This window comes from Grammomys surdaster, unplaced genomic scaffold (genome assembly GCF_004785775.1).
Source record: "Grammomys surdaster isolate TR1022 unplaced genomic scaffold, NIH_TR_1.0 167, whole genome shotgun sequence".
Lineage (NCBI taxonomy): Eukaryota > Metazoa > Chordata > Mammalia > Rodentia > Muridae > Grammomys > Grammomys surdaster.
In genome coordinates this window covers 9,598,436-9,669,770 of record NW_021604615.1, presented here as the reverse complement: position 1 = coordinate 9,669,770, position 71,335 = coordinate 9,598,436, and the positions used below count along the sequence as shown (strand labels likewise).

Below are 71,335 nucleotides of genomic sequence, written 5' to 3'. Positions count from 1 at the left end.
GTCCTGCTCCAGATCTGCTAGAGGCTGAACATACTTCTCCACTGTAGCCATGGTGGATTGAATGAATCTACCTTGCCATCAGGAATAATACCAGAATCATTTCTTCTTCTACAAAACCCAATCCTTATATTATTTTAATGAAGACGAAGAAAAGGTTTCATTCTAAGCAAACATCTAGGCAAAGATGCAGGAAGTATGGGTCTGTCTGTGTGTCTGTGTGTCTGCGGCGTGTAGCCTGTGTGTGCCATATGTGACTCTTCCAGTCAGTCACTCCTGTCAATCAAGCTGGTGTACATATCTCCATTTCTCTGCCTTGGCCTCCTGAATACAGGGATCAGGGTTTTACCCCCTCTCCCAGCTGGCTTCTGCTTTCTTAAGTTCATACACGGTTATAGGATGGGACCCTGGCACACACTAACTATGTATCCTTACCTGTTGATCTCCAGAGTATGCACTCCGTACCTGCTCTCAATCCGGTACTTGCCTGGCTCCCCTGCCTGGCAGATCAGACTGCTGTCTTTGTACCTGGTGGAGGGAAGCATTCATTTCAGTATACAAGTAGGTATGCTTTTTCAGTTATGTCCCAGACTCCTTTATGGTCTGAGAAACATCTGCTTCTCTTTCCCCTGTCCACAACTCTGGATCCAGCCTTCTACAGGGGGCAGGAGTTGTACCATTCAAGCAGACATATCTACTCAAACCCACATATCTTATGAATTCAGAAGCTATCGTTCCATTTAAGAAGAAACATAGCTAGCCAGGTCCCAGCCTGGTCCAATGGGCTACATTGTAGTTAGAGTCTATAAGGAAAATATCACAGAGTACATGAAGTTTTGGAAGCTCCAAGCCCCCCAACCTGTAAAGCAGAACTTAGCCACCCACAGACTGTATTACAACTGGGCAAGCCTTGGTATCCTTTATGCCTCCTACTACCATGGACGGGATGAGTGACAAGGTTCCAGGACTCCCATGAGAGAGCCAGGACATGGGATATACAGCAATTCCTGATTTCAACAGCCAATAAACAAGAAGGCGCTGTGGAGCTTCAAGATGTAATCCATCAAGATTTACAGCTTCCCTACATGAGCCCTCCTGTAACTAAAGTAGATACATGGGCTCTGTGAACACCGTCAGCAAGAAGCAGTGCATAGACAATGGCCAGGACAACAGACACAAATGTCTATTCAGGGAGCAAGCCTCTTCAACAAAATGCTCTGAAAGAACAGTCGATGTCCCTAAAATGTGAGTGGCAGAGCACTCTAATGACAGGCATTTTGAATGTTGCACGCACTTTTCCCATGTGGACTTGCGTAGGTCTATACGACAGGCTCAGAGGCCTGTGCATAGTTCCTGAAGGGAAGCATCCCTGAATGTTGTCTCTCACCATTGCACCACAGGCGTGGGGAATCCTTGTACGGTGAAACAGAGCCTCACTGACATCCGCTCCCAGATGGTGTGAGACCTCAACCTCACCAGGATCTCAGGGGCCCTGCTCATCCGCTCTTCAAATGAGGGTCTCTCCCAAGCCAGATTGTCTTCCACCTATGGGGAGAAGGGAGGGTGGTCAGGGTGGGTTTGGCAGGAGCAACCCACTTTTAGTGAAGCATTAGACCATTTGCATGCAGACAAACTCTTCTTCTGTACACTCCATGGAGCATGCAGGTCCTCCTACCGTCTGCTCCAGGAAGTACTTGTCCAGCTTGTCCCGAGCCTGTGACCGTGCCAGGTGTACATTCTCTTCCAGCTGGGCCAGCTCACTGAGGAAACGCTGCCTCTTAGCTTCTCCATAAGAAGCCGTTAGAGACCGGTACCTAAGAGAGCCAAGAAGCTCCATTGGTCATAGGACAAGTGACAGATTTGATGGCACTGACAGACTAGACAGGTCCTCTCTGTGTACCCATCCCTCAGTGTGAAGGGATAAAAGAAGATGATGGGGAAAAGCAGAGTAACTTTTCCTATTTATGCTTTCCTCTTTCTTTTCAGCGTGTGCCAGTATACACAGAAAGTTACAAAGAACGGCAGATTGTGGTTTGTTACAATAGCTATGCACAATGTACATCCCTTGCTTTCTTTGGCATGAGAGACAGGTCTAAAATACCTGGGCACTCCTTAGAGTCCTTCAGGAGCAGGCATGTGTGGGACACTGGGAAGGATCCCTGCATGTGGAGGTTGAGGGATCACAGAGAAGTGTCAGCCTTATACCTTGGGGGTGGGGGTTCAGAGCCATCCCTTCCTGTCAAAGCCAAGAACCAATATATACAAGACTGGGCTGATGTCTACAAGGAGCGGTAAGTGCTCGTGATAACACTTGGGACTGGTGAGAGTGGTATGACCCTATGAACAACCCTAGGCTCCAGTCAGTGCTCACTAGGGCCCCTTTCATCCTCCCAGATACCATGCAATGCAATGGCATCGTCTCCCTGAACCCTGTAATCACTCCTAGGAACTCTAGTCACCCAGTCTACTTTCAAAGGAAGAAGTGATCTCAAGATCTGACATGGGACATCAAGTCTCTGCAGGGTTAGGCTCATCCTCTCCCACTGAGGCCAGACAGAGGCAGCCCAGTTAAGGAAATGGGATCCACAGACCAGCAACAGCTTTAGGGACAGCCCTACTCCAATTGTTGGGGGGACCCACATGAACACTGAGCTGCATATCTGCTCCACATGAATGGGGATAGGGGACTAGGTCCAACCCATGTATGCTCTTTGGTTGGTTCAGTTTCTGGGAGCCCCCAAGAGTCCAGGTTAGTTGACTCTGTGGATCTTCCTGTAGAGTTCCTATCTCCTTCAGGGCCCTCAATCCTTCTCACAACTCTTCCATAAGACTCTCCAAGCTTCATCCACTGTTTGGCTGTGTGTCTCTGCACCAGTTTCAGTCAGCTGCTGGGTGGAACCTCTCAGAGGACCTCCACTCTCTCAGAGAAGAGAAGGGGGGATATAGAAGCGGGGGACTGTGAGATGAGGAGACCAGGAATGGGGGGCAGTGACTGGGATAGAACATGAATAAATAAGAATAAATTAATTAATGGAAAAAATCTACCTTTGAAACCTAAATACATACATATATACATACATACATACATACATACATACATACATACATACATACATAGATCTGACAATGGAAAGTTTCCTATATGAGTCATAAGAGTAAAATATTAAGATGCCATAGGCCAGTGGGGTCAGTTCAGGGCTAGTCAAGCCCACACCTGTAACCTACACCTACCGAGAGGACTGACCTCCATAGTTGGCTAAGAGCTGCAACAAAATGGAATCAGACATCATGACTGAAAAATAGACTCAAGGGTTGGAGAACCCGGTACAAACACGCTGTGTGTCATGAAGATTTCCATCAGCTGAGACTGGACAGGTAAGCAACGTGCCAACCAATCAAGTTAATGATCTTCACTTTCCTCGTACTACAGTGGGGACCCTGAGGGACAGGAGCTTACATAGCATATTCAATGTCACACTGATATATGGCTCATAGACATAAAAGGACACAACTCAGATTTCCAAGGTCTAGTCCCCATATTTGTATACAATCAGAAGATAACTTTCCAAAGCAACTGAACACTTAAAACTTCAGATAGTTTGGATGTCCCATGTAGCTAGCCCAGGCTGACCTTGAACTCACTTAGTAGCCAATGATGACCTAAACTCCTGATCCTCTTGCCTCTGCCTAGTTACTGGGATTACAGTCATGCACGCAGACCTATTGTATGTGGGGTGAGGGATGGTACCAAGAGCACTGTGTACGTCAGCTGAGCTATATCCCCAGCTTACAGAGCTTCCATCAGGAAGTCATTCTCTAACACCAGAAGCCATCACTTTATAATAACAGCTACACAATTTGCATGGTATAATATACCTAAGACATTTATAAGCTAATTTGTGTTTTTAAAGGGATGAATAAAATCCATATGTATAATCCACACATATAGTATAATATGTACCTATCCTATGAAGGAACTCCTAAGGTATAACACACTTCAAGTAAGTCTTTAAGTGGGCAGTGTCCACATGCTATTGCATAACAAACTGTTATCTTAGGGCAAGACATGAATTTTAAATTACGATTTCACTGTCTGAATATTCCTGTAGGATGCAGTTCTTTGTAAGAACTATTAAACTTGGTGCGTTTTATTCTTTAGACACACATTTTTAACTAACCAAACGGTAGCACGAGGATTACTAGAAGCATGCTTAAAATAGTCGTAACTTTGACGCTGCCGAGAATCCCTAGGAATACAAATTTGCTATGTCTGGATTTAAAAAAAGACAAAAAACAAACAAACAAACAAACAAAAAACTCACAAAGGATCTAAAAACACTAAGATTCTTGCTTTCATCTTAGTGTACGTTACAATTCTAAAATATATCATGGTCACCGAAGAATCGTCATTTGGGTTTTCCATTACTGGTCCAGCTATTCCATCATTACACAACATTCAAATGAAGCATGATTACCCGACTCTTGTGTGTCCTTCTGATTTAAAGAGATTGTTTCTTTAAAAAAAAAAAATGTTAGGGAGCAGTCGGAGAGATACACAAGAGGTGTGAAATATTTGGCTTCTCATTTTATTCTCTTTAAGATTTATTTTTAATTATTGTAGGTATTGTGTCTGTGAGTACAGATGCAGGAGAAAGCCAGAAGCACAGGATCCCCTGGAAATGGTACCCCAGGTGGTGATGAGCTGCCTGGGAATCAAACTCAGGTCCCCTGTAAAAGCAGCAAGCGTCTCCGCCTTGGAGTCCTTCCTCCAGCCCTCCTCGTGTTAATCTGGAAAGATCAAAGTGCAGCCAACAGCTGTTCTACTATCACCTGGATTTTGCAATTTTAGGACTGACATTTTGGCTCATCCTTCTCTTTCCTATGACAGTGCACCCTTGTGAGCCAAACCCCATTGAAATCTAAGATATGATGATTTATAGAATCGTTCGCAGCCCTCGGTGTCCACAGAGACAGCTGTTTAAACACTGGCTGCCTCCTCAGGAGATGACCTTGCACCGAGGGACAGCGGGCCATGATGGAAACTCAACTGTGGAGTCTGTGGCACCTGAACTTAGAGAAGGGCGGGGATCTAAGTGCAGAGGATAAGCCAGAACCAACATCTCAGCCCTGGCAGTAGCGTGATGGAGATTCAGTCCAAATTCTTCATGTGTTGGGACTGACATCAGATGGTAAAGAGTAAGCAAGGGATGGGAAAACAGGAACATTCAGCACTGGTTATTGGCAAGCTTGGCTTCTCTTGGCTGAACCTCCCCAGCTAGCACCCCACCCTCCTAACACACACACACACACACACACACACACACACACACACAGCGCAGCTGACAGGGGACATGAAGAAGTTACCTATTTTCATTTTCAACTTCCTCCTCTTCTGATGCGCTCACCCGCTTTGCACACAGCCTGCAGGTCGCCCCAGCAGAACTCTGACTGGAAGATCTCTTCGAAGAGGACCTCTCTGTAAGAGACCTCTGGGATGAGGACTGGGTGGTTGCTCGCCTGAACAGACAGCGAAAATAATTAGGCGTGCCCAGAAAATGATTAACACTTAAGCTAACACATAATGCTTCCTTTCTATACCTGAACCTTCCCTGAAGTACACATGTGTGCACCCAGAGCATAGGCACAGACGTACACATATGTGTACATCTATGTCCATACGGATGCACCTGGGTGTGCCTACATTCCTGTATATGTACACATACCTCATATGGAGGCACACACATACACCAATATATATCACACAATCATAAGCAGGAACAGGCATATACATGGACACATGCACATGTTCATACACACACACACATATACATATACATATATATGCACACATATGCATGAGTACACAGAAATCGAAGCCTATGTTTTTGCATATGGTGTCTTCCATTGGTTTGCAAATACCCTCTGAAAAAAACCTTGCCCTGATCTCCCTATGGCTGATGTTATCCCTTCTCTGCCAGCTATTTCTGAACCATACTTCCTGGTTTGCAGCCAAGGTTGTGCGGTGTGTGTGTGTGCGTGTGTGTGTGTGTGTGTGTGTTGAGATGGACTGCAAATGTTTGGCTTTGTTTATAACAAGGGATGGCAACCAAATGAAAACCACAGACATTTCTAAATATAGGATGCTGGTGACATGTGGCAGGCACCTACAGCAAGAGAAGGCCAGCCTCAGAGGTCTCTTCCTGCTCACAGCCCTCTAATCAGCCCATTGAAGCTGCAGATATGCTGCCCACAAACAGTGCCAGGGAGGCACGAGTTGCAAGCTGGGGGAGACCTCGTCCTTCAGGAGCTTGGCCAGGAAGAAACGCCATCCTTCAGAAGATGGAGATGAAGGTGGGACTGGATTCCAGCTCCCCTTGGCAGGCAGGACACTGAGGTGTCACACTTGTTCTATCAGGTAGGGGAACTGTGATTAACAAAGACTTTATTTCCATTTGCCTTGTCATCAATGAATGCTACCAATGCTTTTCCCATTGCTTTTCTCCTTGCTGCCCTATATGGTGTGTGACTTTAAATCTCACTGCTGGAAGACACCAGAGGAAGAGTATAAAAATCAGAGGGCTCGTACTGAGTATTCTTGGGCATCTCCACCATGGGGCTCAGAGCCAACTCACAGGCCACAGAGGATACGTGACAACTCCACCCAGATGGGCCATTCAACCCAACCAACCTCTTGTCTCCAAAAGGGATATATACATCAGAGATGTTCTCTTCTCTGCTTTCAGACTTCCCACAACCCATTTCCTCTCCAGATCTCAGGGAATAGCACAGTTCCTGTCCAGAAAATATCAAAGCCACACACTCAGAATCCATGGAGTCTAGCCAGAACCTGTCAACTTACTTTTTCGCTGCATACTGGTCCAGGAGGTACCTGGTTTGAATGTTTCGATACGACTGGTCAAAGTGCTTGTGTCTTTTCTGGTAGAACGGCACCGCCACCAGGGACATCTTGGGTGTACCTGAGAGAGAAACGAGTGTGGGGAATCAGGTCTTATGCTCTTTGCCTTTCACATCTGCATTATTCCAAGGGAGAAAGATGGAGCTGAGACAACAGCACTGTGAGATAAGTGTGCTTGTTGTGTAAGCATGAAGGCCAGAACGAGGTTCCCATCACCCATATAAAAGACTCAGTGCTACATGTTAGGATAGCCAGCTAACTCCAGGGCTCAAGGTGGCAGAGTAGGGAAGAGAAGAGTCCAGGAGCTCACTGGCCTGGTAGTCCAGACAGATTGGTGATCTCTGGGTTCAATGAGAGACCTTGTCTCGTGGTGTTCAGGTAAAGAAGGTATAGAACAATTGAGAAAGGCACCTGGCAGTGACCTCTGACCTCCACACGTGCATGTGCATACAAACACACATTCAGAGAGAGAGAAAGACATACACACACATTCAGAGAGAAGGAAAGACACACACAGAGAGAGAAAGACAGACACACACACAGACACATAGAGACAGACAGACACACATACAGACACACAGAGATAGACATAGAGAGAGGCAGACAGACAAACACACAGAGAGACAGAGATAGACACACATACTGAGAGAGAGAGGGAGAGTGAAAGAGGGAGAGAGAGGGAGGGAGAGAGAGAAAGGGAGAGAGAGAGAGATTGATTCAGGAAGAGAGACAGACATACATAGAGAGAGAGACAGACAGATACACACACAGACACATACATACACTCAGGAAGACAGACAGACAGACAGGCAGACACAAACACACACAAGAGCAGCTATGCTGATCCCAAGACAGGGAAATGGGGATGATTACACACAAAGAAATCATCCTCGACTACAGTCACAAAGCCCACAGACTTCTCTGAAAACCAGTTTTATTTTTTGTTAGCTTCCCAGAAAATGGGAAAAGGTGACTCTGTGTTTCACTTCATTTCTAGCTTAGCAGTTTTTGTAGAATGCCTAATGCGTCCATGGCAGAGCAGAAAGCCGTGTGAGCAGAGAGGATAAAAATAATTTAAACAGATTAGAAGAGTAAACACATACTTGAACTGACAAGAGCCCGAGGCCACAGAGATAGAGCAACCTGCAAAGGAGAAGAGAGGGCAGCCAAAGAGCCCCCAGCAGGGAACATGTGGCCAGGGCCCTGAGGGGTGACTATGCCACAGACAGAGGTCAGGTGACAGAAAGGGCTCAGAAACATGGTGGTGGGAACACGGTGTGCTGGTGTGCTGTGCAGAGCTACTCTGTGAAGGCTGAAGCCACACCAGAACCTTCCGGGTGGCTGACCCAGGGGTCTTGGAAAATTGCTAGCCCTGCCAGTGCCTCCAAGGGTCATCTGAAGTCATGAACCTTGGGTTGGAACAGAGGCAGGAAAGCACAAACCACGACAGCAATGGAACCCCAGGATGGGAGAAAGTGAGCAAGTCTGGGTGAAATTTTCCCAAGAGATCATCGAGAGATGGGAGAGCATCATAGGAATTACACGTGTTCATCTCGTGCCTGCACTTACCCAAGTAAATAAGATCCATGCCTCGCTTGGTCATCTCTGCACAGATGCCCAGAGGCAGCTTCTCTATATCTCTGTGACCTTTGCTTTCCCAGATAAGACACAAAGAACTGGTCAAGCCTGAGCCTTGGCTGTTGTGTTTAGAGAAATCCACAGCCCAGCTCTGAGGCCACCACTCAGATGCATTCACAGGGTGGGAGCTCAGGATAGGAACGTAGGAGTACCTCAGAGAGGAGACTGCCCCCACTCCAGTCCATGTCACCCAACCCACCTATATATTAGAAGAGTCACCATATTGCATGAGTTACCCCCATGATCAATTCCAGTTACTTAGAATTACAGAGCTGAAGAAGGTCCTGGGTATTATCCAAACAATGAGCCCAGACTACTACCCACTCCCCAAGGTCAGTAAACTTCTATCTTGGGGCCTTGTATGCTTTGACATACTAACATATATCGGTATTCTTAAAAATCGACTTCTGATCCAGCCGTCTCCTGGCCCAGAGGCCATGGCTGGATTCCACGGAGTGTGCCATCACACACAGGCTACAAATGTGTATCAAGGCATTGCACCTTAAGGGCCACACAGAACCAACCCAGCCAGCCTTCAAGGAGAACTCAGAGGTCAAGTGCCAGGCTCCATGCTGAAGCCAAACTTGACTCCTGCTCTGTGATGCTTGGGGCTTACTCCTAATCTCTCCGGCCCTGATATTCCACACTGAATCTATGTAACAGCTGGCACTGAGCTTGGTACAGAGTAACAAACAACAGAACCCGTGGCTGTCTCTGTCACACGGTCACTGTGACACTGGACTGTGACACTGAACCCTAGATAGGAAGGGGTACCCGAAAGACCCTCTTACTTTAACATGGGAGAGCCTCAGCTATATTTCAGCAAGACAATCGCCGAAAAGGTGTGCTGCCTGTGGCTGCCCTGTTGTCTCTGGACCTGTGCCTAGGTGGGGGCTAAAGATGGGCCAGCATTACAGAGGTAGCCACGATGGACTCCTCTCTAGGATTTCTTCCTTGATCCATCTCTTGATGAGTACTTCATCAGAAACCATAGACTATCATATCATTCCATATGTTAGCTTCAATACATGTGTGCTATGTTAGCCTTCAAACTTGCTTGTATCTCTTTGCAAAAAGAACTCCAGACACATGCTACATCCCTGGTGGAACTGTCCACCAAAGAGGCCCATACGTACTTGACTAAGCCCATGCGTCTGTGCGTAATGTAAGATGACATGGGTCTTGATAGCTTCATGATTGTCTCCCCTTTAACTGGTCTGATAGTCCCACTCGATGCCCCAGGCGCAGACAGCACATAGCGTGGTATATCTCTGACACTACCCTCACACGCTGCCGGGTAAGCCTGGAAGTCTTCAAACACTTAATGTGTGAGGAACATACACTTTGTAGTGATTACCGAGGAACTTCTGACCTCAAGTAGTCACGTTTCCTGGGTCCCTCACTCTGACACACCAGACCCACAGGGGATACACCCCCTGGGGACCTTTGGCAAGGACCACAGCATTTTACTGCACTTACTCTGAATGGTTTGTTCCCTCATATCAGGGTAAGGCTTGTGAGTGCTCTCCAAGTGCAGGCACTCCTACTCCATCCGTTTTTCAAACCACAGCCTTTTGAGCAACTGACGTGTGTCCGCCGATGCTGAACCTGAGACCACTGGATTTAAAGGAGGGAATACCTCAGAACTCATTCCTCAGGGACAAAGCAAGCTGGACCTGTGCGCCTCACCCCTGCGCCTGGGGCCCTCTTCTCTCTTCAGATAGCTATCAGTATCATGCTCAAGGAGACAGAACAGGAAGGGAGGACCACTTGGGACCCCAGCATGTGCTCTGCAGCCGTTGCTGACTCCTTGGGACTTTACACTTCAGAACCTACCTGAGCCAAGCTGGGCTCCTAACCCAAGTTATATCAATGGAATCTCCCAGAAGTATATTTCTGAAACCCAGTAAGTGCTCTGGGGCTACATCTGGGGAGCCTCGGGTTTACCCAGCCTAACCCTACTACTGTTCTCTTTATGAAATATTTTAAATGCCCCACACACATACCCAGAAAGCTGAGGAGTAGCTCCTTTCCAAAGGTCGGGTTCTGATGATCCCCTGGAGTTCAGGAGACAGAGAGACTTTGGCTCTAGAGACCTCAAGGCCTGAATGCTCACAGCCGGGCTTCTGTAAAACCAGAGGACTGAACTAATGCCAGAAATATTCCTCTAAATACCCCTCGCCTCTAGCAGCATATGTCCATGGCTGTACGGAGCTAACATCAGAGGCCATGCTGACCAGCAATGCTGAGCCCTCTCAGATGAACACGCCCCACCCGACCTACTGGTGCATTCCAGCAGAGCCAAGACACCAGCTGCTCTCCTGACCACTCCCAGACACTTTCCTCCTCAGCCCAGCTCTGGGGCCACACCCGAGAGGCTCCTAACATGTTTAGGAATCATGACACCATCATGAAACTCTAGTCCGTCCTCCCAGTACTGGGATTGCGTGTCACTTACATACCTTATTCTAAGCCCTCTCTGCAAGGCACAGTGGGAAGAATCCCGTTTGTGCCACTAGACACGGTTTTAGTGTGTGAGGATATGTCATGTTGAAAGCATTTACTCCTCTGCAATTAATGACGCTAAAGATGACAAGGTTCATCGACACATGGAATAAATGAGATTCGTGGAAGAGGAGAGAGAATCACCCGGCACAGAGTAGACCCCAAGGGACAAGCCCCGAGTTCACGAAATGAACTTTTCCCCAGCTCATTCACATCGGAACCTACTTGTCCAAGCGCTTTGCAAAATGTCTTCTTGTCAAAAAGGACGTCGTGCCACCAAAACCAACAACTGGGCACACATCAAGCCTTAGGGGCACGGAGAATCAATTAAACGTGGGTGGATTCTGCAGGGCCCCTCTCTGAGAGCCTTGGCATAAGAAATGGAGAGATATGACTTTGTCTTCACAAAGTACTCAGTTGTCTGTGATGACTCACAGGCTCCCCCAAAATGCTTTGATAGACTATCAAATTTGACACAGGAAGTGATCCCAGGAACCTCCACGTGGGTAATTCTTACAGCAACCCACAGTACCATCCTACTTCACAAAGTAAAATTAAATCAACGATTTTAAAAACTGTACAAAGTGGACAATCTTCCCTTATTCTGCATAGAACAGCCCCTGGGTGCTAAGGTCCCTGATTCATGTCGGTTCCATACAGGTTTGCTACAAATATAATTTAACATCCTCCAGAGGATCCCGCAGCCTACCCCATACTTCAGCTCCACTCTCTCTGCAGACGCAGAGGTATCAGTGGGTGAGCTCATGGGCATAGCATCTCCACAGGGCACATGAAGTTGGCGTGCGCCCCAGAGACTAAGTCCTTGGCTCCTAGGACAGCTTTTTATCTTCCCCCCACCTCAACTATTCAATATCACCTTTAAGTGTCTTCATTCCTCGTGCTCTTTGCTTCCTGTTTTTGTTGCACTCGGGAAAGAAGTAATGTTGGGCAGGTGACAGAAAGCTGGGCATTTCCAGCCTGGCCCTCATATGCAGCATGAGCCCTTCCCTCCTGACAGGCAGGTCACTCTACACAGAGCTGGAGACTTGTAGGATCCAAACCCCAGATGTACAAGGAGAGGAAACCCAACAACCCACAAACAATTGTCCTTTCACTGGAAAAGCTTAAGCCTCCCTCCCAGCCCTTGCCAAGCTCTCAGATAAATGCCTGGGGTTTCTCTGCACCCACTTTTCTAGTCAGCCCTCCCCTCTCTCCATCTTGGATCCTTTGTGAGAATCTCAGACATCAAATCAATTAGCTGACATAGGAACAGAAAAAAGAAATGCAGGAAACCAGTGGATACAACCTACCCTGAAGCAGTGCCAGATTATACAATAATAAGGCCCAGAACATAAAGAAATGAAGAAAGAGCTTGGGGTCACACCTAGAGATGTAATGCACGCAGTTAGTGGACTACTTGCCCCATATGCCTGAAGCCCTGGGCTTGATCTCCAGCACAGCATAAAAACCTGGGGACACATGCCCGTGATTCCAGGAGTCCAGCACTCAGGAGATGAAGGCAGGAGGATCAGAAGTTCAAGGGCATCCTTGGCTAGATAGCAAGTTCAAGACCAGCCTGGTATATATGACCACTTTCCTTCAAAAGTAAGGAGGAGAAGGAAGGGAAGGGAAGGGAAGGGAAGGGAAGGGAAGGGAAGGGAAGGGAAGCCTAACTGAGATGAGCATAGACTCCAATCAAAGACAGGCACAAAGATAGAACTCATTTGAGTTCTCCTATAGTAAGGAATACATACAGGTAATTCTTCACTCTGAACTTGGCCCCCATGGGAAAGCAATTGCAGCATGCTCTGCTGTCTCCCAAAAAGATCACAACTGAGAGAAGAAGAAAACACTCACCCAAAGGAGAAGAGCCAGCAGAGGAGAAAACTACTGTGGAAGAGATTCCCAGACACTGGCTGAGGACAGCAGAGCTAATTTCTCCCTGCAGAGCCCTGTGCTTCCCCCCCATTTATGGCCAGAGGAGGTGCTATATTTAGGCACAGGACTGCCTCTCCCAAACCCATACCTGTATCATAAATCACTGGCCTGCTCTCCAGAGGAGAAGCACCAGATACAAGGGGGCAATCAAACTAGGAAGTAGACAGTGCTGGTACCAAGTCCCAGGGTGCTCTGCTCTTCCCCTCCCTGACTAATGCATGGATGTTGAAAGACAGACCCAAACTCTCAGGCGCGTTTTCTCATTCCCTGAAGGTTTCCTGACATAGGCAGGGGCTCTCCACATGAGCATCCATCTACGTCTGAATCAGCTCTTAGCTGGAGCACCTAGATCCAAGGGTGCTATTGGCTATGGACAGGGAAGACAGCAGCTCTGCGTGTGTGTGTGCACACTCGTGAGTGTGTGTGTGAGTGTGTGTGTACAAGTGCATGTGTGTGAAAGTGTATGTGTGTGTGAGTGTGTCTGTGTGAGAGTGTGTGTGTACAAGTGTGTGTGTGAGTGTGTGTATGTGCGTCTGTGAGAGTGTGTCTGTGTGAGTGTGTGTGTGAGTGTGTCTGTGTGAGTGTGTGTGTGCATGTGTGTTTTGATTAAAAAGCTACTCTAATCCAGATGAGACTTTATCTTGGAAAAATTTACCAGGAGCTGCCTACCTGCATGGGAACAGCTTGCTAGGCAAGCTGACTTATTTATGGTCTCCCTCCAAACTGTGCTGCTTCTGACCTGTGGGGATAACGGCAGGTGTCCATCTTTTCACACAGCGTGTGTTCAAATATAAATAACGTGCACCTGGCATGGTCACGCTGCCAAGGGGAGGAGTCTGGAGGGATGGCCCTGACTTGAGGACTCTCGCCAGTCCACGCTGCAGAGCTGTGTGCTGCTGCGTTAGGTTGTATACTGCAGCAACCACCCACAAGTCGGCCATAAAAATCACACACCCAGAGTCCCGGGAGGCCTTTAAAGAAATCCAGGCTCCCACATTTGCTTATCCAAACAACCTGAGGAACGAGCAAATAAGTATCAGAGAGGCCTGAGGCGAAGGCTGCTGTCCTCATCCGAGAGTCCTTCAATACTCAGTCAGGGACGTCTGCATGTTTATTGTGTGTTTTATTTTCCCTAGTGCCTCAGTGGGCCTGGTTAGCTTTATGTCAACTTGACACAAGCTAGAGTCTTTTGAGATGACTGGCTCTCAACTGAGGAAATCCCTCGGTGAGATTGACCTGCAGGCCAGCTTGTGGGGAGTTTTCTTAATTAGTGATGGATGCGGGAGGCTAAGCCCATTGTAGATGGTGCCAGCCCTGGGCAGGTGGTCCTGGGTTCTATAAGAAAGCAAGTGGAACAGGCCATGGAGAGCAAGCTGGTAACTAGCATCCCTCCATGGTTTCTGCTTCAGTTCCTGCTTCCAGGTTCCTGTCCTGACTTCCTTTGATGACGAACTGTGATGTGAAGCTATAAGCTGAAATAAACCCTCTCCTCTTCAAGTTTCCTTTGGCTATGGGGTCTTACAACAGCCATAGAAACCATAGCTAATGGGTACCGGGTCATAAGGTATCTTAGATAGGGTTTTTCTGCTGTGAACAGACACCATGACCAAGGGAAGTCTTATAAAGGACAACATTTAATTGGGGTTGGCTTATAGGTTCAGAGGGTCAGTCCATTATCATCAAGGTGGGAACATGGCAGCATCCAGGCAGGCCTGGTACAGGAGGAGCTGAGAGTTCCACATCTTGATCTGAAGGCTGCTAGGAGAAGATCATACTGGCCAGACTTGGAGACCTCAAAGCCCTGCCTCCACAGTGACACACTTCCTCTAACAAGGCTACACCTTCTCCAATAAGGCCACACCTCCTAATGGTGCCTCTTCCCATGGGCCAAGCATATTCAAACCATCTCATAGGGGATTGCTGGGACAGAGTTGGGAGGAGGATCGTGGAAGGCCTTTGGAACTTAGGACTAGAAAAGCCAGGCAGTGTTAAGAGCTTACTGAGCTATCTGGGGACTTAAAAGCTAAATGTAAAAGTAGGACAGACAATAGAGGCTCAGACTGTGGGGGCTCTGCCAGGGCAATTTGTGTGATTTTTTTTTTTTTAAGAATTCATAGTGTCTGATCAGCTGAGGCTGAAGAATCCCGCTATAATTAACAAGAGACCAGAATCACTGAAGCGACCCCTTTGCTTTGCTGGAACAATTGCTCCTGATCAGATGGGGCTATAAAACCTTCTGTGGTTAAGAAGAGACCAGCATCATCGAGGTGACATCTGGGAATGGTTTCCTCAGAGTTAGCACACAGAAGCCGTGGTCCACAGGGGCTGAGGCTGTACCTCATGCTGGCAGCTGAACGTGGTGATGTACAAGTTCTAAGTTGAAGGGATGAAGGGATCACGGAGAGCAGCTGAGGTTTGGTACCGTCAGAGGTCAAGGTGTCAGCCTCAGTGGCAGTAAAACTCTAGAATGGAAGGGATTGTGGAGAGAAGTTGAGGCATAGCACCACATGTCGGGTCAGAGTCCCTGAAGAGAGGTCAGGAGAGCGACTGGTAGAGGTTACAGCAGGAACCTCGGCATTTTGGAGATGTCAGTACCATGGGATAATAGCATGGTGTCCTTGCAGTGACCTTGAACAACTTATCTACAGAGTCCCAGCAGACAATACCCAGAGGAACCATCAGGGTGATGTGGAGAGCATCACAATTGGTCCTAGCATCAAGAATGTACTTCGCTCTTTGGCACCAGCTTCAGATAAACCAGGATCATCTCAGCTAGAGTGAAGTTACCCGGTCCTAACAGGTAGATATACACCTTCCTTCAGACACAATTGCAGGGCATCTACTTGGTCTTCATAGCACCTGGGGCGAGGCTTCTCTCAGTGAGCCCTGGAAGGATTGCACCTCTCTACCCTCTCCTTGGAGCCTTCCTCAGTTCAGGGCTCTGTGTGCTTGTTCTTACACAGCAGAACCATCCTGGACTCCTTACCGTCCCACTTACTAAATTTGTGTACAGTGACTTCCTAATCCAATCAAGCTGCCACACTGAGAGACCACAGCCCGGGGGCTTAACAACAGCAGGACCTCATTTCCCACAATCCTAGAGGCTGTACCTCATGTGGGAAACAGCTTTCTCATTCACAGACGAAGCCTGCTGGCTGTATCCTCCATAGTGGAAGGGACAGGGAGCTTCACAGGTCGCCTTTTACGGTTCCTGTAAATCCATTCTACCAAGGATCCACCATGGTGACTTCATCACTTCCCATAGTACTCACATCCCGACCATACCCTTGTGGGCGCAGATTTCCCCAAGTGTTGGGTAACATGAGTGTCCATGCTCTTTCTACATGTGATGGACTAGCTCTGCCCTCCCCCTGTATATCTAGGCATAATGCACTGTAGCTCACTTATATGTGGTATAGCTACAGAAAGCATACGGGAGCACTACAATACCCCACTTCGCCCCACTCCTACCCAGGGGAATGCCAGTTACCTGGGTTCCCACTGCCAACCCCCATCCTGTCTCATGAGTCTAGCCTTAAAGGCCCCCAGCTCCACCCCCATTTACTTTGTGTGTGACACAGTATTCTGTGACACAGGAATCCTGTTTCCTAGAACCCTCCATCTAAGGAGTCCTCAACTTTCTGGATGTATCCAGCTGAGGGAAGAACTCTGCACTGGGATGGAGGAGGCTCCTGATGGGAAGCAGTTGTGTTCCCCCCTCCCCAGGGATGGATTTCCTTCTGTGTAAGGACGCATTTGTCCAAGTTCAGCCTTTTATTCTCTCCCTGAGACTCTGCTGCTCACCCCACTGTGGAGTGGATTTGCCACAGACTATAGCTTGAAAAGCCAAACGGTCAGAGACAAGATACAGAGAGCAGGGTGTAACATGGGGTGCTGGATTCTCCACCAGGTTCCCAAGGGAAACATGCTCACGTTTCATCATTGCCGAAGCTTAGGGCTGGGTTTCTGTCGTGTGCTACCAAAATCCTCCAGTAATTTTATGTTCAAACTCACAACTTATTGAAAGGTCTATAAGAAATGTCCCATTACACAGAAAAAAGAGGGACAGAAATCCAAAGAATGGGATCACAAATATTTCCATCTTACAAAATTCTGGGCTCTTTAGTTGGGGGACAAAAATAAGTCCTAAGGATTTGGTAAGTTAGCACATGGCCTCCCCTCTCCCCTCCCCACCTCATCCCCAGATCTACTCCTCGGCTTCCCTTCAGAAATGAGCAGGTCTCCAGGAGTATCAACTGAGCATGGCATAACAGTTACAGTAAGACTAGGCACAAACCATTATATGAAGATCTGGATGAGGCAACCCAGTGGGAAGAAAAGGGTCTCAAGAACAGGCGAGAGAGTCAGAGACACGCCCCAATCCCACTGATAGGAGTCCCACAAGCTACACAACCATAACATATACAAACACCAAGGCTGTGGCCGTGGTCAGGATGTAAAGTACGAGAGAAGAATAAAGAAGGAAAAATAAAAACTAACGTTCAACTCAGGAACTCAACTCGAGAAGAAGCAGAGAGAAATAAAGTTACTCTGAAGCGAATACTTTCATGTGCTATGTCTTAGAAAATAGGAGATTGTCTAATGTGCTTTAGAAAACACCCATCCAACAACCTGACAGCTGTTCACAATCAGAAAAGCCTGTGGAGGTCAAGACAGCTCAAGAGGGAGGCAGCTTTGGGTGATGGGAAGGCAGTCCTAAGAGCTGAGAAGGGTTCTGCTGTCTTCCCTATTTGAGTGTGGGAATGGCCCTGGGCCTTTATATTCTTCTCTCTCCGAAGATGCTAGGGTCTGGAAACACTTCTCCAAGGCCATGAGCAGCAGCTGCAGTGACCAGAGCTCCCCGATGCACCCAGGGCATCATCCTTTCTCAGAAAGGGTATGGTACCTATGGCTTCACCTCTACCCATGCCCACTGGAGTAGCTAAGAGCTACTAGTAACAACATGCATATAGATGCCACCCTCATCCACCATCAACACAGAATCCATCTGTGATGGTCTGAATAGGAATGTCTCCCCTGCAGACTCAAGGGTTTGAATGCTTGGCCCACATAGGGAGTGGCACTATTAGGAAGTGTGGCCTTGTAGTAGCTGTGGCCTTGTTAGAGGAAGTATGTCACTGCACATACAGGTTTTGAGGTCTTCTACGCTCAAGCTACGCCCATTGTGGTACACAGTCTCCTTTTGCTGCCTGTGGATCAAGTTGTAGAACTCACAGCTCCTTCTCCAGCACCACGTCTACCTGAATGTTGCCATATTTACCTTCTGAACCTGTGAGTTAGCCTAATTAAATGTTTCCTTTATAAGAGTTTCTTTGGTCATGATGTCTCTTCACAGCAATAAAATCCTAACTAGGACATCATCCATAGAGAAATCGACCCCCTTAGAAGTGGTGTTAGGACTGAGAGCCACAGTGTGCACTTTCTGATGACACAGCACAAGCTGCCCCAATTTGTGCATCCATACACTCTTTATGCCTTGTGTCTTCTGCCTCTGTACTATCCATGTGGAGAGAAAGGGGATCTGTGTCTTTAATCCCCAAGGTATGTCATGTCTTTCCTTGTGGCCATTGGTGAGATGTGAGCCCATTCTGGGGAACTGTATTTTTCCTAGCTCCTAGTCAGTTAAGCACAGTCCACAGAAAATGTTTAATAAATGAGGGTCTAGACACACTTGATTTGGCACATATATACAGTATTTCTCTTATCCTTATCTCCTCTACTATTATCAGGGACTGGTAAGGCAAACGCTTCAGTGTGGCATGCTATACCTCAGATCTTGGTTGAGAGCGTTCCTAACTATATATAAGTAGCTACCTTCAACACACCCAGAAATGTGCTGCACCCTCGCACACACTGAAAGTATGATAAGAAAATCCAGGTCCTCACACACTGAGGATGAGTGGCTCAGATCATACACAGCTTTTCCTGGTAGGTCGGTCTTCATTTTAAGACACGCTTGGTTTCTACGGCCCGAGGTCACTTACCCCACCCTGTGCACTTGGTATTCGGCATTACTCAGTGTCTCTGTAATGGAGTCCAAAGGTTTTCCATAGTTTGTAGATCAAAACACATCCTAGGAAACCCATCAACAGATCCCAGCAGTGTACCTTGTATCATGTGTGCAGTCCTCTGGCACTGGCTCCAGCGTATTCAACCCAAGCTACGTGCCCAGGCCACAGCGGCAGGAAGCCCAGAACTCAAAGCAGCAGCAAGAGGCTTTCCCTCAGATTCCAAAGGTCTGTCTTCAGCAGATCAAGGGTGAGAGTATTCTTAGCAGACAGGAAGCCACGGTGGACATGAGGCCTAGTGCGTGATCGAGAAGAACACAGGCGGCTTAGGGTGTGTGTAGCTGTCTGGACACCCTGACACTCTCTCATCAAGCTAGCTCTCAGGGATACAGCAAAACATTTCTGCAGCATTTTAACATGTGAGAGTAGCCTGCCCACCCAGCTGGAATTCAGAAGTAGGATAGCACACACTCCGACGACCTGTCTACACCAGGTGGCCAGGATTGCCTGTAGATCACCCTGGCATCCACTCACATCCTTGCTCTGACAGATCCGTCAATGTCCGGCACACCATAGAAAGTCGGTAGGTATGTCTTCTATTAAATGTAAAGGCTTGGCTTTTACTGTATGGATTCTATAGGCAGCCATCAGCCTTTAGAAACATCTGGCTCTGGCGTTCGCATTTACTTCTTGCAGATGAGGGCATGTGTACATGCTCATGTGTGTACACGCATGTTTGTGTGCACTTGGGAAACAGAGGTCCTCAGTATCTTATTCAAACATTCTTCACCTTGTGGAGGTTTTTGGCGTGTGTGTGTATGTATGTATGTGTGTGTGTGTGTGTGTGTGTGTGTGTGTATGTGTGTGTGTATGTATGTGTGTGTGTATGTATGTGTGTGTGTGTGTGTGTGTGTATGTGTGTGTGTGTGTGTTTTGAGTCAGGGTCTCCCACTGAACCTCGAATCCATTGATTCATCTACACAGGATAACCAATGAGCTCCAGGGATCTGCCTGTCTCCATGCCCCAGCACTGGGCTTCCAGAAGTGTGCCACAGTATCAGAATTGTATGTAGGTGCTAGGATCCAAACCAGGGGCCTTGTGCTTATGTGGCAAGTACATTACTGGCTGAGCCATATCTAGCCCCCCAGGGGGTTATTCCATCAGTAGACTCAGTGAGCCATGCTAAGGCAGGAGGTGGCTAGGTTTGGATAGAGAGCCCCAAGCTGGAATCAAGGGCACAGGCTCGGGCTAGTTCTGTTTGTTAATCTATTCTTGGAGCTGTGTGCCTATTGAGAATCCCTTCAGCTGCTCCGGACCTTGATTTCCTCATTGGCACAGTGGGAATCAGATTAGACACTCCTAGTTTAAGCCCCAAGAGGCTCCGGGCTCAGTCCTGAGTGGTCATGGTCTGAGCCTAAGCTTGCCGAATAGAACTGTGTGGCCAGCTGCCTGGTCCACGGCAGGCTCCAGGAAACAGTAATGAAGGCTCAGACAAGACATGCCAATGAGGATTCCATTCTGAAAATGCTCAGAGGCTCAAAGATTAGCAGCAATGTGCCATGCCACGTGTTTACAAGGACAGTAGCTGCAATAAAATAAAAGCGGCTGTAGGCGCAAGAGTCCATTCTGCTGGCCCTGCCTATCCTGGCAAGGCCGGGAACAGTGTGCCCACTGGACTGAAAGAGAGCTGATAGGCTGAGGACCAGCACAGGCTGAACCACAGCGGTTAGCAGAACTCATACTGCAGAGATCCATGAGGTCAGCCACTTACCTTCACCTCACCTGCAAGAATGGAAACCATGGTCCAGAGAGGTTCGTAAAAAGCCAGGGAATGCCACTGTGCAGGGCAAGGATCTAAACTTACAATCCACTACTTCTGATTTCTTTGTGATGGGGCCTTCTGGGAGAGGGGAGAGGCGCACGAAGCCAGGCCATGGTCAAGTTCTGGGCTACCATCTAGTCCAGCATGGAGCCGGGACAGAAGTCCAGCTCAGGAGGCTAAGGTGAATGAGTGAGTGTGAGTGAGTGTGAGCAAGTGTGAGCGAGTGTGAGCAGTACGTGCATGTGAACTCAGTGGACTGAGCATCTTTTCAGGGGCCCACGTAGCTTTGACAAGATACAGTCAACAACAGGGATAGGAAGTCTTTTAAACATTGTAAGTATTAAATACCCACATATAGAGCAACAGGAGCCTGGGGTGGTGGGGCAGGCCTATCCTCTTTAGCCTCTGAAAGATAAAGGCAGGAGGATTAAGAGTTCAAGGCCATCCTCAGGATCATATTGAGTCTAAGCCCAGCCCGAGCCCCATGGACCATGTCTCGTCTCTAGAGAACAACTAAATAAACAACTGTACACACTTCGGCTTCAGAAGTCCACACCCAACGCTAACCCATGTTCACAAAGCCAGGATGCCCTTGCCTGCTTCCCTTGGCTTCCAGGAAAGGTACTGCTGGTCCACACAAGCCTTAAGATCAGGTCCTTAGCAGCCTCAACTGCTCCATGTTCTCCGGGCACAACTAAGAACCATGGCTGCCCAGCCAATAGGAAAGGCAACATGACAGGAGAACCCTTCTTAGGGTTTAGCCACTCTGAAGATTAATATATACCACCTCCCTTAGCTCAGCATCTAGTGAAGCCAGCCAATGCCTGAGGGGTCCTTCCTCCAGGACAGGCTCATTCTCAAATATGGGCCCAGGGAGTCCTGTTCCCTATCTTAGTGTAAAGCAACTGTTGTCCAGTAGTCCCTCAGGGACCCTGCAGCTGCCTGTATGAATGCCTGCTGATTTACTTGCGGATGCTGTTGCTATACCTGGAGACCACAGGCTACGGGTGAGTAGAACAGGCGGACTACACTATTGCCAAGAAAATAAATGGGTGTTAGGGATGGGGTTGACATCCAGGCTGCATTGTGGCCTGACACTCACCTGCCAGATCGGTGACCCTGGGTGACACGCAGATGTGGCTAACACAAGAACCGGTGAGCATGAAGTGGAGAAATGAGCGATCTCTCGGGTCTACCTCTCTCACATACCCCGAATCTGTCATAATTAGGGGGCTGAACGGTTGGTCATCCACAACGGAGCCAGTCTGAGACTGGGAAGAGCATGCCCAGAGATCTAGACATCTGCCGCCCTGACCACAACCAGCAGAAACACCTAAGAAGATATGTTTAACCTTACACCCATGGCTCAGCGTGGTTGTCAGCCTGATTGGATAGAGAGTCAACTAAGAGGCACGCCTCTGGGTAGGTCTGTGTGGGTATTTTCAGGAAGGTTTAACTGAGGTGGGGTGTCCCACCACAAATATGAGAGTCCTACTCCATGGACTGGGGTTCCAGACTGCATAAAAAGGAGAAAGTGGGCTGGTCCCTGGCATTCATCTCATCTGTTTTCTTAGTGCAGACGCATGACCAGAAGCCTCAAGCACTTGTCCTCAGGCCTCCCCTCCACTACGGACTGTGTATCCTCCCAAATTGTAACTGTGTACCCTCCCAAGCAAGTCCTCCCTCCCTTAACACATTGTCAGCATTTTAGGAACTAACATACACACTAACTTCGAGCAAGTGAGCAAATTATTCTCAAAAAGTACAACTGATACTTGCACACCCCAAAGAGCTCTTCTCCCTCTTTACCCAAACAACCACTGCAGCAATATCATCTCTGTCCACGAGAGGGCGCACAAGGCCACCAGAAACCTCTTCCCTGAGAACTTCCTAGCTGTAAGCTCTTTCCAAGAGTGCAAAAAAAATGAAAAAAAAATTGGAACTTTAGTGTTATTACCCATAATCCATTTCAACATGGAATAAAAGTACTCCTGACCTGGGGCTGGCAAGTCACAGTAATCGAGTCTTAACACATCCTCTGGCGGGACAGGCAACATTGTTTCTATGATTTTTAGAGGGTTGTAAAAACAAAACCAAGACAAACCATAGAAACCTTTTTTTCCACTGTCCAGCGGTCCATATGAGCTGCCCAGTTTGTCTATTTGCTTTTTGCAGCTGCAGAGGGGTTTTTAATTACACGAGTGGCCTATTTTCTTCCGGCAAAAAGAATGTGGGGTGGTCTCAGGAGCGTGGGCTAAGTACTACGAGGTAACTCCTCCAGAGGACATGGGGCTCTTAAAGCCAATAGAAACTCTTCACTTGACAGCAGACCCAAATCGTGTAGCCCAAGCCCCACAGTTCTTTGTTGGTGTGCACAAAAATCACATCCTGGTTGACAAGCTTCAGTTAGCAAGAAGAAAATAACAGATGCCAAGAAGCAAGGTTGGTCTGTTTAAGGACTTTCCCAGGTCCTGAACTATGGGCTGGAGCAGGTTTTTAATGGATTTAGTCTTAGTTACCATTCTGTCAGGTGTTAGGGCCTACATGCTGGTTTTTAAGGTCACAATGATGTCTCTAACATGGCATCAGATGTGCTAAGGGTCTTAGGGTCTACTAAGGTCTGGGGGCCTGTTACAGTGAGATGATCTACAAATAGCCAGGCCTGGACTGTCACTCCCAAATGGGCACCAAAGTCACTTCAATCTGAGATGTTCCCAGCCCTTTAATATAAAGTATCCCTTACTATGATAGGAATGCAGACCATACTATGTGTACTCTGATATCTGTGGGGAGGGAGGGCTTCATACACACTTACAAACCCGCTCAGCACCCTGCATCTGGTGTGAGTTTGTCCCGTGACAGGACTACAGAGTTAAAAAGCTGTGGAGTGTGGAATCACACGAGCTGTGGAGGTCCACCTAACGACACCGAGAACCCGCTACAGATAGAGTGTGAAGTCAATAGGGCTGTCGAGGTGGAACAGTATTGCCCTACTTGAACTTACAGCTGGGAACGAAAGCCTCCAAACCCTTGGAAACACAGTGAAAGAATGCAGTGCTGACCCTGGTAGCAAATATAATTTCCAGGTTCTGATAGAAGGAAGGTATCTGGGAGGTAACTACTTCTTTGTTGACCCCAGCATCCCCAAGCTCTCACTGATACATCCCTCTGCAGAGCCATGCCAGGAACACCACGAACTACAAATGCAGGGTGAGCTCAAGCCTGCCATTAATAAACAACCAAAACTATCCATCATGCCTTGTAATGTAGGTTGTTGGTTTGTTAGGCACCACTCTTGCCACTCATTTATTCTTGACATCCAAGAGAGTTGACTTGGTCACTAGACTTCCCCAGAAGCAGAATTCTGTGTTGAAATAGTTGACCCATACTTGTTCGCGCTACTGAAATACTAACAATTTTATCTTGTCATTGCTCATGTGATGTGTTCGTAAAATCTACTCATCTCTCTGCCATGGGTCTCATATAAACCCAGAAAGACAGAGTGATTCTAAAAGGTGGTAAAGTACTGCCCATTACCGCAGATGTGGAAACTAACCTGCACAGAGCCAGCAGCACCCTCACCTGCAGCTCCTGGAACCCCAGTCTTCCAGGTTTAGTCTCCGGGATACCCCCAGAAACATGTCCCGGCTTCACTAGACCAAGGTGTGAACAAATCTTTAACTTTCCCCATATTCTGCTGCACCTGAGCTCTCTACTGTGCCATAAAGGATGGTTGTCATTTGCAAACTGGGTCACCATAGGGAAAGATACACAGATACATCAGTGGCAAGGATAGCACACTTGATGTTCTTGACCTAAATAATGATCACAGACAGACAGACAGACAGACACACACACACACACACACAGAGAGATGGGGGTGAGGAGGGAGAGACTGTCTTCAGGGCCTTGATATTGGGAGCTGAATGGGCTGTAATGGGAATGGGTAGCGTGCCCAGAAAGCCATGGTTTTGGCGGGGGGTGGGCGATACTTCTACAGACAGCATGAAGTACATCTAGCATCTTGAAACCATCCGTGTTGGCCACAGATTAACAGGGGAAATGCCATCCAAGGTTGAGTGGGTGGTTTGGGGGTTAAACATCCTGAAAGGGTTTTCTGGACAAAATTCTGATTTTGTGACCAATGCCATGGGTTCACATCTTGGTGAGTACAGAGTCAGAGCAAATACCAACATGAAATGAAGTAGAAAGATGTATTACCTGTAACAGGAAAGGAAGGGCAGGTGGCAATTTCCAGAGCATCCAATGCCTTCCTCAAAGAAAGTGCCGGGAGTTACTTGGGAAGCCTACACATATGTGCTGTAGAGCATATTCCTGAACATGCTCAGTTAAGATGAAGATTAACTCCTGAGCATGCTCGATTTAAGGTTATCTTTGAGAAAGAAAGATGGCAGATGTATTCCCGGGCATTCTCTGGTTTACAGATATGGCAGACAGGAGCCATTTAGCATGCTGGGCATGTGACGTGAAACTTCTGAAGGCTGAGTTAATACAGGAGTTTGCCTGCGATGGCGCCTGCTTCACACCTTGCCTCTGCTGTTGAGGTTTGATTTGTTTCCTGTGATGTGACCGCCAGTCAAGTGTCAGATATATAGACATATAGATATACTATATATTATATAATAATATGTTATAATAATGCAGTATAATATATTACTAGATAATATATTATAAATATATATTGATACATTATATAATTATATGATATATTATAAATAATATATCATATAATTACATATTAAATATAATATATTATATAATATATAATTAATATAACATTATATAATATATAATGTAAATATAATTATGTATTAAATGTTATAAATATATATTGATATATAATACAATAACACTATAATATATTATAATTATATATAACCTCCTAGTTGTATCTATTAATAAACAGTTACTAAATGAATGAGTGACTCCATTGGAGTGCGATAACTTACAGTTTTATGCATGAACTTAAATTTTAAGAAGTATTAGCTTAGTAGCAATGATTGATGTCAAGTGATCTCTTTGCATAAGATACTCTTATATATATTTGAAACCTCAGCTATAAGCACACAGGAGGAACTGGGAGAGAAGGGAGCTATGAATGGGAAGCACCACAGAGATCACACATCAGATGTGGCCTCCAGCAACTCACACTCAACTGGCTTCCCGGAGTCCTGTAGCATGAAAGTGTTCACAGCACGGAAATCACACTAGATCCACAGTGCCCAAGCCTGCCCTCAGTCAATCATACCACGTAGGACAAAGTAATTAGGAGCTGGAGGCCCAGAGTATGGTGGGGACAGGTCCTGGCCTATGAGAGTAATCCCGAGACAAAGGCTCACATGGAACTGAGCAACTGAAAGAAGCCGTAGCCCCTAGGCATCGACTTTCCCACAGTCTTCTCACTTTTACACGGTGCATGCTAGACACAATTCCATGAATTAATTATTCGTGAGTAATTCTGGGATGACCCTTGAGATTTCCCAAAGTGTGTAAAGCCCTGTTGATTACTGGACTAATAGAACCCTTGCTGCACCCGTCTCTCAGCCTATCAACACAGAACATGGAGCTTACACAAAAGCAGGCACACACTGGGGACATCATGGAATTATCATGGGCAGAAACACGTGTCCCCTGAGTACACGTCATCACCATGGCCTGCACTGCGTTGAAAAGAAAATAACACTTCATGTCTTTAATTGGCAAGCATTTACTGTGCATACATACTTATGTAATATAAAAATGTACCTAAAATATTCTGAAAGGCTGTGGAGAGGGCTCACTGGGTAAATCACTTGCCACATCAGTTTGAGGGTCCGAGTTCAAATCCCCTCAACTTACCTAAGCTGGGCATGGCAGCAATGGCTTGCAATCCAAGTGTTCCTATGGGTGGGACCAGAAACAGGAGAATCCATGGAAGCTTGCAGCCAACTAGGATACCGTATACAGAGTGATAAAAGGACGGCAAAAAAAGGAAAGCAAGAAGCAAAACCTGAGGGCACCCCATCAACTTCACATACGCACGTGGCACACACACACATACGAACACATACACACTCAGAGAAACACGCGTGCACACACAGTCAAAAGAATTGGAAATATTGTGTTATGATTTCCATTTATACTTAGTAACTTTGTTGTTTAATATACTTTTACTCGTCTCTATTTCGATATCCTGAACAGTCTCTTCGTTGTTTGCCCTAAAGGGTGCAGTGTGCTGTAACAACCAGCAGGTGGAGGTGTTGGACTTAAAGAAGCACCACACAGGCCTTGAACTGAGATCTCGTACAACCCTGAGAAATACACAGCCTGTTAGACCTTTGCAGACCCAGCAAAGCCATTTGTGAGCACTTGATGCCACCTACCTGGTTTGTAGCAAGAATCCACAGTACTTGCTGAACCGTTCTAACTAGGACCCAAACTGGAGAAAACAAAACATCTTACACCACAAGCATTTTGCACTGAGCGGTGTCATCTGTAGTTCACTGAGGCTTGCCTGGCCTGGACCAGAGTTTCCTAAGGTGCCTGAGATGGTGGTGGCTGAGGTAAGTGTCCTGTCTTGAGCAGCTGCTGTGACCACACCCAGTCAAGGGCCAGAGGCTCCACTAAGGTCCTAGAGGTGTGGGGGAATTGCTTGCTCATCTCGAACAGCCCCAGAGAAGTGACCAGGGAGCTTCACTCTACCCTGTCGTGGCTTTCAGGAACCCTGGGTCATGGGCCCCACAATCACCCAACCTGTTATAACCTCCACTTCTGAAATCTACCATCCCTTTGAAGGTAAGAGACATGGTCTCAGATATGGCGCCTCCCTACCTCCTCTCCAGGCCTGGCTGATTCCAATCCTTCCTGCCCTTCTGGTTGTACAGCACAGCATCACACATGAAGCCTTTCTCTGAGATCAGACCCAGTGGTACCCGTGTGTCCTGATGCTGTTCCTGGCCTGCTGTGTGTTCAACTGCTGGACCCTTTGCTCAGAGTCTCTAACTCCTCCTCTGGTCTTCATCTTCTTCATCGTTCATATCCCACCCCACAGTGTCCCATCTTCTGCTGCTAGAAAGCTGACATGGGAGGAGACCAGACCCAGAGAACCAGGTAAGTTCACCCTTGGGTACCGAGAGTTACCATGTACTTTTCCTTTTAGATTTAAGCTCTGTCAGGAGGCTGCTAAAGGCTTCCAGAAAATGCCAAGGGCAGAGACTGTAGAGTCTCCAGCACAAGGCGAGTGTACAGAGATCCAGGAGGAAGAACTGCAGCCTGTGAACAGAAGAGCTTCAGGGGGTGCCCAAGGGTGGAGAGCCAAGCATCTCACACCGTAGACTTCAGGCTGGAACAGAAGCTGCTAAGAGCTGAGGGTCCTGGCAGCCAAAGCTGGAGAACCACACACCATTGTGAGAAGCCTAAGGTTCCCTCTCATGGCCCTTAGCTTGAAAGGCTTGGAGCTGTAAGCTAGGGCCAAGGAACCAGCATCATGAACCTCTGAGGTTTTTGACCTGGCCTGCCAGCCTCTGGCATGAGGAAGCTCAGGGCTGTCAGCGCTCTGGAAGCCTCTGCAGTCTATTGCATCAGGGCAGTCAGCACTCTGGAAGCCTCTGAAGTCTACTGCATCTGATAAAGCAGACGGGCCCAGCTGCTGACGTCTCAGGCTGGGTGGGCTCCGAGCAGACACAATCCGATAGCCTGGGCTGCTCTCCTGCCTGCACTCCACACACTTGGGTCTCCCTCCTCTCCCACATTCAGAGACTGAGGTACAGCATGACTTGTGGTTTTCCATCCATCTCAGAACTCAGACCTCTGATGGAGAAGCATTTGGGTTGAACTGAGGAAATTGTCAGTGATGGAGAGAGAGGGAGAGAGAGACAGAGATAGACAGACAGACTTGGAGAGAGAGGGACTAGGAAAGACAGACCAAAGAATCACCAGAGATAAAGACAAGGAGCACAGGGGAGCTGGCAAGCGACACCTGGTTCTCAGGGTAACGTCTGTGAAAGCCCGAGGATCTGGTTACTGATAGCTCTCAGCCTTGGCCTTCTCCTGAACAGAACTCCCAATAACTTTAAAAGCCCCTAACTGGTTGTTCATGATAGATCACTCACTTTCTCCATTGGGGGGGGCAGGGAGCTTCTGGAACAACAGAAGCCACTAAGACTCCTCATCTGCTCCCCGTGACATCCGGCCAGAGCAGGGGGAACCAGAGCAGGGGAAATCCGATTGGCGGGCCAGCCAGAGAAAGAGCGTTTGTCCACCACTGCAGTCTTCACCGTCCTCCCCGCGGCCCAGGACAATGAGCACTTCTCTGCTGATTTTCTGTTCTCAGTTGGACAGAGGATAAACTGTGACACACAAGACCTACCGAAGAAAGTGGCTTGTGTACGGATTGTGCCCAGGGCTCAGTGATGTCATGCTAAACCCTGGAAGGAATAGGAACTGGGAGCATAGGCGGTCGTGGGAGTGGTGGGGGTGGTGGGGGTGGGAGTGGGGCAGTAGGAAAAGGATGAGGAGGAAGCAGATTTCCATAAACCGAGCTGCTCTCAGGTCACAGGTCCTTGACCAGCCGCTGCTGCTGGGGTTGGCGTCCTGGGCCAGCTGCAGCTTAGGTTGGGGTTCTGAGCCAGCTACCATTGGAGTTGGGGTGGACACTCTAGGATGTTGAGGCTTGTATTATCCTGCACACACCTGGCTCGCCGTCACTGCCACCCATGAAGTAGACTCCTACGCTGGACTCCAGAGCACTGGTGGGGAGTGGGGTATAAAACACAAAGTATCAAGGTCCAAGGTCTGTGTCTCACGAAAGAAGGTGACTGGAAAGCTGGGTGTGGTGGTGTACGCCTTTGATCCCAGCACTTGGGAGGTAGAGGCAGAGGCCAGTGGATTTCCATGTTCAAGGCTAGCCTGGTCTGCAGAACAACTTCCAGGGCAGCCTGGAGTACCACAGAGAAACCTTGTCTCAGGGGGGTGGGGGTGAGGTGTGCTGACAGGGTTTTTCCCTATAAGACTCAAAGGTCAAGTAGCATTTTAAATATAGATGTTCTGAGCAGCAGACGGTGACTATTCAGCTCTTGACATCACAGAGCCCAGGAAATCCTTTGAAAGAAGCAGCGGTGGTATTGTTGCTGTTGTTGTTTAAGCTTCCAGACTTACTGCTCCATATTTTAGGTAATAATTATGCCACGAAAGCAAAATAGAACAAGAATAGAATCTTGGTTGTGAGGCTGTACAACCAAGATTAATATGGAATTCACAGGCAAACAGATATACTCGGGGGGTGTCCAACTTGCAGTCCAGGTACCCCAGAATAGCTATGAATGCAGCTGAACTTAGTAAAAGGGTGATCACTCTCCACCCTTTTAAAAGCCTTTCTTTCTAATATTTGTTATTGATTACTATTCGTGCTGCCCGTGTATATGGTAATAGGCACATTAGTAGCCAGAGGGCAACGTCATGGTGTGGATTCTCTCCTTCGTGTGGCTTCCAGGGACTGACCTCAGTTCTCCCAGGCTTCCATCCAGAGCAGCAAGTGCTGTACCAAGTCACTTCACCACCCTTTTTTTTTTTTTAAGACACTCTCTCACTGAGAGAACCTCAGCTCTGCAGCCGCTGGGCTCTGGGACCCTCCTGGCTTCACTGTGACTGCAGGCTCATACCACTGCAGCCGGCTTTTACAAGGATGCTGAGAATCCAAGCTCCCTTCCTCATGCTTGCGTGGTGAGCACTTTATTGACTAAGCTATCTGTCCAGCCCGTAATCAATTTTTATAACTCAACTCTGCGGTTCTTGAGTGTAAACTTGTGACAGCTTATTACAAAGTCAGAAGGTTGGCCACACCTGGTTGTTCACCTCAAAGGATCTTACCTTTCCCCAGGTGAGCCAGTGATTCTGCCCCAAGGTTTTTTCCCAGGTTTGAGTTGTCTACCCTCAATCAGGATCACCTGGAGGGTGAGGGGGTCCAGAGGTCTTGACAAGAACACAGGGCTCGAAGGCAAAATAAACAAGAGGGTTAGCAATCTGTGTTAAGCAGTGCTTTAAGTCCAGGAATCTCTGTGACAGTTCTTTACAAAATACATCTTATAGGCTCGATTAGTCACCGCATAATAGTTATGTGTGCATTTTATTTCTAGGCTACCCTACTCCTAAACGGTGTTATATTGGAGACTCTGCTCTCAGTGTGCCCGTGAGAAGCACTGTTACTGTCTATGGACAGCTCACTCCACGGCTGCTGTGTCTGTATGAGAGCAGCCACTCCCTGTCCATGACCTCTTAGGTGTGATCTAGGTCTGGATCTGACCTGGCTGCCTGTGTCACCTCATCCTCTATGTCACCTCCTCTGCTCATCCCTTGTCCTGCATCTGAACTTGGCTATAGCATCTGTCATAACCTTGTTTGGGGCATATACGTGGGCGTGGTTTTACACATGCTCATTTATTGTAAAAGAGCACACGGGCCGGTGAGATGCTCAGCTGGCAAGGGCACCTGTCGCCAAGCCTGGCAACCTGGGTTTACTCCCTTGGTATGCACATGGTGGAAGAAGGGAACCAGCTCCCACAAGCTGCCCGCTGGCATCCAGGTGCACAGCGTGGCACAAGCTCTTCCTGGCATCCACGTGCAGGGTGTGACACAAGCTCTTCTCTGGCGTCCCCGTGCACAGCGTGACACATATTTGATCCTCATCTCACACAATAAAATGTAATTTAACTTTTTAAGGAGCACATTTAGAAGCTTCTTATACAAAATATATTATTTCCTTGTACAAGAGAGTATAGTACTATTAACCAATATTAAATATTTAACTGTTCAGAAGTAACCCCCAAATAAGAAACTACCAGGGAAAGACAGAATAGATTTAACAATCGAAGAGGAGGTGGAGGAGGAGGAAGAAGAGGAGGAGGAGAAAGAGAGAGAGGGAGGAAAGAAGGAAGGGAGGGAGGGAGGGAGGGAGGGAGGGAGGAAGGAAGGAAGGAAGGAAGGAAGGAAGGAAGGAAGGAAGGAAGGAACAGGACACGACAGGACAAGACAAGCAAGGCAAGACAGAAAACTACTTGGGGCTGGAGAGATGGCTCAGCAGGTAAAAGCACCTGTGCTCTTCCAGAGGACCTGGGGTTTGATTCCTAGCACCCACATAGAGGCTTGAAATTTTGTAAATCTAGCTCCAAAAGCTCCTATGACCCCTTCTGACCTCCATGGCCCCCGTCATGTACCATGCATGCGGTGCCCAAACACATACACAGACAAAACACTCATACATATGAAAAACATTTCATGTAAAACATAAAAAGGAAAGAGCTACTACTCAGTAAAAGATAGCATTCAAAAATGATAGCTAGCCAATGAAGGAGATTTTTTTTCTTTTACTCTCTAAAATAGTTAGTGTTTGAAACCCACGGGAAACTATGCCTCAGCAGAAAACATTCATGAAACAGACACAGAGATATGCCTGGGTAAGTCACACAGGAACAGGGCCCCTGTAGGGAAACAGAAATGCATGCTGCATTCCTGAGGGAGACAGGGAACCAGGTATGGGAGGGTGGTGTTCCAAATCTCAATGCCCTGGGGGTGGGTGCATGCCACACAGTGTTTGGAGATGTTATTACATGGTGTACTTCAGTGGCTTTGTATCCCAGCTCATAGGGACCGCCAAGAAGGTCTGCCCAGGTCCTAGGACAATTTGCATCACAGTATCTATAACACACACTCACATGCACATGAGCGCACACACACATGCACTCGAGCACACACATGCACGCACACACATACACACATGAATACACATGCACATGCACACACAAACATGGACACACACGCATGCACATTCAAGTACACACAGATAAATACACATGCACATATGCATGTGTACACACAGAGACACACATGCACACACACATACACATATGAATACACATGCACATGCACACACACACACATGGATACACACGTGCATGCACACATACACACTCACACACGCATCCTGGGGCCCCATGCAAAGACAGGTGAGCAGGTGGCAAGTTCCCGTGTGCCTACCAGCTTCTTACAGGCTATGTCTTAGGTTAGGCGGTGAGGATAAGAGGTCTGGCCTAGGTGTCATCAGCCACCATTGGTGGTTCCACACACATCAACAGCACCTGCTGAGTACCGTGCACAGGTGTATACAGCCTACCTCACAGAGACACCCTTGGCATGGAATTCCTCAGCCCCTCTAGAGACAGGCATAAATCCTTTCACTGAATTTGACACCACTTCAACTCAAATGCACAGGACCAGGAGCTGCGTGGCACGTGGGCAGAGTGACCAGGAGGAGCCTTCAGCTAGATGTCCTCTCTCTCTCTCTCTCTCTCTCTCTCTCTCTCTCTCTCTCTCCCCCCTCCGTGTGTGTGTGTGTGTGTGTGTGTGTGTGTGTATCTGTGCTTATGTGTGTACCTGTGTTTAGAAGTGTATGTGCCTATATGCTCAAACATGTGGATGCCAGAAAACCACCACAGCTGAAACCAAAGAAAAGCCATGACTGTGGGTCTTCAGGTGTGGGTTCGAACTTGTGTGTGGTGCGGGCTGCTCTGGCCCGTCCATGCACCGTGGTGGCAGCACTCCCCTGAGCCACCATGGGCCGTTGCTGCTGGGGAGGGAGCCCCATGGTTCACTGCAGTGGGTGAGTGGAGAAGCTTTTCCCACAGGTGAGTTTCCCACTTACACAAGAAAGTCCAAAGTTCCAGGAGACACGTGGAATCCAAGAGGAAGGTTTATTGTCCATGATGATAGTTGTATCTAGATGTGAATGCACGCCCCCACCAAATGCCAGGAGGAGCTCCCTTATATTGGGGAGTGGGAAAGAGGAGGGGCTAGGAAGGGGAAGAGTCAGTTAGCTATGTCTCCCGGCCTTTAGGTAATTCATTAATATGTAAATCTTGAGGCAGAGGCCTGTTAGTCATGCCCTCTACCTGTGCCTTACGTGACTGACCATACAGGTTAAATGGAGATGAGACTGCATGTTAGGTCTCTGGGTTCTGGGGGCATGGCCAAGCACCCCAGGCTGTCCTACTATAGCCTGACACTCAGGCACTATCTAACTTGGTTTTTTGAGACAGAGTCTCTCACCAGCCTAGAACTCACCAAGTAGGCTAGGCTGCCTAGCCACAAGCCCTAGAGATCCACCTGGGATTACAAGCACATACTGCCACACCTGGTTCTTTCAGGCACAATCTGCAGATGGAAACCACCTTCTTGGCTTTGTGTTAGCAAGGTGAGCACCCAGCCATTGCCTAAGCACCCAAACGTCATCTTAAATATAAGAAGGTACAGGGAGATAAGAACCACTCATTGTATTTCAACCATCCTGATGTAAGTGGTAAGGACCTGAGCCGGAACAATGTACAATGTAACAATGTCAAGGCTCATGGGCCGCACACACCTGGGACCTCCTTTGCAGAATTCTGTGTTTTAACACTCTGACACTCCAGACCCTGAGGCAAACACATAGTGTGACCTCAAAGCTCCAGCAGAACCTGGATCTCCCCTCCATCACACTCACACGTGTCCCTAAGAACAAGCATGCTCCCCTAGAGTCCAAGACTTTCACCCCTCTCTAGTAAGAGGGCTCCAGTCACACTCCAGCCCCTCCTTGTGGATCCACTCCTTCTCCCACTGATAGGAGGGGATAGGGAGGCCCTCCCTCCATGCTAGGCTAACCTTGGCTTCTGCCTCTCCAAAGAACATGATTTGTAGCTGAGGATTTGGCCTTCCCTTCTCAGTGGCCCCTGCCCAGGACTGGCTAAGCTCACCTGCTTCGGCCACCTTCGCGACCTCTTCCTGCTCAGTCTCTGTAAGCAATACCCATGCATTGGGGGTGTCCCAAATACATATGGGTCATCTGTGATCCTCCAGTGTTGAGGTCCGGTATGTTGCTATGTATCTCAATGCTGAATTCTATACCCAAAGGTCTAAACCTACAAGTGACTTAGCACATTTACAAGCTTTTCTTGTGCAAATCTTGTCCCTTGATTTAAAACTGTCGGTTAAATAAAATTGGATACAGCCAATTACCAGAGGGATTAGAGGTAGGTGGGTTTGGAGCGACCTAGTTGGAGGAAAGAGACCAGGAGGAGGATGACGACAACAAGGAAGGAGTGGAGAGGAGGAAGCCGCCATCAAGGGAGATGGACCATGAGCTCGTGGCCAGGAGAAATAGCAAGTATCTGGGGTACGCTGTTAGGAAGGTAGCCAGGCCAGCAGTTAGAAGACTAGATTAGGTGACCCCCCCCCAATAACTGTCAAAGTCACATAAAATAACCATAGTCTGAGTCTTGTTTATTTATAAGATAGTCAGAGATAAGCTTGAATTGGTTGAACCATATCCAGGCCTTGTGTTTGGCTGGGACTGCTCTGCACATCTGGTTCTCCTCAGCTCGTCTTGTACCCTCTGCTCGGCTGGGTCCCCCCCCCCCCTTCATTCAGTGGAGTCCCCTCTTCTCAACCACCAAGCCTATCCTGGTTTATTTTGAGCTTCCTGGAGGTTGTCAGAAAGCCATGTGATGTAAGAGGTCCCCAGTCCCAACTGTGGAATCCTAGTGGACTCAAGTGATGCTCACAAGGACTACCAAGACATTTCCGGTTCCCTATGAGCCCTCTCCAAGAGGTGTGGTTGACCATGTGACTATATCTTGTGTTTTCTGTTTTAAGATGTTTTGACATGCTAGGACTTGCTGCTGGGGAGAGACACCCCCTTTCCCCTGAATCAGTCAGTTCCTAGGAAGAGCAGCACGAGGTTTGGCTAGCAGGTCCCTCAGACAGACCAACCCACCCACACCCTTCTCTGACTTTCAGATGCAAAATTATGTTTCCTACACTCTGAATTGCCCAGAGCCCAGAGTCCAGAGCCCAGAGCCCAGAGCCAGGGAATCAGAGAGAACTCCCAAAGACCAGAAGGAGCCAGGAAATCAGAGCTAACCTGCAGAACCCAGAATTAGTGACATTTGTCAACAATGAGTGATCTGCTCTGCCTGTCCCCTACAGGAGCCACAGCAAAGGCCTGGCTTGGGCCACTCTCACTCTGTCCTGGACAACCAGCTCCTCTATGCATCCAGCAGCCTTGTGTGGCATGCAGTGACCACTCCTTGGTTTCTGGCAGAATCTTACAATACCACATAAAGCCTTCACAGATCCATAGCCCCAGCCTCTCAAGTGACCAGGGCAGGATTAGGCTGTGAGCTGACTAGACATGGGGACAAGTGAAAACATGGAGGTCATGAACATCCCAAAGCTGACTAGAGGTAGAGGAAACCACAGCAGCCGGCAGCACTGACAAAACCTAGGTCTCTTGAGACTCATTAGGACCCAGTTATTATTGGGATGTGCCATACCTATCGTTCTTGGGGGGGAGGGTCAGAGAGAAGAAAGCACAGCAACATTTCAGGAGCGCTGGCAGTTTCCACATGGTTTATTGCGTCTTGGCACAGGTGACAAACATACAAGGTTTTACAGCATTTATGGCTAGGTTAGCACAATAACTGCACATCCAGCTACAGCTGGCCCGACTTTCCCTCAAATGGGTGCTGACCTTTAATAAATGGCCGTGTGTGTATACTAGTTAGTAGTAGGTACTAGTTAGCGCTTTACCAAGCATGAGGGGGCGGGGGAATGTGCAACCTCACATTGGAATACACATACACGTAGACTTTTACTTCAACCCAAACCTGGCCACAGAGCCAGGTGAGGCTGCTGCCAGGACCTGTTTCCTGCCAGGTCCTTCAGCGTCTCATGGTGTGGCCCTCTTCATGGATGTGGGCCAAGCATCCATGAAGTGTCTGCTTGGATAAACACAGAGGCAGCTAGAGTGCCATAGAGTTCCACTTTCAGCTGGAGTCGTTACCTTTTTGTGAATAATATTACAGAAGAAATGGGGGCATTAAAAAAAAAAAACAAGTATCAAAATAAAAACTTTCTGTAACCTAGGTCAGGTCCCTGAAGTGAAACACTACACCAAAGAGCTACTGGGCTCACATCTGCCAATGAGACATTTCCAACCATCATGTCCTGACTACCTTGACTTCAGCAGAAAGCAGCACACCCTTGGAGGTACTCAGTTTCAACACTGGACAAAATTTGCTAAACAGGTCACATAGACACCACCAGGACTAGAGGGACACTGTTGTTTTTTGTTTGTTTTTGTTTTGCCTGTATAACAAAACCAGTACAGGTAAGAAATTAAGCAGCCCACAAAATTTCCACAACATTCATTTTTCTTAGAGTAAAGCAAACTCCTGCCATCATTTCCTTAGAAGCAGAATCACCACATTCCAAGTCTACCGAGCTGCCAAGTGTCTGCACTAGAGGTGGGGCTTGTCCCACGCCAAAGTACAAAACAGAAAGAAAAATAGAGAAACATTAGCCCGTTGCTAAGATTCCAAACAAACCTTGGCAATATAAATGCAATTACCCGTCAAGCAAACAGAAGGTCAATCTTTGTGTGTTTGTCAATCATTTACTCCTTAAGATGACACTGTCCTTTCAAACACTTGGGGTGTCTGTGTACGAGGGTTAAGGCCCTAAGAACTGAGAATGGGTGTCCCAAGCACATTAACCTTATATGATCCTTAGCCGACAGACAGATCTGTGCTCACGCCAACCAAACTCTAGGAGTTAGAGGCAGAATGGGACCAGCAGGTAGGCAGCACCTACCTGGTTCATGCACTGGAGACACATCTCGGGGAAGCCCGCTCCCCTCAGTACCGAACCAATACCTTACTGAGTTCACTCCTGCTTGTTGTAGGGCAAAGGTGGGTGTTAACAGAATCTAGAATCACCTGGAAGATGGGCCTCTGAGCATGCCTGTGGGGAGTTACCTTCATTGCATTAATTGGAATGGAAAGAGCTGCTAACTACGGGTAGCAGAATTTCCTGACTGGGTCTGGGGAGTGTAGATACGGAGACAGGGAGCTGAGTGGCGGTGTCTTAGGGTTTTAGTGCTGTGAACAGACACCATGACCAAGGCAAGTCTTACAAGGACAACATTTAAATGGGGCTGGCTTACAGGTTGAGAGGTTCAGTCCAGTATCATCAAGGTGGGGGAACATGGCAGCATCCAGGCAGACATGGTGCAGGAGGAGCTGAGAGTTCTATGTCTTCATCGGGAGGTTGCTAGGAGAAGACTGGCTTCCAGGCAGCTAGGGTGAGGGTCTTAAGCCCACATCCACAGTGACACACCTACTCCAACAAGGCCACACCTCCTAACACTGCCACTCCCTGGACCAAACAAATACAAACCATTACAGGCAGTATGCATCAAATGCTCTTGACTGCAGGGACAGTAGCACCTCTTCCCTCAAGGTCCTGCCCTGGGACTTCCACAGCATTGTGGACTATAGCCTGAACTCTGAGCCAGAATAAAACCTCTCTCCCTTAAGTTGTTTATTATCAATAAGAAATGAATCTAAAACAGATGGATGGTAAGTCTTCCAGATCCCAGGAACAAAATGCATGGTTGCTGAGACATGCCAGGGCCTGTAGCATTTTTCAATGGGGGGTCACCGTTTAGGAGCAGGACACAAGACATTTTATATGTTCTCAAAAAACAGATCAGTCACACCTCTATTCATGGACAACAAACTAATGTTCTTTCACGATTCCCAAATAAATACATTTATCCTTTTGACTTCCTTGGGTTGCGTTTGTGTTCTATGGGGCACAATGCCCACACAGGAAGAGTCTTCTGTCTGGTGTACATCTGTCCTCGCCGGGGACATGTCACCCCAGAGGCCCAATTTCAAAAGTGAATGTCAGAGGAATGGCTTCTTAGGCAAGAGTCACACGAGAGTATTCTATAAGTCTGGTACTTAAGGAATGCAGGTGTGCCTCTAAGCAATGTCCCTCTTTGCTCCTCTGCAAGCCTTTCTCCAGGATGCCCCTCAAAAAGACCAATAAAACCAGGCAGTAGGAAGTCTGTTTTTCTTAAGATGATTAACCACGTTGCCAAGACATTCTCTTAGTTTATGAGTAACCGCAGACAAGCACAGAGAGAGACCAGAACATACAAACAGGAACTATAAACTCCATTCCCCTGGGTCATGCAGAAGATTCAAGCTGGCTGTTTCTAAACACACTTCACTGTGACCTTTTGGAGCAGACTATAAAGCATAACCTAGTTCCTAGCTAACCAACGATTTCTATAGAGATGACAGGGTGAAGGCAGAGCTTCCTCTGAATGCTGAGGAGACCCACTGTTAGAAAACAGTGGGCTAGGTATGGAATCTAAACCAGTTATCTGGGAACCCATTCTGTCCTTACCTGCTTTATAAATAGGAAACCCCGCCTGTGTATTCTCAAATGCACAACCTCCTAACACATGAGAGAAAATGAACGGGCTTGGTTTTGGTCCTTGCAACCTTGTCTTCTAGGAGTCTCCTTCCAACTCTAGTAGGGCGTTTTGGAAGTTAAATAAATGTCACTTACTTGCTCAACTGCACTCAAAACTGGGGCGTTTCTCCTTTTCCTCTTCCATATCGCCCCCCCCCACACACACACTTTCTTTGAGATGGTTGTAAATTAATCTCCCTCATCAGGAGCACAGAAGATATGATGTTCAAAACATAACCACGCCAAGAGTTCAAAGTGTGAGACTGTCAAAACATGATTTTAACATCCTTGGTCTAGGGAAGGAAAAAAAAAATTGCCCTAGTTCACTCTCAGGAAAGTGGGTGAGCACGCTGAGCCACCAGAGCCTCCTGACCTGAGGTCATTTCACCTTTGCTGGCTGTCCTTCCCGTTCAGTATGCTGCCCCTTAACATTTTCACCAGCAAAGGCAACAACTCTACTGGTCAACAAGGATTCGCCTTCAGTACTTGATAAGATTACTTTTTGAAGTTGAGCCTACAAAACCTTGCGAACACGCGAGCAGACCTTATAAGTTATCGTTTTAAACCTCGGAGCGGGGTTTGACCTCCTCTCTGCGGTTGCAAAGAGACCCGGCCTACTTTAACACCCCATCCAGGTTTGAGAACCTCGCACTCGATGGTACGGAGGAGATTGGGCCGGCTCCTCATTACCTGAGTCCGCACCTGAATCCTACTTTATCTGTGGCCTCCTCTACCTCTCCCCTTAGGCACGGGCTTATCTGTATCTTCCCACACTTTAAGCTATGAACCCCCCACTAAACAAGCGAAGCAAGAGCAGAATCCAGCACTGCAAAGCGAGGCTTAAAACGGCATTGCGAAAATGTCTTCGGAGCCAGAGAAGCTTCTTCTACTCTCAAAGCGTTTGCATGATGCACTGTGGCCAGCGGCCTGGCCTGTCTGCTTCCTCCATTCCTGAGACTTCTTTGCCCTCCCTCCCCCACTGGGGGGGGCCCTAGCCCACTCTTTTGAGCCCCCCCACCACCACCACCACCACAAATGCTGGGCAGTGGAGCTGCCCAGCTGATCCTGTTCTAGGCTGCACCCTGCTCCCCACGGTCGGGCTTCTCAGGCAGGTTGAGTACAAATGGAAAGAGTATGCCCCGGACATCCAGGGGGGATCCCAGGGGCTCGGGTTCAAAACTGCCACCAGGTCCCACATCGCTGCCAGCCTCAGTGTCCTGAGAAGGCACGAAACGCCAGGTCCCGGCGCGGCTCACACAGTAGATGGTACCGTCCAGAGCAGCACAACGAAAGGGCTGGAGGCCTGTGGGTGCGCCTGGAGGCTTCAGGTGTACAGCACACTGGCTCCACTGCTTGGCCAGGCAATGGTAGCGGAAAACGCTGACCCCACCACCTGAACCGACTGCAGCCTGAGCATCACCTCGGCTCCCACACAGGTCAAAGCGATAGAGGAAGCCGTCGAGGGCCACCATGTCGGCAGAGCGCTCTCGGCTGCTGCTGCATGGACACTCCTGCCACTCATCGCGCCGGGGATCATACTTGAGCAGGCGGTAGAAGAGTGAGCCCCCGGACACATAGATCTCGCCGTTACAGGTGGCAGCCTCATGGGCCACTGCGAAGGCACCCCGGGGAAGCGGGGCCACCGCAGTCCAGCGGTCAGCTCGCGGGTCGTAGCGTTCCACGCTAAGCAGGCACTCGCCACCCACGGCGTAAAGGTGGCCGTCCAGGGCCAGCAGCTGCACCTGCGAGCGCGCCTGGCGCAGCGGCCGCACAGTACTCCAGCAGTCGGTGACCGGGTTGTAACAGTACACTTGGTCCGACGGGCGCGCACGGCCATCGGGACCCGCAGGAGCCACACCGCCCGCCACGAAGAGGTAGTTGAAGAGCACGCAGAGGCCGCAGCCGCGCGCCGGCGCGCCCTCGGGCAGCCGTGTCAGCTCGCGCCACTCCCCGGCCTCCGCCTGATAGCAATAAACGGCCGCGTCCCCGCGCGACTCCGCGTCCCCGGACGGGCTCTGCGGTCGACTGCCCGAGCGCTCCCCGGTTGTCCCGAGCGCAGCGGCCAGCAGACAGGCGCGGCCGGTACCCAGGCGGCGCCGCAGCAGCAGATCTCGCTCTGCACCGGACAGGCGGCCGAAGACGGCGGGCTCGCGCAGTACTTCCAGGTAGTGGTCGCTCATGAAGCGGTAGGCGGCGTCGCGCAGCTCGCTCAGCCGCTGTCGCTTGCCTGCGCTCAGCACCTCGTAGCAGTTGTCCAGGCTCAGCTGCGGCGCCATGGCCTCGGTGGCGCGCTGCGCAGCGCCGGGCAGCTGGAGGCGGCGCGCGCCGGCCACCACCTCGGCCACGTTGTCCGGCCGCACGCCCGCCATGCGCCCGCTGTACGCGTCAGCCAGCAGCAGCCGCAGGGCAGTGAAGCTCACGCCTTGCACCCGCAGCACGTCCCGCGACGCGCGCGCGCGGAAGTAGTCGCTGCGCGCCGCCAGCACCGCCTTATGCGCCCGCAACCGGCGACCGGCCACCTCGATGACCAGGTCGGGCTCTCCGTGCGCGGACCCGACCCCGGGCGGCACAGGCACGGGCTCCCCGAGCTCGTCTAAAGACTCGAGTCCCACGGGACGCGCGTGCTCGTGGCGGGAAGGGGCATCCTCCGGCGACGCGGGCTCTTCCGGGCGCGCGCACTCCTCCGGGGACTCTGGGGACGCGGCGCTGCTGACATCCCACTGCGTCTCCACCACGCGCAGGTCGCCGCGGAGGGAAGGCGGAGAGGCTTCGGAGCCCTCCGCTGCAGAGGCGCGAGACTGCGGCGGGGAGTCGTCCCCGGAGCTGAAGCACAGTGAGGCGCTGAGACTGCAGGGTGTCTGCGCTGGGGACGCAGCGCCCTCTTCCTCGGCTGGTAGAGGCAGGCTGTCCTCTCCCGGAGTCCTGGGCTCAGTCCCCGGGTAAAGGACGAAAGGCGCCACCGAGTTCTCCATGAGCGGGCTGTGTTGTGTGCAGCCGGCCAGCTCAGGAGCCACACAAGCCTGGTGGAGGCTGAGCTTTGCCCTGGGGTCTATGGCAGCACATACCCTTTCCTTGGCACTGGATCAGATTTCACATATGTCCACCCCCTGTTCACGCCACTCCCACCTTGCCCTTCCCACTCTCCTCTCTTGTGAGGAGGACGCACCCAACACTTTCTGAACTTCGAAAAGGGGAACCTCAACCCAGGCTATATCCGTTGGGGCGAAGGTGAACCAGCGTGGTGGCAACGAGGGTTTTGTTTTTTGCTTTGCTTTGTTTTTTTGCAGTTTGCACATCCGACAGCCCTGAGCTGAGGCTCCCTTGTGTGCTCCTTTGGAGAACTGAGGTTAAGTGTATCTGGTCCACAGCGTGGCCTTTCTTGGACTTTATGTGGACCTACTGAGTCACCTTGGATCACAGTACTGTAGACCCAAGACCAACAAATCCTCCAGGGGCTGTGGCTATATTTAACTCCTTAGCTTCTTCTGCTCTGTTCTACAGACTCCAGCTGTGCAGCCCAGAATTCTGCTGAGGTGTGTGTCTGAATCTGGGTGGCCACTTTGCACCCACGCTGATCACCTAGGGAACCACTCCACCTATGGGTATCTGGAAAGGCAGTTCCTGTGTGCCCAGGTTTTCCTCATTTGTCATCGGGAGCCTCTGCTGCTTCCTTTCAGGGCAGGTTCCCACGTCACTCACCGCATTCTTGCTCCTGTCTGCAGAAGGAAAGAGGAAAGATTTGAGTTTCATTGGTGAGTGAAATGGTTTTACCCCAGGCCCTCCACCAGGTGCAGTCAGCTCTCTAGTCTGGTGGCCACGTGGCTAATCGTCACTGGAGTTTTAGTGGACAGGAAATAATAATAATTACTCAGGCTCAGAACTAAAAGGAACCCAGTTCAGGCAATAAGTATTACCAAAAGAGACTCTGGCCACAACAAATCTGATGACGTGGCTAGTTCCGTAAGCTGGAAGTAGTCAGCTATAAATGTCAAGCTTTAACCCCGTAGGATTACGTTCAGGACCAAGACCTTGCTAACTTTATTAACGTGTTGGCAGTCCCCTTGGCTTTTCTGGACAATTCATTCAATTACAAACAAAACAAAACAAAAAACAATATGTCAAATGTTTGAATGTCCTCAGCCAAGGATTTGGCCCTGAGGCTCCCCCCTGCTACCCCTGTGGTCATCATTGAAATCAGGTCTCTTCCTCAGAGAGGCAGCTGCCAAATAGCATGACAAAGGCAACCAAGGAAGATATGGGTGGGTGTCGCCCGCAGAACACTCGGTGGAATTACCTGCCCTGGCACACACTGGCCTATGACTCCCTGCCTTGCCGGCGATCTGAGGGGCAGGTTATATTGTGGTCCAGTTGTACTCTAGCCTTCTGAAGAGGGTGAACAAGAAAAACAGAGCCGACTAGGGCCTGGTGCAAACGTAGAGAATCGCTCCCCGCCTCCCCCCGCCCCCAGGCAATGGAGAAGCATTCAGATGTTTGCCTTATACATCTCATGACCTGCTCTACACACACACACTCTTACACAAGTGCTGATACGGTTTGAGTGTGACCTGCCCCCTCAAGGGCTTACATATGAACACATGGTTCCCAGCTCTTGCTGCTGCTGGAGGTGGCTGTGGATGCCTGAAGTAGCAGATGTGCCCAACCTTTGGACACTGGGACAGGACGCTGCCATCTAGAGTTCCTTGGGGAGACCTGCACAGCCACATTAACCCACCCCCCCCAAAAGTTATTTAAACCCTCACGTTTTAAGTTATGAATTTGATTTCGGCCACATTCACTGCTAGCCCGGATATATATGCATCTGTTTAGGAGCTGGGGCTAAGGCTCAAGGGTTATAGACCCTCTCTGTCATCTGCCAGGACATGACAAAATCTGTGCAGGCTGTCACCTCCATAGACAAAGCCCCTGCCGTCACACCTACCCCATGTAATGGGCCATGACCCTTTAAACAGCCAGGCCAAACAACACTCTTCCCTTGTTTATTGGGTATTCCTTTTAGTGAAAAAGATACCATAGACGTCTGTGGTACACAGCTTGCCCACCCACACCCGGCAACTCCAGCCACTTGCCGCTGATGTTCATCGGGGAACTTGAGACAGATGTTTTAGTTCCCTTCATGCCAGATGTATTTCACGTAGCGTGTTCCCCCTGCCGGTCCACTGCAGTAAGAGCCTCCAGAGATGTAACATTAGGGGAGTTTGGGAACATGAAGCCTTGGGTCATGCTGTTCTCTGGTTGATCTATGACCACCCCAATGAAGCCTCCGCCCAGCTCTGTCAGTCCAGGGAACAGAAGGACTTGCTGGCCCACAGCAATGAGGATGTGAGGGTGACTGCAAACACAGAGAAGGTGCACCAGCACCCTAGAGGCTGTCAAACTTTTCCTCTGGGCTTAGCCACTGAAGGAAATCGAAGTCAGAAGCAGGACATGTGGGGTCTCGTGTGGAAATGTCTGGAAACTTCACTGTATGAGACAGAAGCTGGGCTGGCTTCCCTGGCTAGCCCTTTCTTCACACTGCCTCTGGGAGAGACAGCAGACCATCAGACCTTAGAAAACTGTCTGACATGGGAAGTGGTCCAGTCCCTGGAATGTACAAACAATAAGCCCATGGTATCTTTATGTTCCTTCACAGCCTGGGAGGGGAACCAAGCAACAGAAGACTCTAAAAGGGAAGCTTGGGATTGGCCATTTGAAGATCCTATAGAAACAGCTTAAAGCCTGAAAAAAGGTTCCATGAGTGACCAGGGTCTACATGCCGAAGCTATGCTATGGCAATGGTATGGTCTGGCCCATGCCTATGGAACACCTGTCTCTGTTCACTAGGCCTGGGATCAAACCCTCTAGCTCCTCCTACTCATTCAGGGAAAGGAAACTCAGTCACCTCCAAATGCATGCTCACCGTGTTCTTAATGCCTGTGATGGTTTGTATATGCTTGGCCCAGGGAGTGGCACTATTAGGTGTTTTGACCTTGTTGGAGTAGGTGTGTCACTGTGGGTGTGGGCTTAAGACCTTCATCCTAGCTGCCTGGAAGCCAGTATTCTGCTAGCAGCCTTCAGATGTAGAGATAGAACTCTCAGCTCCTCCTGCACCATGCCTGCCAGGCCTGGATGCTGCCATGTTCCCACCTTGATGATAATGGACTGAACCACTGAACCTGTAAGCCAGCACCAATTAAATGTTCTTTTTAAGAGTTGCTTTGGTCATGGTGTCAGTTCACAGCGGTAAAGCCCTAACTAAGACAATGCCCTTAATCCCAGCACACACACCACCATCATGCCTCATAGAAGCACATTTCCAGAGTACGGCTTTAATAGTATGGTACTGAATTCCTTGGTGTCCCATGCTGCCCTCAGCACAGACAGCAGGGTGGGTGGGATGAGTCCTGTGGTCTGAGCAGGACCCAGCTATAGCCTCATTCTGCTCTCTCATCAGGCAAGAGCTCTCCTGTCACCCTGTGACAGCCAGCAGCACACACCCTACAAAACGCAGCACAACTTGTCAACCACACCTGTATGAAGCTGCCTCTAAACAGGCTATGAGCAACCTGACAATCACGCTGTCCCGCACCAGAGCCGGGGGGTCACACTTCAGAACTCTGGTTACCTCAGCTGGGAGCTCAGGTTGACTGCATAGCTCTCCCTCTCAAAGGAGAGTTGGGGGTATCTCTTGCTTCCTCGTAGGAGTAAGGTGCCCATTTACAGAGGCTTAACCTGGAAACAGAGCAGCCAGCCCACTTTTACACAAAAGCCCCAGGTACGCAGCTTCCTGACAGCCTTTCTGTGGGAGTGAGTGACTGAGCTCTCTGACGCTGGTGTGAACCCACTTCCCTCCTGTTCTCATGTGGAGCTATGTTCAGGGAAGCTTCGGTAGATGTTCAATTGGAATAGCCATGCTCATATCAGAGTATTCACTGTAAGCTATACCAGCCTTCAGAAGTTAGGAGGGTTTAAGCAAACAGAATGAAGAAAAGGACTCAGACAGCTGTAGCTCTGCTAAGACCATTCCCATGGAATTCTAAACCAGATGGAGGTCTGGAAGTGGACCTCCACTGCTTTATGGTTGGCTCTAGACTGAGGAATTCCTTGGAATCTCCTGCAGAGCGCTCTCACAATTATGGTGCAGTAATTGAAGCCCTTGAAGCCTGCTCTTGACCTTAGGACAGACTCCCCTCGATGAGGCAGCCTGTCCAGGACACAGGCTGGAAGGAGCTTGCAAAAGCAGGGGAAGGGATGGGTGGTAAAGAAAGCCTCCTCCTTACCTGGTCAGAAAATCATGCACAATAGCTAGACTTAATTATATATAATTTGCACATCATTTTCTCCGTGAGAATATGACCTTCTAGACCTTAAAAGTATGTGAACAACACTAAGTTACTGTTTGTTCAGTTTTTTTATATGAATCAAAAGCATAGGATTGTGTGTGGCTTCCCAATGTGGACAATGGGCTATAGGTTTAATGTGGGCATCAGTTTATCCCAAATTAAATGCCATGCTTCACTAGAATGCCAGTTGTTTTAAAAAATAAAAATGCTTTCTGTTTATTACAGTCAACTCACTCTAAGTTTGTTGATGGACTTACAAACCTGAGGCAAACTTCAATGATATGACGTTCATAAAGATCAACCTCCCCTGTGTCTCTCCCACATCATGAGTGTGTCCCAACACCTACAGGACCACAGGCTCCCTGGGGAAAGTGTCTTTGCTCCCCACACCTAGTGCTTCATAGTCAAGAGCCAATAAATGCAACCCGATTCCTTGGCCCAGCAGATGAGATGCAGGACAGTATCTTTCCACTCGCTATGCACTTTTCCCTCCACCCGACAAAACCCACCAGAGCCTTCCCTGTTGCGGCAGCTCTGGAGATAATGTGTGCCCACAAACTCAAGATGGTGGACACACAAGGATGTGAGGTGTGTATGTCCGGACAGGCAGCTTTGTTTAGCGACCTCCTTTCTCCTGTGAGCCAAAATTCGTATCCCTTAAGCTCACGTTCCATGGTACCTGCGCCAATCACAGCTGGCCTCGGGTACCACAGCCAGAGGATGCTGACGTAGGATCAATGCCACGTGTGGTACTGATGATCCTCATCTCACTCATGAAGACGTGACATTCAGTAAGAGGAAGATCACTATAACCGGTCCATCCCTGGCAAGGAGCTGAATGAATGGTAACTGTCCTGTGTGGCTAGGGTTACAGAGGCCGCCATGTTTAGATACAGCAGCCCATCACCATCATCTCATCCTCCCCCCGCCCCGCCTCACAGTTCCTGTAAATAAATGACAGCCCCCACACTCTGACTTTCCTTGAACTGAACCTGTAATCCTGACTTTCCAGAAGGAAGCTCACCCATCTCCCTGCACCACCAGGGCCACCTGTGGCTCATCCATATCCAATCGACCGACCATAGCAATCAAGAGTGAACTCAACAACAACCGTGCGTGATAGGCTGCTCATCAGCTGCGTGGCATAGGACCCTCGTGCACTCTGAAACCTCTGAGAGGCCCCTTGTTAGACGCACAGGTCTGAACTTTTTATACTCCCTGCCATACTGTATGTCTATGACATTAATAGCTAATAAATCTGCTCGAAAGGACAAGCCACTTCAGTGTGTCCCCCCAACCCCAGGACCCTGAAATCTGAGAACTTTCACTAATGAGGGATATAAAAAAATAACCCATAAAAAAATACCCCGAAGCATACAACGCACAACACACCCTATGATGTATGAGAGAGATGACAGGCCTTTCACAGGGTTGGCGGCCACATGCTGTCTGCTGGCGAGGTGGAGCTCATCCTCTGTGGATAACTGCACTGAGTCCTCCTGTTTTTGCTTTCTCCCCTGAGACAGGTCCCCTGAGACAGAACTTCACTCTACAGCCCATGCTAAACTTTACCCTGCCACACAGCCTTGTCTGGCCTCAAGCTAGAGACCTTCTTGCTTCCCTAGTGTTGGGATTTACAGGTGTGTGCTGTCAGACCTAATATTCAAAGAAATAAACCTCTTTGGTTTTGTAATCATATAACTTGCAGATTTTCGAGCATAAAAGCCATATCTTAAAAGTCTCAAATGTATAAACACTGGGCAGTAGCCTTGTTTGGTCTTTGTGAAGTTTTCCCACCCAAAAAGCACCCGTGTTTAAATTCCTCGCCCAGGTGCTCCTTACACTTGCCCCTCACTGTTCTGACACAGACTGACCATCAGAACTCTCATGGGTTTCCTTGCTCCCCCTTTATCCCCTTGCACCCCCGAGCCTGGCCAGTCACTGAAGAGCAACTGACATTTGTTTCCCTGTATGCAGGAACAGTACCAAACACCCCAAACCCAAGAAACAGGAATCTCATCTCCCGCTGTACAATCGACAAGGCTGCTGATTGGGGTAGGGTCTCTTCTCCAGCTTCCTGACTAACTGGCCTGAGCCAAGGTTGGAGTTCTCAGAAGCTCACAGGTGCAGCTGAACTCCAAGGATGTCAGCATCCTCTGAGGAAGTGTGATGCTGAAAGAGCACTTTTCAAAGGAGAGACGGCTTTAAAGCCATCCACCCCTAAAGTCGAATCACTGTGGACAGACTCTGCGGGATCTATAGGTGCCTCTGCTCACGAGACAGAGCAGGCTGACATGGTGCAGCCTGAGTGTGTCTACCGCCCTCCTGCTGCTGTTCTACAAACCTTGCACATCTGTCGCTTGTGAGCTGGGACTCCAGGGTGTTGACATCCCAATAGTTAGCTCTAGAAGCACTGAATCTAGTAGGTTCTGCCCTCTTACTGTCCCTTTGGGGAAGAGTGTCACCCTACCAAACGTCCCCTTTGGCCCCGATGGAATACCAGTCACAGAACTATGTTCATGGCCATGTTTTGGCAAGCTCCGTGCAGACCTTGAGGTCACGAGAGGCTTGAAGGTAGGCTTAGGGTGGCACCAAAGAGAGCATTTGCCCCAGTAGGTTTTAAGCTTAAACTAAGGGAAAACTTGCCCTGCCTGGGGTATGTGGTAAGTGTGTGTGTGTGTGTGTGTGTGTGTGTGTGTGTGTGTGTGTGGTATAACTTAGCAAGCAAATGAAAAGAACTAAGAAGTGGAAAGTAAAAGCAAGACAGAACACTAGATTGGGCCCGGTCCCAAACCTGCTTTATCCGGCTTGCAGGTATCTGAGGTCTGGGAGCTACATACCATCAGCACCCATGAGGTATGCTTCCACAGCTGTGGCCACCAACCCAACCATGCAGGGGACTAGCAGAACAGCTACACAGTCTTAAGAGACAAGAAATGTTCTGTACTCAGAGATATTGGGTGCATGGTCTCAAATGATCAGACAAAGCCCAGCAGTGGCTCCACAATTGTCCCTGTACAGTCCACAGATGGCCTTGGAGAGGACAGGTGAGGCAGTTGGCATTCCTAGTCCTTAGTTACCAAGCCTATGTGACCTAATTCATGACAATGGTCATGGTGTTTAAAGGTTTGTACTCAGTCACAGTCTCTAGCACCACCATGCTTTAACCTTGGAATCTGCACTGTGATGCTAGGGTCAGTCCACACTGGGTAATAGAGAAGGCACCATTTCTTCCCCAGGACCGTTGACTACCACCAGATGAAAGCTATTCGGAGGGATCTGAAGTATCGCTTAGAGAGATTTCCACTAATTACATTTCCACTAATCCAGTTGGACATCAGGTCATGAGATAGTAGATGTAACAATCTGTTTCATCCATCTAATTATGGATGTTTTAATATCCAACTACTCTGAGACACACACAGGGATTAGCTTCAACCTATGGGCTCCATCTTTACTGTGATGAGATGTATGTACTATGATGAGTGTGAGGACCAACACTCAAGGATGGGATCGGTCAAACCCGGTGTCCAGAGCAGCTCCATCCACGCTGTTTCTGGTACAAGGCAGACAAGCCCACTGGAATCAGACTTGTGTTATTGACAGAGAGGGGTTGGAATTAAATGCTCGGTCACTCAAAGGACCTGCAGGTCAGAGGACTCAAGCTGTGCCCCTGCCACATGAGAACACATGCCCAGAGACAAACGGAATATCCTGAAAATCCTAAGTGTTTGCCCCTCTTGGTGACTCAAGCGAAGTTGGAGAAATACAAAGCACAAACACCCAGAATCACTAAGACCTGGGGAAAAGGTATACAGACTTTTAGTCTACCTCACATTTATAGCTGAGACATCCAATCCCTGGCAATGCCCAGGTCAGCCTGATTGTCAACTCTTCCGTGAACCCAAAATCAACACTGAATGTTTCATCAGTGACAGGTCATCGTGTCATAAAGACCACCTGGGCTGATGAATCTGCAGTCTTTCCAACCATCCACTCAGGCTCTGACGGATGCTTCTGCACTGAAAAATACTTACCGGTAGTACCCAGCACCTGCCGTGTGCTCGGTACACAGGAACGAGCGCCGGAATGGGGCAAGACATCAGTTAGTCCTCAGCCCCAGAACTGTATCAGGAGGAGACAAACAGAGCCAGCACATGTTCCAATAGAATCAGATGCCATGATCAGCTAGGAAGGGACACAAGGGTGTCATGACAGAACCTGACTTCCAGGCCAGTTGATGCTCTCAAAGAATTTGAAATTTACTCTGGAGCCAGAGGGATCCTTGGGGGTAAGGCCTGTGGGAGTAAATCTGGCTCCTCAGGAGAGTGGCAAATGGAACTGTAGGGAACCTCAGAAGACAGTGGGGCAGCAGGATCTTGAGTGGCCACAGAGTTGTCACCTTGGTTATAAGCAGGACCATCAGAGACTTTTAAAGAAGGAAACCAGCCCCCGTGCTGTGAAGGGGTGGGGGTGCCTGCTTAGTCTGCTTAGTCGTTTCAGATGTGGACAAAAGATAAAAGATTTTGATTCTTATTTTGCAACACTGCTAACTTCACCTTCAAATCAAGGAACTAAAACCTGTACAAGCCAATCAGTGCGAATCCCACAACACAAGTCCGACTTTTTGAAGCTTTCCGGATGTCACTCTATAATGCCACTTGCATGCTTTATAAAATATAAAGGTGCTGCCTGCCATTTCTAAAGAGAAAACACAGGAAGGAGGGTGAGGTGGGTCTTTTGTGCAGCGTGCACTTGTGAAGCGCAGGGGCGTTCCCTCCGGCTCTGTGCTGTGGGAGTTTCTCAGAATGGGTGAACATCAAAGGCCCAACAATAACGATCACTCTCAGAAACGGGAATGTTCCTTTCTTGACACTTGCCATTTATCCAAAGTCTTTTAGTTTATAATTTGTTACTCTGAATACTTTGGTGAGAGGCTTTCCAGTGGAGTGAGTCAACCGACACTAAACACAAGGTGCAAAATCCCAGACAAAGTAAGATTGTCACCAGGCAGCAGGACTCAGCTGGGTTCCATGTTCTTGTGCCTGACAGGTGAGTGACTGATATGGTTACTCCTGTTCTAGGCAAATGAAATACAGGAAATCGAAATGAACACTCACAGGGTGTCATTTCTGAAGTTCTAAGCTCTTGGGTTTACAGGAGTAAAATTTGGGTAAGGTCACACAGTGGTAGCAGGATGAGGATTGCCCAAGTACAGGCAGGTCTCAAACTGTGTCTTCTAGTCAGAGCAGCAGAATACATGGCTGGGGCAAACTTACACCAGACCAGAGCCCTCAGCCAGCCTCCAGCTTCATGGCTCTTCTCCTCCACCGTGCCTACATCATGAGAACTGTCTGCTCAGTTCTCAAATATAGGATGTTATTGAACCGGAGCTTCCTGTTCAGCCTGAACAGCACAAGTTAACTGCTTCGGGTCCAGAGGGAAAACATGAGTCTTTTCATCACAGTTAGTGTGCAAAGCCACACTTCCTGTTTGGATGTCAGGAAGAGGAGGGCTGGAACTGATAAGATTGAATAGGAAGATGGAGGTGGGGCACCTGGTGTGGTCACATGAAAGTCTAGGTGACTGGGTGACTGGATATGGAGCAGAGAAGAGGTGAGAAGGGTCCTCCTCACTGACACAGCTTAACCATGGCTGTGGACGAGGACATCAGAACCTGTGGTCTGATTTGTAAGAGCAAGAAGGCCACTTCTGTCCCAAGGACCAGAGAGGTGGAGACACCTGTGGATGAAAATCTGCCTATAATCAGGCCCTGAGATGAACTTGATAAGATGAATTCCAGATGTTTCTACCCTCGCTGGCTCCTCAGGGGTAGCCAGCATTCATCTTTATTTCATTTTCTCCTGACGTGCAGGTTTGAAGGCTGCCTCCCTAGCACGCTCAGGAGCTCCCACTTGGGCCAGGACTTGGCAAGACCTCCTGGCCACCCTGGAACGGTGAGGCTGTAGATCTGCTGTGACAGGTGTGACTTCAGAGAGCTGTGTCACGGGAGGCCTCTCCCCACGCTCCAGCACTGATACCCTCTGGAAGCTAGAAACTTCTCAAGTATACCAGACCAGGGTAAAGTGTGAGGTAAGGGGTGACTGCTACACAACCTTGGCTCAGGGTACCATGCAGTTAGAATTACCTCCCATTGGGGCTGAAGGTCGCATGACTGGTGGCCCAATACCCTTCCAGCTCCTGCCGGTAGCCTGCCTATAGACATCAACATCTTCTCTCTGAGAGGGTCTCAGGAGTATTACAAAGGCACTTTTTGTTTATACAGGAACTTCCCTGGGCATGAGAGCATATTCTGGGCACTCGTAAGAGTATCGTACTTTATCTAATAGAAGCAGAGAAGGCAGCAAGATAGAAACCACGTGGAAAGGAACAGGCTGAGTCTTAAGGCAGAGCTCCAGGTGTCCCTCTCCTTTGGGATGGGGAGGACACAGAAATTAGCCAAGGCAAGCAGTGGTCTCCAGCAGGTCCCCGCTAGCTCTTGCCATGCCAGCCAGCTGCATGCCTTGTCAATCTTCCAAGAAACACCTGGCTCCATGAAGAAGTGAGTTCAGCAACTTAACACTGCCTGCCTGATAAGCCCATCTCTGTATTATTATTGTTGCTGCTATTTGTGCTGGCTGGTTTCATGTCAACTTGACACACGCTACAGTCATCCGAGGAGGGGAACTTCAACTGAGAATACGCCTCTGTAAGATCGGGATGTAGGCAAGCCTATAGAGCAGTTTCTTCATTAATAACTCGTGGAAAGGACCCAGCCCATTGTGGGTGATGCCTGCCTGGGCTGATGGTCCTGGATTCTATAAGCAGGCTGAGTGAGCCCTGAAAAGCAAGCCAGTAAGCAGCATTCCTCCATGGCCTCTGTATGAGTTCCTGTCTCTAGGTTCCTGTCTCTTGAGTTCCTGACCTGACATCCTTCAATGATGAACTGTAAGTGATGTGGGCGTGTAAGCCACATAAGTCTTTTCCCTCCCCCAAGTCGCTTTTGATCATGGTGTTTCTCCAAGGCAACAGTCACTCTGATTAAGACTACTGTTCTAATTACTGTCATTGCATGTGCTTCTGAAGCACCGAGTGCCTTTGTCTGGCCGTAAAGGTCCCGATTTGTTTCATCGGACACAAGCACAGCCACCCACGGTCCCATGGGTCCTTTCACATGGTAGAACTCTCTGCCCCTCACTTCATTCAGTTTATCCTTAAAAGTGAAGCCTGTCTCTCACAGGTAGCATTAATTGAATCTTATCTGGAAAATAGCTGCAGTGTGTTCTTTTGGAGAATTTAACCGACATTATGGACGAGGTGAGCGCTGGTGAGTAAGATTTCCTCTCGCCTTTCCTTTGGTGTTTGGTGGTTTGAGGTCCTGGTCATTTTATCCTTCTCTAGCTGTCTGCTCTGTGATTACCGAGACCCTACCTCACTGAGTTGGAAAACAGGAAAGGGAAGCACAGGATTCTGTGGCTCCTCTCCGGCAGAGCTAGTGCCGGTGGGAACTGTAAGCCCTGTATTGGCAGCAGCCTTGCAGAAGTCTGACTGAGTAAAGGAAGCACTTTGGACAGATGGGATGGGCGGGTGGGGCTTTTGTCCAGAGGCATGGATTCCCCAGAGACAGCTGAAAACTCTAGGCATTTTAAGACAATAGGAAACTGGATGGGGTGAGATGTAGCCAGCACCAGCTAAAGGAGAGAGACTCAGTAGAAAATCAAGCAGCGTGCTAGGCTCTGATGGTACTGTGGGGCAGGACAGAAGTATCGCTAGCTTGTGCCCGGTTATCTCAGGGTAGCTGTGAGAAAGGGGTCTATCTGCCTCTCAGTTCCCTTCCCACCAAGAGATGGAAAATGGTTACTTTTATCATTCCTGCAGGGATGCTACACTATCTGGGTGTTTAGTCCAACACCAGTCTACTATAACCAGGGGCAGTTTGAGGCAAGATTAGCACAAGGCGAGCAGACTGAGTGAATCAAGATGCCCTCTGTCTTCTGAGGAGTGCTTTACCTGATCAGTCCACAGCTTAGGAGGAGATGGAGGTGTCTGAGGGAGAGAGAACCCAAGCTCCAGGTTCACTCTGCACCGCCAGCTCTTTGTGGTATGCTAACACACTTCCTGTGATTGTAACTGAACACCTGTGTTGTAGTATTTAAAACGGCCTCAGGCTCAGGCCGACTATCTAAGTTACAGCGGCTCTGCCTAGCCCGGCTACCTGTTTCTCGGCCTGAGGCCACGTGCAGGCTCCAGCTAGAACCTGCCCGCCAGAAACACCAGCCCTGCCACCCACTAGATGCCAGCGTGAGAGACGGCTCTGCCAATTTTCCACAATGTCTCCGCAAGGCTGGGCATTGCCCAGATTATTCTACCATCCATGCAGGCCCAGTAAGAGAATGAGACTCTAATTCTTATAGATTAATCAAAGGCTTTATAAGTTTGATAATGATTAATAACAATATTCCCATACAAAGAGAGTTGTATCCCAATTAGCTAACCTAATTGTTAACCTATAAGTTGTTCCCCACAACTGCTCTCCATACCTGTGTGGTTCTACATCCTCCTACATCTCTAGCTTCTCCTCTTCCTTTTTACTCTTCCTCTCCCAACTCCTCCTCTTCCTCTCCTTACTCCTCCCACCTTAGCTCCTCCTACACACCTGAGCTGGGAAATTTATAAAACATAGAAAGTTATTTATCTCTGAGGAGTTGGAAGAGACATGGCACCGGCCGATGGCATGTCTTCTGGCACAGATCTTGGTGCTGCTTCAAGGAAGAGCCAAAAGCACAAGGCAAGCGATGCCGACACAAGATGCAAAACCTGAGGGATACACTCACGATGAACCAAGTCCTACAAGAGCCCGCACGGGAGCAGCACCAACCTCCAAGTGACCAATGACATGTTGTCAGGAACCAAGCCTCCAGGACAGCCTTTCAGGGGTCACTTTATGCCCAAACCATAACTGGGACCATGCCTCAATATGAGTACTGGAGAACAATCACATTCAAAGCTCAGGACCTGGAGCCGTTGCCTGCTGAGCTATCCTACCAGTGGGGGCTTTGTCACAGGTCATCTTCATTGTCAACCTGACTGGATTCGGAGTCATCTAGAAGACTCACCTCTGAGGGGAAGAGCCACCTTGAATGTGGGAGGTACCGTCTTTATGCTAAAATTGAAGAAAGCGTGCCGGGCAGCAACATTCATCTTCTCGCTGCTTCTGAACTGAATGCGACCCAACCAGCCAGATCAAATACTGAGCCAGACTAAATCCCTCTCCCCCTAGACTGCTTGGCAGGTATTTTTGTCACAGCACCTGTCTGCCCGTCTGTCTGTCTCTCTGTCTCTCTGTCTCTCTGTCTCTCTGTCTCTCTCTCTCTCTCTCTCATGCATGTGTGCGCACACACATGCATGCACATATACTCGAATGCACACTCATACACATGCATGCACACACACGTACCTGCATGTACACACTCACACATGCGTGTGTGCACACACACCCACACACACTCTTTCACGAAGGCACCCATGCCCCCGTGGCTGTTTGAGGAATGCTAACATGACCAACAATGACCCTGTGCTGTACCCACCATGGTACCCGTGGGTGTCGTCGGGCAAACATCTTCCCTTTTTGATGGATAGGCCCTCAAATGAATAGGAAGGGGTCCTAGTGAAGGCTCTGGCCCAAGGCAGCTCCTTCACCCTGTAACACGACTTAAACTCTGACCCCACAAGATCGTGAGGTATTGAGATTTTCTACCCTTATCTCGAGGTGGTGTCGGGGGGAGGGGGGCTGAATTAACAGCTGGAGGTCTGTGACAGGTGATACTTTCCAAAGACACCCCTTAGATGTGACCCACTCCTTGAATGGCGACCTCCATCGACTCCAGCCAGCAGGCCGGGACTGTGGTGAATGACACTGTGACTTTAAAGGCTCCTCAGGGAAAAGTGACGAGGCTTCTGCGGGACTCTTTCTTCGGATATACTCCTCACAGCCCCACCATTCACCAGGGGAGAAGCGGACACACAGAGATAACTAAGAGGCCTAGCTGCCTCTGTCCAGCCATGCCAGACGTGAAGAACAGCCTTTCGTGACTCAAGCCCTGCCTTTAGGCTGCCACATCTGGCACCAATTGGCAGACATGCCACCCCTGAGACTGTGTGACCGAAAGCAAAATGAATGGATGCTATTGTTCAAGGCACAGAGTTTTCTCGGCCCTAACGAACTGAACAGGAGTCTCGATGTAGCATTGAGGACTGCATCCTAGGTGGGAAGTAGACGAAGGCTCAGTCTCACAGGATGTGTGTTTTAAATGGTTACACTGACTGGTGCTTCTAAAAGCATAGGTCCAATCCTGTGTAGAGCCCGCCACACCAGCAAAAGCTGAATGTGGCTCAGAGATCCGAGATAGAGCGAACACAGACACCAAAGCTGCATGGCTCTAAGACTTCTTAACTAAAACGATGACACCTTTTATTTATGCAAAGTCTTACCCACACCAGCCAACTTCAGGATTTCCCTTTGATGCAGGATCTCAGTTCTGCAAAACTGAACCACATGCAACTCCACCCAGCCTCCCAATCTCGAGCTTCGTCAGTGTATGTGAACTGAAATAAAACCACAGACCTAAGGCAGGCTCTCCAAGGGCTCCTCTCTGGCCTTCTCTACTGATTGGTTTCATACCACAGGGCCTTTGCACATGAAGCTACTGCTGATAACACCATACCAAGCCCCTTGCCACACAAGGAGCCTCCGTTCTATATACTTATGAGATGTATACACTTCCTTCAGAGTGTATTCTTCGCAAGTTATTGGGAGGAAATGCTTCAGACCTTTCTCTGATTTTGAGTCTAAGATGCACAGGTCTGTTATCCAGAACTCTGTACCTAGCACCAAAGACTGTGCCATACTCACAGACATCAACAGACATCGCTAAAAGGAAAGAGTGTGCAGCCATTTGAACAGTACTGCCAGGACTCGAGGTAACTTGAGTTTCCAAGGCAATATTTAATTATGATACTATGTCTAGCGGGAGCCAGAATGTTTCCAACGTGTAAACTCCTAGAAGTTTGCATTTTATTATGAAAGTCGCTGACTGTAAGTGATCTCTAAACATTTGCTGGTACTAACACTCTCAATGCATAACCACAATAGTTTCAAGAGAAAAGCTAGAAACCAAGGCTGTTAGCGAGATAGCAGTTCATGGCTTCCAGAACAGGGCAAACATCCCAGGATTACAGGGACTCGTGGGAGACTGGGCTGGTTTCCACTGGAGGCAGCCTGCTCTGCTCCACGCAGTCCCCGACACCCAGCTGACACAGTCTGTTCTGACCACAGCCTCGATGCAGGGCGGTTCAGAGAATCAGCGTAACTGCCTAAGTGGATCCAGATTTGCACCGAGCTGTTATTACACAGTAATCTACGCCGTGGTGTTTAGGAAACATCTGAAATATGAGCCTAGATGGAGCGCTGGCAAAGGGAGAGCGCGTTGCAAGGAGACACCATCAAGCCCCTTTGTTCATGCTGGGACTGTACCGAACATACCCCATCAGAGACCACCGACCTCGTGGGTGGGTGGGAACAAAATAGTGATTTGACCCAGACTGTGACCCAAAGATCTAGTAGACACAGGGTGTAATGGCCCCCAGAATGGTGTTGCTGGGGAGGGCTTGTACAGAAAGACGCATTTAATGCTCTCTCCCTCCTCCTAAACCAGAGATGACCTTACATACTATAAACAAAATATTTTATTTCTCCTCAGTATTTTCCTAATAATATGATGAGCCATTTCTCGTAGTTGATATGAAAAGCTCTGAAGACATGAGAACCTTAGCTGAGTTACACCAGAAGGGAGCGTTGGAACACCTAGTCAATCAGCCTGGGGACGCTGTTCCCCCCCCCCCCAGCATCTCTGGTACCCAGAAAAGCTCCCTTCTGCCTGGCACTGTTTGGCCCGGGCCCGGGGAAGGAGGGAGTGGGGCGGATTGTCTAATAATAGGAACCGCTCAGGATGAAAGGCTTAACGACGCCATTGACAGCCTTAAGGGTTACTAATTAGAGACTGAGTAACTGTAATTCCTCGTGAAGGAGTGGGGTGATGGGAACCGACGGGGAACCAAGGACTCTTCCCTGGGTGCTGAAAGGTGCTGGGAACTTCAAGATAAGCTCCCAAATGGGGTAAACGGAAGGGAAAGAGCTCATTTTTTTCCTGTCCCTGGAACCGACACCAGCAGGGGGTAAAAAGAAGTAGTTCTTTAGGAAAGCTAAATAATGTCGGAGTGAAAACTCGCGTGTCTAACGCTACAGGTGCAGCGGGCCAACGGAGGGGAACTCGGCAGGACCTGCCCCCACCGCCCTGGCCCTGGAGGGGGTTGTCCCAGCGGCACAGCGGGGCTGGCAAGGTTCCAGGAAGGCTCGGGCTCCACTCCCAACCTCTTCCTGGGATGAAGGCGAGCCGCGCACTCGGTCCTAATTTAAATGCAGCGCGCTTTCCTCCTTCTACCCCCCTCCCCACCGTGCTGTCAGGCACGTACCCGCGCAGGCCACCAGGCATCCCCGACCCACTGTCTGGCTCTAGGAGCCGAGGCTCCCCGAAGGAATACCGTAGCTGGGCCACAGCCCACGCGTCCCACAGACTACCCGTGGCGTCAAGGGACAGCCTAGGGGGTCCCCACCCCGGTCCTCCAAATCATGTCCACATTCCGAGCCTAATCCCTGAGCCCCCCCCCCCCAATAAAGAACCCAGCGCCACAGGGTAGCAGGAGGAGAGCGGCCAGACCCATGCCAGGGAGGGGCCCGCAGGCGACTCACTGTCTCCCGTCGGCCTCCCACGCCCAACCCGGTGCTTGTCTTGGAGCAACCCGCCCCCCCCCATCCCGAACCAGTTCCCACTGCCCTCCAAGAGCAGCATCCCTGCCTCCCACCCCCAAGGTTCCTCCATCCTCCTGGAGTCCCCCAGGCCGCACCCGGGCCCCTACCTCACCGCTCGTAGCTCGCCGCTCTCCCTCCACCCCTGCAACCCACCCGAGCCCAGGACGCGCAGCCTGGCCGTGGGGTGGGGTGTGTGACACGCATGCGCACGCGACCATTCGCGCGCACCTGTGCGAGCGCCCCCGGGGCGAGCGACCCCTCTACGCACCTGTGCGAGCGCTGCGATTCTGTGCGCTTGCCCGACGCCGGGAGCGCGCCGGGCTCCTCCGCACGCGCGCCAACCACTGGGTTGGCAGCGGCCCATTACTCCTGCGTGTGCCCTGCGCTTGGAGGGAGCGCGAGCTGGAAGGCCGCCCACGGGCCCGGCGCGCGTGCACCTCGCGGTCCCCGCCCGCCGCCTCCGGCTTGGGGGTCCGCCGGCAGGGGCTGCGGCTGAGCCAGCCCTCCTAGGTTCTAGGGTGTGCTGTGCCCCGCAACAGCCCGCAGCAGCTCCTGTGCCTCCGCACTTAACCCATTCCAGACCGAGTGAACAGAGGCTGGGAGCTCGCTCTTGGTAGCCTCTGGCCTTAACAACAGCTCCATGGTGCACTGGGCACCTCTAGTAAAGAGACCCCGCTGCATCCTGTGGGCATGACCTGTTGATCCCTCCCCAAACCCGAAAAAACACCAGGAACAGGTGTCCGCCGCGAGTTTTGCCCCACCTAGGGTGCTCTTGGCTGTTCGACTTCCAGCATTGCATCCTGGTCCCGCTGAGCATCTGTAAGAAGCAAAGCCACACATAGTAATTAAAAATGTATTGCCCACATCCCGATAGAGTCTAGAATCTTAAGTTCCGGATAGTGAAACTGACCAACCGGTTAGTGGACATTTCCTGGTGTCTAGACAGGCCCTCTTATGTGGGCAGCCTGGGGTAACTTGAGGGGTGTGTGTCAAATCAGGGTTGGTCCCAGGGTAAATGTGTCTTTATGCAAATTACCGATGGCCAGATTTCAGAGAACAGAAGACTTGAACATTTGCTTCCTTCTCTGCTTTGATATTCTTGGCCAATTTATACCACCAGTCCTGCTGAGTTCAACACCAAAGCTGTAAAAACCCTTCCTTCTTGATCAATAGCCAGGCATCAACCCCGGGCAGAAAGCTACAAACTGCTGGCATTAATCCTTCCGTTCCTGTTGGTTACAATATAAATAGGCCATCTTGGAGCTGAAATAATTTTCATTACGTTTTATTATTAATTTCAGGTTGTCCTCAAATACGTGACTCTTGAGTTCTCTTAGTGTGTCTCCATTTACAGGTGGGTGGAGAAAAGACAGAAAGCTGACCAGGATACCGCCTCAGGGCTTTCTCCGCAGGCCCAGCCTCTATTGTCCTAGCTCTGGATGTGGAGTGGATCTGTTTTCTTTCTCCATATTTTTAGGCTCCCACGTTGGGCTAGGTACGATTCGCAGACCTACCCCACCCCCATTCAAACAGACATTTTTACAAAGCTATACACTAACTAGGCTTTCCATGAACATTTTCTGAAAGGATGAAAAAAGAATAAACAAAATAATTCAAAATACCTCTCTGGCGTCTTGTAGAGGGGGTGTCTGGCCATTACCTGCCATGTGTTTCCCCACTTAAATATTTATAGACTCTATTTCAACGAAGTCAGTGAAATCTGCAGAGCTGTGGTAATTAGTTGGAAGTTCTTCATGCTTCATGAGGTCCTGAAACTGACCAGGACTGTAATCATCGTGGGAGTAACAGCATATGTCCGTTAAATCCTCCTGCCTCAGAGAGAACCCGACAGTCCTGCGGACTTGAGAAGCCTGAAGACATACCACCGTGGGTATCTTCCAGAGACAGGTGTGAACCGGTGTGATGCTGACTGAGCTGTTCACACCTTTGGTGCTGGGTAAAACCGGACTAGGTCCAGGTCAGAACAACAGGTTGGGAGAGAGCCAGCAGCAGCACACAGAGGATACCCTGAATATAGTCATCCTTCTCAAACCTGACAGGGACAAGATGCTCACCCTGTTTCCCTTACAGCACCCAACTCAGATGGAAGGATGTCTGCTATGCACTGGGTAGTGGGGCCATCTTTCTCCAGGGAGGATGTTCCCGGATTCTACCATTGCCCTGGGAACTCTCCGCTCTGCCTGTCTGTGCCTTTGTGGTTGGTCTTTCCTGCACACAGCCTTGGGGAAAGTATGAAAGGAAGGTGGCCAGTAGGTCATGGTTACACCTCATTCCTACTCTCAAGTGCTTTGGTTGGCTCCTGTTGGGATCCTGGGTGTTGTTTACTCACACATGCTAGACAAGTCAGTCCCCAGGATTTTTTTAAGCCTGTAAGACTTCGGGTTCTGCATGGCTACCCCTTCCCCCAAACAATTAAATTCCAATGGCTGTCAGGAAGGGAGCCAGTTACTCTAAGTACTCCCAGCTTCTTGGCATTAAGAATAAAAAATTAGATGTTTGTTGGTTCATTTAAAATCCAACCCATGCTGTGTAAGAGGGAAGTTGTCCCCATGGGACTCCCTTAAGTCAGCCTCGTCTGACCAGGCCACTCCTTGAAATTCGGTGACGAATCTGCATGTGGACTCTTCTAGAAGCTTCTTAGATATCATGGCTGAGCTGCCTGGGCTCTCCTTTCTCGTCACACACCGCAGACCGGTGCCTAAAAGCCTGGAACTCAGAGGTCATACACTGTGTTGTTTATGACGTGTCCAAGGCAACAGTGACTATGGAAATGGATGTCACTGGTGAGGTGATCCTGCATCATTCAAGTCCTTCCGGGCATTTTAAACTATGGCTGCCACCCCACCCCCACACATAGCGGTCTGAGATGGTACCTCATGCTGTACAGCTGAGTACAAGAATGTACTCCTTAACTCTATGTCCTCCTGGGATGACAGCCATGATAGTTAACGAGGGATACCCACTTAGATCAGATGTTGCTGTCTGTGGGTTGGAGGTCTGGGTGGACTCTAGACTGTAGTTCCTCTCCTGAGAGGAGATAAATCCTTACCTAGTGAGGATTACAATTATCTGCTTACGAAGCCAGCAAGTTTGCAAGTGTGAATCCTAGTAGCCTTTTGTTTTTAGAATAACTTTAAAAGGAAATAAAAATTTAATGGTTATGTTGGGGTATTTGTTTAAAACATGTTAATAAACTGCAGTTGAAAGGGACTTCATTTCCATAAGAATACAAATCACACTTGTATTGATGATGAACCACAGAGAAATTTATTCCAAAGCAGTCATTTGGTATACACAGGGTTTTGCCATTTATTAAAGATGAAAGGAGATTTGCATGCTAATGAAAAGAATATGATTATGATTTTTGAAGAACTAAATCTCTCCTGATTATTTGATCTTGCAGGATGCAAAGCACCCTTACCGTTTTGTTTTCAGAGACAGTCCAATTTTAAAAGACTTCTTTTTTTTTTTATGTATATAATTACATGTTTGTGTGTTGGGTGTGGAGGCCGGAGGCGTCAGACCCCTGGAGCTGGAGATGCAGATGGACTTGAACAATAATGCCATAGCACAGTGTTTATCCTGGGAGCTAACCTGAGATGCGCTGGACATGCAGTACACATGTTGAACCGCTGAGCCGTCTTTGCTGCCCTGAAATGATGTTTTTATTTTATAACTGTCAATGCCGGGAGCACTGTTTCCTACAAGTTATGTAGTGCAGAATGGCAGAAATATGCGTGAGGTCATCTCATTAAGTTACTGGAAACTTTGACCTAATCCTAAGTCAAGATTCACTGAGCATTTTTATAACACTCGAGCAATTAATGACAATTTTTAAAATGAAACATTCAAACGAAGTGCACTGATTTTGACACACGCTGAGAAATGGCAATAGGAAAATAATGAAAGTCTTTGTTGTCTGAGATTAAACACTATCTCTATGAGAGCAGAAAATTAGTACATACAGCAAAACCACTGTACTTCTTAACGCTAGCATCAAATCTGAACCAAGGTGTCTCATTTGGCGATGTTGGGAGAGGTGCATGCACTGCGTGTTCAGAAGTGTCATGGTACTTGGTCAAGTGTTGCCAGAAACAGCCCGAATGTACTACATGTTTAGTTTCAAATAGATTTTTGTCTTTTGCACATCCTTCTACTGTTGCCTAACTTTTTCGTGACCCCATATGGAGTTTAAGAAGCTGGGATTTACCGCTCTACAGTCTACCAGAAAGTTGACCTGGCTCCCTGTTACAGTGGGGAGACTTGTTGTTCGTGAGCTTGTAATCGACTTGTTTCTGGTCACACATCTGATATAGGTAGAGCAGGGTTCCCCTTCTATCCAGCTCAAAGCTTTCTTCTTTTTGTGGTGAAACCCCCTCTTTTCTAAATGAACATGGATCCTTGCTACAGAACACAAAGCAAGAAGGCGGCCAGTACCACGTGGAAGTCCCTTCCATCTTGACCATATTTTGTTTTAAGTTAAATATTTGTTAGTTTAGTTTTGTTGTTTTGTCAGGGGGCAAATGATGTGGCTTAGAGAAGCATGGAACTTGTGGCAATCCTCCTGCCTCAGACTCTCAAGTGCTATGATTTCAGGCATGGGCTACCATGCTCCTTAGTAGACCTTAAATGTGCCCACGAGCTGCATCTCTTAAAGTGGTTTGCCTCACTTCGGATGGCAGGAGCCTCTTCCATGTGGTCAGTGGCCAGGTAGCTCCAGATGGATGTTCTGGAAGGAGTTGGGGGAGCTCTGTACTGCAGAAGGTACAGCCCCAGGAGCCAGAATGCACGGGCTTCTGTTCTGTGCCAGCCCTGGCAGCCAAGGTACATGTTGTCACACAAATCTGTTCTCTTTTGGTGACTGCAGTGTGGTTTAGAACACGAGTGATGGCTTTGGAGCCGTGTGTGGTTAAATAGAACAGAAATCCGGATAAAAATAAGATATCCACTTCTTGATCTTAAAGTCATTACAAAAATTAATTGTCAAGTCGTCTTTAATTAATAGAGCTTGAGGTAGTACGTCCTCAAAGTGTAAGTTAAACAATTCCCTTGGATACAGTACCTTGGAAACCTCAACGGTTATTAGGAGTTGGATTGTATACTATAATTTTTTTTAAAAAAAAAGATGTTGGTATCCCCTTCCCAGGCCACCTCAGAATGTGACTATATTGGGAAATAGGGAAATAAGTTCACAGAGGTTACTGTTGGGACAGGGAGAGGTCACTGGAACAGGCCCCCGAGGTGCATGACTGATGTCCCAGAGGCAGAAGAGACAGACATAAACAGAGATCGCAGAGCAAAGTCCTCAAGCAGAGAGAAGGCTGGTGAAGAGACGCGGAAATCGTATGTCTCGAGGTGGGCGTCCATGCCGCAGAACACTGGAAGCCAGCAGAGATGAAAGGACCTCCCTTCAAGAGGAGAGAGAGAGAGAGAGAGAGAGAGAGAGAGAGAGAGAGAGAGCACAGAACACCACAAGCACACACACACACACACAGAGAGAGAGAGAGAGAGAGAGAGAGAGAGAGAGAGAGAGAGAGCAGAGCCCACCTTAACCTCAGCCACAGGCTTGTGCCTCCAGAACTGCAGTTTATACACACACACACACCACACACACACACACACACACACACACACACACACAGCTTTGGTATTTTATGACTACAACCCTGTGGCACTGAGACAGAAGTTTTGTGCCCTGGCTGTAGAGATGGTGGCTTTTCATTCTGCCTGGGGATGAACCAGGCGACCTTAAATGACACTTTCTTACCTCTCCAATCCATTACTGACCCCCTTTTTACTATTTACAGTAAGTGTAACATTTAATAAACAGCATTTCAGGGCCAGGGTGTTGCTCAGTGGAAGAGCATGTGTCAAGCACCTGGATTCCATTGACAGCACTGCAAAGAAATAAACGAACAATAGCAAAGACAGAAAGACAAAAGCCAACACACTAAAAGGAGACAAAGAAATAGTTGAGCAAATGCAAAGGGACTAAATGAAGAGCAGTTGCCACAGGACTAGGCTAAACGGGCAAGAGACCCACGTCAGCCTGGTGCACGGTGCTCTCAGCACTGTGCCTTGCTGCTTAGTTCAGTGGGGGTCATGCACGCCATGACCCTTGTCCTGCCACCAGGAGGGGCCCTCTGAGATGACCCTGCCAGGTTTCCCCAAGTCTTTCCAAACACCTCAGCTTGCAGCAGTGGATGGAAAGTGGAATTGTTTTGCTCTCTCTTACCCCAAACTCACTTGGGCAGAGGCACTTGTAATACTTGTGAGAAGCGAGCTTGGCAGGCACCAGTGCTTGAAAATTGGCCTTTAGACTATTTCCATTAATGTTAGCAGAAATCTGACCACTTGGTAAACACAACAGACAGACTGGGTTGTGCCCAGTTGTGCCTTTAATACCTGCTGCTTCCTAGGATTAAAGGGAGATAGTTTGTGGGGCTCCAGATGGCACTTTAAAAACACAGGGAATCACCAAGGCTGGCCTCTCTTGAATACCCTGATGTCATAGGACTTGAGGAAGTTATAGCAGTGTGCTTACGATGGTCCCACACTGGACAGAGCTTTTGCATTTTTTTTTTCTGGCTCCTGCTTCTGCTCCCAGCATCCTGGGAAGTGGGTCAGCCCGGGCAGCCCTGGCCAGCTGCTTTGCTGTGCCAGGGAAGCGTGCCCTGCCCCCATTTCCTTCCTTGCAGCCAGAAGCTGTTTGATTTCCAGTGGGAGGAGCAGGAAATGAAAAAGGCACCAGAGAGTGGCTGGAAGGGCCTGACAAGCAGTCCTTACTAGCCTGTGGGACCCTAGCCTCCTGTCCCTGGGCGGGAGAGAGTCACAGACCATCTCTTGTCTAGCTCCTGCATCTGCTGGTCCACGGAGGATGCCTGCATCAGTATCCCTTCATTTGCCCCAGCCAGACCACAGCTCCTGCTGGGCCCAGGGACTGAAGGAGGCGTATGGTGTCCTTTGCCTCTGCACAGGTTTCTTGGGTCGTCAGTGAACCCCGCTTCATCCCCAACCAGATAAACACTTCTCCCTGCTCCTTTTAGATTTCTCTGCCTCCACATCACCCTACCTCCATTGCTACCCCCAACACACACACACACACACACACACACACACACACACACCCCAGACCTCCTTCTGGAAAAGTGAAAGGGTTTCAGAATACAAATATAGTTTTTATGCCTCATGGGGCAGATGGGGGCAGGCTTCCCTTCCCTGGCTCTGACAGTCAAATGGATGCAGACACTGTCTCCAGGAGAGATTATTGTCATCTGCAGTGGTGAGCCCACCTTCCAGCTGGGAGTGTAGGACCCATGCGCTATGTCTTTGTGAGAGGCTGAGAACACATTTTCCTCCTGCTTTCCTTCTTGAATCCATGCCAGATATCTGTATTCTCCTTAGTCAGTCACTGATGGAAGGGCTGGCTCTAAATGTCTCCAGGGTCCCTGGCCTTCCCTCCCTGGGTGTCCCCAGTGCTCATCCTGTTTCCGAGAAAGGTTTGTTCAAGATGGAAAGGCTGGAGCCAAGCCAATACGGACAGCCCTTCCATCCAGCAGATATCCGCAGGCATCACTCGATCTGCCCTCAGTTTCTTGATGGATTATGGGATTCTAGGATGCTGTCCTTCTTGGGCTCTAACAGGGCTATGGCTGGCCTCCACTGTTCAGGCTCAGATGTCCCATTTGAACCAGGGCCCTGGAATTCCTAGATTCTACACGGGGGAATCGGGATTAAAGGCAAAGTTTCCAGGGGGTGATTCAGAGCCTCATGACCATGGCCACAAAGAGTTAAATGCAGCCGGATGAATAGGTGTCACTGACTGTGTGGGTGGGTGTGCTGGGCTTTGCTTGTTTGCTTTGTGCCCTGTCCAAGCACCAAAACAGCAGCAGAAGCTGCATGCCCGTCTCAGTGCTGGCCTTGTCTCACCAGCTAAGAGCTGGTAAGATGGTGGCTACTTCTAGCCCATTGCTGGTCAGCTCAGCCTCCTGACAGCCTTGACAGACAGTGGCCACGTGGCTGAGCCAGGCTGGGTCTACCAGGGCAGGAGAGTGCATTCCCAAACTCCCTGAGCTATAGCTCCTCCCCAACCCAATTTTGTCATCCACACACCACTACATTAGAACCATAATAAACCCTTTATGGGCACAGATATTCACAGGTAAGTAGAGTTCTACAGACACCTAAGAAACACACAAATGGCCCGTATTGACGGAAGCTCTCAGATGCCAAGGCTTTCCAATCCCGCTTGCCAAGAAGGGGTTAACTCTTTCCCAGAGTCAGTGGGAGCACTGGCCCCAAGCCCAGGGTGGCCAACAGCTGCCAGAGCTTTCTTTTTCCACTCCAGTAAACATTGCCCAACCAGTCCCTCATGGAAAGCAGCAATTATTAAAGGAGAAAGTATGTGTGCAAACCTGTGTATAACTGTGTATACATGCACACATGTGCAGATCTATGTATGTATGTATGTATGTATGTAGATGTGTATAAGCACATGAATGCAGATCTATGTTCGTGTAAATGTGTGCATATGTGGTGTATGTGTGTGCACGTGACCCCTCACAGTATCTGGAAGAGTGAGAACTGCTCTGGATCAGAGCTGATATTGCTTCTTCAGTGAAACTTTCCCTATTCCCACATAAATACTTTGCTTTAGGAAGCAGGCCCTGTGTTCCAGGAGAGCCAAAGGTTGTAGAGGTGGAAAGTTCCAAGATGAAGATGTGAAGGACAGGAGTTAGACAGGCCTTTACTCTCGGTCCCTAGGGCATATACCCAAGCTGGGGTTGACAAGCCTTACCTAGATGGGGGCATATCCAGACTCTGCAGATAGGGCTACTTACAGGTCTTCTTCTGGACTATGACTTTAGTGGGCCACCTGCTTGAGGGGGAGCCATCAAATCCTGTTGTCACCAGCCCTGACGATGAGGTGATATCATGCTATGCTGATTGGAAACCACTTTGAGTGACAGTCCTCAGCTGAAGGGTGGAAGAGAACCCACATCCACACTTCCATTTACAACAAAATGCATTCCGGGCTACAGTGTCGATGGCTACACAGAAACTGGCTCATCTCCTTAAAACGGGGACACAATACTCAAGCCTGGTTCAACAAGGCCACCCTTAGTGGCAGAGTGTGTCAAGCTGGGCCTGAGGACTACACACATCTCTAGTACCACTGCTGTGTACCCAACACCACTGCTGAAGCCCTCCTTGGCCAGAAGCCAGCAAACAGGTCATTCTCTTCCCCAGTGGCATCTGGCTTTCCCTGGGGTGGCTGGGGCTGTCAGGTTGGTGCCAGCATAGACCCAGACTGGCTTGCTCATGCTTCCAAGGAGCTGACTGCTGAGTGCCTTTGCAGTGCTCAGAGGGAGGCAGTGCCTCTGTGGGAGGGTGCCCTCGGGGACTTCCTTGTGCAAATCTGTGGACACACAGCCCTGTTACCCCAGCCCACATCACCAGGCATTTGCTGAGCACTGGCTGGTTATGGGGACTGCTTGTGTGCTGAGCCCCAGCACCGACCTGACTACCTGTTCGAACATCACACTCCAATTCCTGGGTTCTGTTTCATGTTGCTCTGATGAGGCCTCTGTTTACCTCTTCACACCTCAGATCCAAGGAGAACAGGCGACAGGTGCTGAAGGCAGGGGACAGGCAGCTATTAGACTGTGGGTTTGACTGTCCTCAAATTTTGTCAAAACCTTACAATTTTTACACATCCTTTGTATCTGGAGGGGTCTTGGTAGGCGGGTCACAGGGTGTAGCGTTTCATGAAGGGGCTGCAGCTTTCCCGAGAGGAAACAGGTTTTGCATTTCCTCTCCTTTTCAGGAAGACAGAAAGAAACTAGCTTTGAGGGCTAAGTGTTATTCCGAGTTTGAACAGGGACACTTGGATGCTGCTCTCGGAGGAGACTCACACCTGACACACATCTCTCAGGCTGGGGCCTTAAGTATTAAGCTGAGGCTGCAGGGCCCAGAGGAAGGGGCCAGCATGAAGGGGTCTATATCCCATCCCCAGGCCTATGAGAACTGTGACTGACACATAAAGGGTTTCGAAGCCAGCTGCTCATCAAGTGCGTTGGCTTCAGTGTGCTGCTTTGTTCGGTGGGTGTCGACATACCTGCCTCTCAAACCCAGGACTCACTGGACACAGGCCACAGTTGGGTTTGCCAGCCTTTGAGCTCCCTCCCAGCTCAGCTCTTCTGGATGCTCATCGTCTGGCTTGCTTCTCACAGGCCAGCACTGCGGTGGAGCTTTCTCTGTGAGAATCTTGTTATCTGCAGTGTGGAAACGGCCATGGCACCCGCCTTCCAGGACCACGAGCTTGCTCTGTGCCTCTCTTCTGTCTGTCCTCGAGGAGTCCACCTTGGGTCTTGGAAACTATCAGTAGGACAGGCAAATTATATGACCTTCTGGGGTAATACATCGTGAGAACTGGCGAGGGCGGGAGGCTTTGGAGGGTCCCAGCCCACCTGTAAGTCTCTGCATCTGGCCACTACGATGCCAGGACTGAGAGAAGGGGGCTGCTTCCTCCCTTTCATATTTTACAGGGGGGAAAAAAGGCAACTTGTAATACTGTATTCTAAAATAGAAAGTCTTTTATTTTATCAAATGAGATAGCAGCTAATAGTTTAAGAAAGCTTGGGTATATGTGCAATTTAGAAAATATTTGGCTAAGTTAAAAGTTAGCATTGTAGTCCTTTGTAAAGTGCTGAGAAGTTGTTTCTGGTGAATATCTGCATTAGGTTTAAAAAAACAACAACTTTTTTTAAAAATCTATCCAGTAAGTGAAACACTGACGTATAAATACAGGCTGAGCAAACGGAGTCTACGGGTTATTCATGCTCCTTGACATTCACAGCTGCTTCTCAGGTGTCCCACATGACCCTGTGTGTTCTTTGGGAGGGGGGATGGCATAGGGATGGCAGACAGTGGGCACAGCGACTGACTGATCAGCACCATGGACCACTCAGAATGAGTGTCCAACTGTGGATGGCTCTCCGATGGCAGGTGCACAGAACACCGGCGACGCATCTAGCGCCATCCCTGCATGACTGGGCCGGCATGTGTCCCACGCAGAGACCAACGTCATTTAGTATGAGAAGGCAAGTATGGTTTGGCGCGGTGGCTGGAGATCAATGTTGATAGGTACTGAGCATTTTGGCTTAAAGTAAAGATTATGTGTGAAACGTTACAGATAGTACATTGACTAAAATGTTAACTGTCCATTTTTAATAGAAAAAAATGCAATATAAAAACACTATTTGTTAAAGGGCACATAACAGTCTATTTTGGAAAGCCTCGGTCACTCTGCCCCCTCCCCCTAAAAAAACAAGCTGACTGGACTGGGGCGTGTTACCTGGCTTTCTAAATTGTTACAGTCTGTATTCTGGAATTTAAAAATATATATGGATTATAAATAGCAGTAGTGAGTCTGACTCAAGTAGAATGATTTTGAGAGTTGTTAGTGACCGCTATGCTACTGGATGCTGCGTTCCCCGTCAGCTCTCTGAGATGGGACCCCATGCAGCCAGCTCACTTGGCGCCCCAGGTGAATGATGGGGCAGACTAGAGCGTTATCCCGGATCGTCGATCAGTGACCCCAAGGCCAGAAGGCTCATCTGCTTCCCCAGCACATCTGGGCCAGCTGTGCGATGGGAGAAAGGCAGGAAGGCCGCGTGACCACAGCCTATTTCTTTTCCAAACTCCGCTTCCAGTCGGTCCCAGTGGTATGGATGCGGCCTCCGTCGGTTGGCCTGCATCTGGCTGAGAGTCGTCCTTGCTTGCTGCTTGATGCCGGGCAGCAGCCTCTGACCTACATGCTTAGCAGTGGGATCTGCCACACCATCACTGAAGAAACCAGGTCCTCCTGAGAAGGCTGCCTGGCCTTCCTGTGTACACGCCGGTGACCC

General features: G+C 49.1%; 3 protein-coding genes across 10 annotated transcripts in view; all 3 read right to left on the bottom strand.

The window, feature by feature from the left end:
- Myom2 (myomesin 2) overlaps positions 1-12,994 on the bottom strand; it is a 69,686-nt gene extending 56,692 nt beyond the window's left edge. The window contains exons 1-6 of one of the 2 annotated variants that reach the window (XM_028766343.1): positions 12,914-12,994; positions 6,857-6,974; positions 5,362-5,514; positions 1,673-1,811; positions 1,385-1,542; positions 433-525 (exon numbers count right to left, since the gene is read on the bottom strand). In XM_028766343.1, the coding sequence (XP_028622176.1) occupies positions 433-525; positions 1,385-1,542; positions 1,673-1,811; positions 5,362-5,514; positions 6,857-6,963 (650 nt within the window). In that variant the 5' untranslated portion in view covers positions 6,964-6,974; positions 12,914-12,994. Of the gene's footprint in view, positions 1-432; positions 526-1,384; positions 1,543-1,672; positions 1,812-5,361; positions 5,515-6,856; positions 6,975-10,557; positions 10,673-12,913 lie in introns of those variants that run through there. The other variant, XM_028766344.1, reaches the window with a different exon arrangement.
- Positions 12,995-36,252: 23,258 nt separating this feature from the next.
- Positions 36,253-60,402, bottom strand: Kbtbd11 (kelch repeat and BTB domain containing 11). Of its 4 annotated transcripts, none has more exons than XM_028766356.1 (3): positions 60,320-60,402; positions 60,167-60,222; positions 39,456-42,913 (listed from the first exon to the last, which is right to left on the bottom strand). In XM_028766356.1, exon 3 carries the CDS (start codon positions 42,167-42,169, stop codon positions 40,268-40,270), a length of 1,902 nt encoding a protein of 633 aa, XP_028622189.1. In that variant the 5' UTR covers positions 42,170-42,913; positions 60,167-60,222; positions 60,320-60,402; the 3' UTR covers positions 39,456-40,267. The 4 variants fall into 4 exon arrangements, with proteins under 4 accessions (XP_028622190.1, XP_028622189.1, XP_028622188.1 ...); XM_028766355.1 differs by having other exon boundaries at positions 60,316-60,367; XM_028766357.1 differs by lacking the exons at positions 60,167-60,222; positions 60,320-60,402 and adding an exon at positions 59,674-59,973 and having other exon boundaries at positions 36,253-42,913.
- A 9,594-nt stretch (positions 60,403-69,996) lies between these two features.
- The window catches only part of Arhgef10 (Rho guanine nucleotide exchange factor 10), an 88,010-nt gene continuing 86,671 nt past the window's right edge, over positions 69,997-71,335 (bottom strand). For 2 of the 4 annotated variants that reach the window (XM_028766404.1, XM_028766402.1), the window contains one exon: positions 70,000-71,335. This exon is cut by the window's right edge and continues 415 nt beyond it. In XM_028766404.1, coding sequence (XP_028622237.1) covers positions 71,239-71,335 — 97 coding nt within the window. In that variant the 3' untranslated portion in view covers positions 70,000-71,238. The other 2 variants (XM_028766400.1, XM_028766401.1) reach the window with 2 other exon arrangements.

Bases quoted from the DNA above. Each gene is read 5' to 3' on its own strand.
- Kbtbd11 (XM_028766356.1), bottom strand. From the start codon at position 42,169: ATGGAGAACTCGGTGGCGCCTTTCGTCCTTTACCCGGGGACTGAGCCC.